The sequence below is a fragment of the Eumetopias jubatus genome, unplaced genomic scaffold, assembly GCF_037043125.1.
Source record: "Eumetopias jubatus isolate StellerSeaLion01/CBP00866 unplaced genomic scaffold, mEumJub1_p1.0 scaffold_1, whole genome shotgun sequence".
NCBI classification, from domain to species: Eukaryota; Metazoa; Chordata; class Mammalia; order Carnivora; family Otariidae; genus Eumetopias; species Eumetopias jubatus.
In genome coordinates, this window is record NW_028274807.1 from 13,878,438 (window position 1) to 13,950,526 (window position 72,089).

Below are 72,089 nucleotides of genomic sequence, written 5' to 3' on the forward strand. Positions count from 1 at the left end.
TTCAGTGCCATATGGTGTATTTATTGCGGGCTTGAATGAGAATTGAAGAAATTCAGACAATTTTAAGTTTAATACCCATATATGATTATTAAGCCTGGCAAAATACAGAGATCGTTGAAACAGACAATTTTAACTGAATAGGAGTTTTATAAAATTATACAAATCTTCCAAGTGATCATCAATCAGTTCTCATTACAGGTACTTAAAGCAATTAAAAAGTCACACAAATTACACTTTTAAGGTTACAGTGTTTAATGTTTATCAAGTTAAATTTCTACAACTAGCAAGGTAACATAGGAGCTACTAGGACTCAGATCACATCCTAGGGAATATTTACTTGGCGATCCCAATGACACCACAAGCCAAACGACTCCCGGCGTTTCCCGTCTGTGTACTTTCTTCATTGCCACCTTTGCCCAAGTCATCTCGTTTCTCGTGGACCTTTAGAAAGTTTTAAGAACATTAACATAGCACTGTCAAATAATTACCACCTATTCCCAACAATACCCAAAAGACTTAAGAACCACTTAATATTAGAAAAGATCATGTTAAGATAATCCTAGCAAGGAAATATGCTAATATTTAATCTAGTGGTAAACAGTAGAAACTACTACTCAAAGCTTTTACTTCATGATACAGACTAAGTTTGTTGTAAACACTAGGTAAGTGTTGCTATCTAAACGAAATACTAAAAACCCGAGACAAGTGTTACAGGCTGCCATGTGCCAGTTTGAATCCTCTGGGAGAAATTTTAGTAGCCTGAGTAATAGCCTTCTTTTATAATAAACACTTTGGGGGGGGGGGAATGAAAGTGAATTTAAAGAAACTCAAAAATGTGCCTAATGAACTGTGAGTCTGTAAATAAGTATCTTCAACTATTTAAATAGTATTTTAGATTTGGCTCCTCAAACATTGATCAATGATTTTTCTGCTTCGCAACTATAGCTGAAGAAAACTCTAGGGTCACCTGGAAGGAAAGGACTACAGAACGTTAACTGTCCTCTGGGGCAGGCAACACAGAGCCTACGCTACTTGGTGTCTGCGAGAACCAAATGCAGCTCCCGTGGGTAACTCAGGGCAATCGCTTCCCACACGTTAAACAAGTGATGGTGACCTGCAGACATGAATAAAATACTAACACTGAGGTCCAGCTCAGATTTTAGACTTAACAAAATGTTTAACTATAAGGGGGACACTCAAATGTGGCAGGAAAATCTGGCCATTTTAAAACTAGACAAAGACTACTTCTGTTTCCACAGTACACATCTAATATGACCAAATGTAACTTACTTAACGACCACAGTTCCATAGAAGAGTGTCATAACCACCTACATCATTAATTCACCTTCACTGTAATCATCAAATAAAGTAATTGCTTTTCCTAATCTGAACTAAAGGTACAATGTACGTGGATCCTTAGAAACCAGGATTAATAATCATGAACTCGTGAAAAGATACATGTCTGTGTATTAGAAGAAATGGTACGCATATCCTAGCATATGAAAACTCACCACCATTGTGCGGCCAATGATGGAATGGTCTCCTGAGAGTGCGATCAGAGGATCTTCCAAGGACACGGTGGCCACACCATCCTTGCCAGCAGTCACGTTGCCCAGGTCTCCAACATGCCTAACAGTTTTGAAAAAGCATCAGGAATTAGGACTGACTTCCATTTAACATCAGGCTAGTTGGTGAGTCAGATACATAAGGGTGGACACTAAGAGGTGGATATGGTATGTGTCAGATAGGACCCACTCTTCCAGACGGACAGATTTTTAGAACATACACAACTAGAAACAACTTGACATTCTAGACACATTGCTCTTCAAACAAAGCTTCAAATCTACACAGTAGTGCTCTGGGAAGAATCGTGGGATGGGGGCACATCTCTAATGTCAGAGGTAAAGTACCAAAGGGTAAACTCTGAGTTAATGAGTTACACCTGTTAATACTTGGCATGGCTAAGAATGCTATATGCTAGGCCTCTGTTATTAAAATAAATTAATCCCTGTCCTTAAATTTAATATTTTCCTGAAAGGCTCTCAGGAAACACACAAATGGACTCACTGAATTTTCAATATCAAATTTTTATCTACAAGGCTTCCTATGTTTCACAATGGTTTATGTTGCTAGTGGTTGACAGTACTGTTTGTTATTCATGACATTTCCTGTATTAGTTCCCTTTGGCACTTGTATTAGTTCTATATTCAATAAATGCTACAAAACCAAATCGTCTTAATTGTCCCCATTTGTCAATTCCTCAGCCCAGAGAGGAAGCCGCTCTAGCACCTGGAGCCAAGGGGTTACTTGGGGGGGTAACAAATTTAAGAGCAGAGGTGGGGAGGCCTACTCACAGTTACATTAGCATGCAATCTGCAAGTAGTACACCCATACGGACCCCAACAAGCCATCGCCATAATTTTAGTAAGCATTAAAGCACTTTTGTCACTCACCTCTCTTGATCGTTTGGCCCACCGTGTTTTTTGGATAGAGGATTAAAGTGAGGACCTGCACTGGTACAGCCTATTTGCCAAAAACAAAAACAAAGGTAGCCAAATTATGAATCAGGATTTCAAAATAAATTCTAAAAAAAAACTGGTCATTGCTAAAACCTCAAATACAGAAAATACTGACCTACCATCATGACTTCTAGGTTCATAAAAACAGGAAGCAACACTTTAGTATAAACAAAACAGGCAAGCAGTAGAAACAATTTCTATAACACCAGTAAAGCTAATACCCTTCTCTGGGCTTTGGTTTCTTCACTGCCCTGTAAAATAAGAGGGCCAGGATTTGATCTTCATGGTTCTTCTATTATTAAAATCCCATGATTCTGATCCTGGTTTATACGGTAGCGAACCTTAACTACAAGAAACTCACCTCCCCAGCAACATACTACCAGCAACTACCGTTGGTGCCTTTACTTGGTGCAAGCAGAATATAAATGGCACCTTCTAACTATGAGCCAAGGCTGTTGCCTCACAGAATTCCAAGGGGCAGCATTCAGAATATATTCTGGAAAAATGGCACTCCTGTGCTTCAGGGAAAGCCATTCTCACAGAACCACCACCACAGTGCAGGAGGTTCTTTAGTGACAGGCTTTCTTCACTCAGCAGGTGACGGAGGAGAGTTTCCATTGTTTACAGCTTCAACCCAGCTTCCCCAGGGAGAAGACACACAGGTTATGGGAAGTAGCACAGTAAATCAAAGACCCAGGGCAAATGCCTCCCAAAGCAGAGGCAGTAAAAAAAAGGGCAACCTGAGGAATTTCAATCGGCAAAATGGATCAAAGCTGTCATTAAATCACAATTTTTATAGGAACCAAATCATAGAACATAAAAACAAATCCAGCAAGACGAATGAATCAGGTTCTCATCATAAAAAGTAAACACTGAGTTCAGGTTACTTGAATATGGTAAAAGATGACTAAATGCATTTTAACCCATAAGCTTTTAACTTGCTTCTAATTCCAAACTAAGAAAATGAAACTCAACCAAAAGCACCGCTAGTTTACATTCATTTTTCAGATTTTACCTTCTGTCCCGCTAAGGCTCTTGTGTTGGAGGGATGGAGCTATTCTTACAGAATAATGCAAATAAATGCAGACCCTGTGCTTGAAGCACCCACCCTCAACCCCAGCTCACAAACACCTGAGATTACTATGGAAGGTAAGAAAGTAGGTTAATTTTTTGTTTTTTTTATTGTTTTCTTAAAAAATACTTGACTCTTTTTATAATCAAGGTATAAACATGTTTAAAAAACATCAACTTCGGGGCGCCTGGGTGGCTCAGTCATTAAGCATCTGCCTTCAGCTCAGGTCATGATCCCGGGGTCCTAGGATCGAGCCCCTCATTGTTGGGCTCCCTGCTCTGCGGGAAGCCTGCTTCTGCTTCTCCTTCTCCCACTCCCCCTGCTTGTGTTCCCTCTCTCACCTTCTCTGTCAAATAAAATCTTAAAAAAAACACACACACACACACACAAAATCAACTTCTTCCCCTTCCTTTCCACACTTAAGAGTTGCAAACCAGTCTTTTGGCTCATTTCCCTAAGGTTAACCTTAGTAATCCTACTGACTTTATTTTTTTTCCTGCATGTTGAGAGTTTTTAATGTTTAGGGGTAGCTCTACCCAGTCCTAATTATTTTACTAGCTGAGACAAGTAGGAGTCACCAGACCAACACAATACTCACCTTGGGTATTATCTCCAAATTGATGGACGTGGAATCCATGCTCACCTTCAGTCAATCCCGTAATGGTTCCTGACACCACAACAGGCCCACTTCCCTTTAGTCAAAGAAAAGTGCAAAAAGTTTGAGAGAGCAAGTGCTTCTGAACAAAGAAAACAGTTGAATTACCTTTACCAATCACAAGAAAATGGAAGGAACATGGACGTGGGAGTTGAAAGATCTGTGTCCAAATCCCAGGCCTACCACTTTTCTACCAAGCTATTTAACTGTTTTAGGCTGGGGACCAACACAAGGGAGATGTGACCTTGCTCTAACACTCAGAGCCCAGGAGCCATGCAGCAGGTATCACAATTAATAGCACAGAAAACGCACCTAGCAGAGGGGCGAGTGAGCATGAAAATGGAGGATTTGTAGACTTTGTAGGGCTTGACTCCCCTACAATGGATATATAACAAGAATAAGTTCTTCTTTATTTTGCAAATGCTTTTGAATACATTATATTTGCACCTGCTGAATATGAATATGTATCAAACTTTTTAACCCAAATGGTAGCACCAACATAGCACCTCGTTTTCTTCATGCAGACATTCTTCCATAGAGCAAACATACAGATTTGCCATCAAAAAAAGAAAAGAAAAAGACACCTTGGAAATGTCCAACTGGTTGCCGCAGGATCCCTGTTCTCTACTCACCCACTAGGTGGGTATTTATCAGTCTCCAGCATAGATATTTTTTATTAATAGCCAGAAAATATTCTATCCCACTTTCCCTGGGGGACTGATTCTGGTCTGTTGTTTTCCAAACTCATTTTAGGCCCTCAAACCTAGATAACCTTTCTACTCGAGACCAAAAAGAAAGGGCAATAAAAACACTAAAGCAGAAAAACACACAGGTATCGCCATGCAGGCAATGGTAATAGGTAATAGGGCTGCAGAGTGCATAAAGAAATTAAGGAAGTTACCTTTTACAACTAAGAGATCTTAGGAACAAAAATAAAATACACACAGCATCCATACCACACAGTTATACACATGATGGTGTCTCTGTTTTTAGCTAGGTTTTTTAACAGCCAGGGCCAACAGTTACAAGGGGTTAATGTTTGACTTTCCATTGGATAAATACCACTGCTCAACGGAAGCAGTATGTCAACTCCTGCCCCCTTCTTTGCTTTTCTTTTTGAGAAGAGACTAGGATTCTTCTAAGCTTTAATTCTGGAAAAACTAAAACATGAATGTTTCTCCCCAAAACGCACTGTGTTATCAACAGCAGAGACAAAAGGGCAGGTTCTTCCAAGCTTCCATTAATGGGTAATGGGTAATGCACAGAGCACATATGAGCATTTCAACAGTAAGCTGCCTGGGTACAACCCTATAGGGGCCAGGCTGTTATCTTAAATGACTGAAACAGGTCAGGGAAGCAAAAAGGAATATAAATTCAGTCCTGCAGGGTGCTGCCCTGAGCTAACGAGGGCTCAGTGTGGGCAGATCTCCAAAGTTTTCAAGAAAAGCTAGTAATTTGGACTTACAGATGAAAATTTGATTTTTAAAAATTGGAAATTAATCCAAAATTTTAACACTCTAGGCCAAACAAATACAATTTATTTCCAATTTAACATTCCTGCATAGCCGTAGAGCTATAATGCTTAACTACACAAGGATCTTTTATCAGGTACAAACAGCACCACCAAAATGAAGTTTGGAACTTAAAAGAGGGAGCCACACCCGCAACTCAGATGAGGTGGAAAAACTCAATTATGTATGGATTCACAGCTTGGCTTCTGAAGGTAACACCCAAGCCATTTCTCCATGGCCAGAGGGAAGGTATCCCTCAAAGGCTTCTCAGATTCTCTAGTGCTGGTGAAATTACATAAGGAAAGGAGGAGCAAAACAAAGTCTGGCAACTGAAAACAGCAAAATTTAGTCAAATGACAAAGCCTTTTCCAGAAAATCTGGAAACCACCTATTAAAGGAAAAAAATTAAGCTCCCTCGCATAAATTTCCAAGATTACTTTTCATGTCCTCTCACATTTCTGTAAGCCACTTTAAAGATTAAATCTCATTCGTATATTAAATATTGTTACGATTATCAAGCCAAGTACAACCACAATTTTCCATCAGTTCCTAACCTAAGATTTGGGGGACAAGTCTTATCACAAGCACCTTCCTTGTAAGACATGTTTTGCAATTTTTTAAAGATTTTATTAGACAGAGAGAGAGAGAGAGAGAGAGAGAGAGAGAGAGAGAGAGAGAATAAGTAGGCAGATCGGCAGAGCAAGAGGGAAAAGCAGGCTCTCCGCTGAGCTGGGAGCCCGATGCAGGGTTCGATCCCAGGACCCTGGGATCATGACCTGAGCCGAAGGCAGCTGCTTAACCGACTGAGCCACCCAGGCACCCCATGTTTTGCAATACTATTGAGTACTTCTGTATAGTTTATTTTTTGACCATTTCAGCAATGGGCCTATTGGTAGAGCAATTTCAAAACCATTTTACAGAGAATTTGGTTAAATGAATGCCCCAACAACAGAGTTAAGTGAAACTCTCCACATCTGACTTCCAACTCCCAAACCCCACCCACTACCCTCTGCCAACAGTTCTCAATTCTTGGTGCAAATTAGTACTACTGTGGAAACTTTAAAAACAGCAAAGGTCAGACTGCACCCTGACAGATTTAGATATAACTGATCTGGAATCAACATTTTTTTTAAGTATTGGTTTTATTTTATTATTTTTTAAAGATTTTATTTATTTGAGAGAGAGAGAATGAGTGATAGCACGAGAGAGAAGAGGGTCAGAGGGAGAAGGAGACTCCCTGCTGAGCGGGAAGCCCGATGTGGGACTCGATCCCAGGACTCCAGGATCATGACCCGAGCCGAAGGCAGTCGCTTAACCAACTGAGCCACCCAGGCGCCCTGGAAACATTTTTTTAAAAGCTCCCCAAATGAGCCTACTGTGCACCCAGGGGTTTAAAAAAAAAAAAAAAATCACAGGTTTGGAAAACAACCAACAAGGGAGTCGATTAGATCTCCGGAGGTGGAAAAGGAGCTTTGTCCAAGGCCATCTTCTCTGCCTTTACAGCCTGACCGTGACCTACAGCAAGGGTCAGCAAACTTTTCTGTAAGGGGCCACATAAGGTCTCTGTCCTGTTTAAAGTCAAAAACAAATGGAGACCAGCCTTGAAAATTCCCTGATCAGACAAAACAAATTTAGTCATACAAGCATAGCTTAATTGGTTTATTTTGCAAGACTAACTTGACCCGGGTCATTTCCTATTTATGCTCCTGGAAATCCTAAGCAAAAGCTAAAACTGTTTGAATCCCTAGGCCGGTATGCGGTAACCACCAACCAATTTCTCACCATTTAAGAAAACTATCATGACCCATCACTGTGAAAAATAAACAGTCCCTGCCTTCTCACTATATAAGCTGCTTTATAACAAAATACCCCTCATCCTCATTCCATGGTTTGGTCTGAGTGCTCCCGGTTCACGACTATCTTCCGGTGTGTGTGCACATTTAAGCTTTCACTAATTACTACTTCAGGGACTCAATGGTTTTCATCGCTGCCTCGACAGTCACGTGATTCCTGTTTTTCAGTACCCTCTCAACTAACCAAGTTCCAGCCACCCTCTTAGCTCCTGGCCTGTACAACACCCGCCCCGGGACCGGCTGTGCCCCCAGGCTGCAAGCTGCAGACCCCTGAGCGGAAAGGAAGCCCCCAAGTGGGCTAACGGATGCGACCGTGTCCAGGCGGCCCTGCCGCACTCCCTGCTCCCAAAGGCGGGCCAGGCCCGGGACTGCGCAACTCGAGTCCGCAGGAGCCTCAGGACCCACAAGACGACCCCGAAAGGGAAGGGCCACAGCCTCTTCAAAAACGTCACGTCTCCGCCCCGGGCTACAGACGCCACGGAGGCGGCCCAGGCCCTCGGGCCAGCCGGCCTCCGCCCTCCTTCCCGGGCCCGCGCTCCGAGCAACCCCACCAGGGTCGGCCGCTGCTCCTTCCCTGCACCCGCGCCCAGGCCTCGCCACGCACCGCCGCCCCCGCCGGGCCCGCCCGGTGACTCAGCACTCGGCCGCCGCACCGCCGCGGGGCAGAGGCCTCGGGCGGCGCGAACCTGCAGACACGGCGCGGCGGGGGCGTGACGAGAGCGGCGCGAGGCCCGGGCGGCCGCCACTGCCGGGCACAGGTGCGCGGGCACGGCCTCGCCGCCGGCCTCCGCCCCAGCCCTTGCCTTCTGCACGAAGTGGATGGTGCCCTCCACCGGGCCCTGGCCCTTCAGCACGCACACGGCCTTCATCTCCATGACTCGCGAGGCCGCGCTCCGGTCCGGGTTCCAAAAGCTGTGAGGACTCGGAGCGTAGCGGAAGACGCCGCAGCAGACGCCGACGCAAACCGAGGTAGTCGCGCCGCGCGCTCTTATAGGGCCGGAGCTCCGCGCCCCGCCCACCCTGGCCCGGAACCAATCGCCGGCCGCGCGCTCAGCCCGCTCCCCACGAGGCGTCGGCACGCGAGTGGCCGGGAGTGACCGACCGGGGGCGGGACCAAGGGGCAGCGCGGGGATCCTTGCGTCCCGCGGCTCTAAAACGCCCGGAAACATGGAATTGTGGAAAAATTCGGCCTTTCTCTTCCCTTCCGTAGATGACAGTACGCGAAATTGGGAAAATGAGGTATACGTGGCACGCCTTTAATATTTTAAGTCACTTTGTGTGGTGACTTTTGGTTGTAAGAACATTGTCTCATCTGTTTCTTAGAAATTGGCTCATCTGTTAAATTGGGACGCGTCGAGCTGGGGGTGCTTTATGTCGTTTCATTTCTTGTGTTTTGGGTTTCCGAGGGTGTGTTGAGTCGGCGCATCTCAATCCCTGCCCTCGCCTTTTCTTCCCTGCAGTTTTTAGTCCTTAGCACACGGCGTTACCAATTTGGTTAGCGGAATTCTGTGTTCTCGTCACCTTTTCCCTGTTTGACTAGGCCCACAACTGTAAAAATACCAAATCGTCAGCACACTGACTTCTGCACATCTCTCGGGTGTTGTCGGGCTCTGCTGCCTCAACCGTCAGGGAGAAGGGCAGAGTGGGTGGGTACAAGTTATACCCCCACGCGGAGTCTTACTTAGCCTTCAAGAGAGATATTTCTTTTCTTTTTTTAAAAAGATTTTATTTATTCACTTGAGAGAGAGAGGCAGAGAGAGAGCATGAGCAGGGGAGAAAGGCAGAGGCTGAGGGAGAAGCCGGCTCCCTGTTGAGCTGGGAGCGAGGACGTGGGGCTCCGTCCCAGGACCCCCGGGATCATGACCAGAGCTGAAGGCAGACGCTTAACCATCTGAGCCACCCAGGCGCCCCCAAGGGACATATTTCAAAAACATGTTATGAAATGAGCCAACAGTACGAACTATTTTTGTGTATTTTAAGGATAAACATATTCACTGTGTGTTCTGAAATGTCTACAAAGATATACAGGAGACTGTAGCACCATTTATTAAGTTCTCTTAGAATTTTTTTCACAAAGGCCATGAATTTGTTTGCACAGACAGGGCTTTGAGACTCCTACCCGCCCTGTCTTTTGTTGGGAAGATAGTTTGATAAGCCATGGGGGCTGGGGGCATGGAGGGGAGTAGAGGCTTCATCTTCCATCCCCACAGGGCATGCCTGATGGAATGCCAGCAAAGGTGGCTGAACTGTTTTTGGAGGAAGGGGTGAGTTTACCTTCACTTGGAAGTGTGCATTACACTCACCCAAAGGGCTTGTTAAACTGCAGGTTGCTGGGTTTGACTCGGTGGGTCTGGGATGGGAACCCAGAACTTGCATTCCTAACTTGTTCCAAGGTAGCACTGGTGCTGCTGGCCTGCTACCTCACTTTGAGAACCTGTGACTTGGCGGGTGTTCTTCTTGCCCAGGGAAGCAGGCAAGTTGGGGCCAAGAGCTGGAACTACTCGACTCCAAAGAAGAGATGGGGAAAGTGTCCTGAAAAGAAAAGTGGAAACAAAGAGACCAGGACAGGGACCAAGAGGGGACAGACCTAAAGGAGAATAGCTCTGCCTGCTGGGGATTTCTGTTCCGTTTGCTTTGTGGGATTTTTAAATCCTCCCCATTTCCTGAGAACTCTTCACCACAATCTGTATTTCCTTCTAATGCTCATTCAGGAGGATTCACTTGTAAGGATGACAAAATACTGAGGCCTAATTCAATGCCAGAGTGAAACAAGGACAGTGGCTGCTTCAGCCGCACGTGGGCTACACTTCATCGTATTTACTTATTTAGACCCTTGGATTCTAAGGCGTCCTCTATCAAAGATACACAATCCCCATTTTTTATCAGCCTCTAGAAAGTGCACATATTCGTAATTTTCCTGCTTGTACTTACTAGTATTCGCCAGATAATTGGCGTATGCTAGTAAGTTGCATAAATGTGCAAATGCTAGCCAAAGGGCCTTTGCCCAAGGTCTAAGTTTCTTTGGGTTCCAGGAAATTAGGAAGTCAGGTTTCAGTTCATTATATGAGCTGGCCAGGGGACCAGCCCAGGGACCAACTCCTGGATACAAAGAGCAGCCCTGGGACAGGGAGCTGGTCCTCTTTTGAGATAGTCAGATGAAGCCTGGAGAGCCCCCTGTTTTGGTCAGTGGAAGGGCTTTGTCTCCTACAGGCTTAGAGGACCCCAGAAGGTACTCTAAATTCATTCCCAGTACTGCCCTCCCGCCTGCACAGTGGAGTCCCTGGCCCTGGGCCCGTACTTCAGAAGGCTCTGTTCTGTCCCTCCCCAAGCCAGATATCCTCTGAGGGAGAGTCTGTGGAGCCAAGAGGGTGTTCCCATCCAGATCCTTACCCCTCCTTCTAGAACAGGATTAAGGAATTTAAATACAGGCATACCCCCATTTTATTGCGCTTCACTTTATTGCACTTTGCAGATGTATTTTTTTGTGAACTGAAGGTTTGGGGCAACCCTGATTGAGCAAGTCTGTGGGCACCATTTTTCTTTTCTTTCTTTTTTTCCCCCAAAGATTTTATTTTTAGATAATCTCTACACCCAGTGTGGGGCTCACACTCACAACCCTGAGATCAAGAGTCACACACTCCACTGACTGAGCCAGCCAGGCACCCACTGGCACCGTTTTTCCAGCAGCCTTTGCTCACTTCATGTCTCTGTGTCACGTTTTTGGTAATTCTCGCAATATTTCAAACTTCTTTATTATCCATTATATTTGTTATGATGATCTGTGATCAGTGATTATGAACTGGCTGATAGCTCAGGTGATGGTTAGCATTTTTTAGCAATAAGATATTTTTAAATTAAGGTATATACATTTTTTTAGACATAATGCTATTGCACATTTACTACTGTGTGTGTAAACATAACTTTTACATGCACTGGGAAACCAAAAATTTCATCCAACTTACTTTATTGCAATATTTACTTTATTGCGGTGGTCTGGAACCAAACCTACAATATCTCTAAGGTATCTTGTGATCTTGAACAGTATTTCTTGTCCATCCTACAGCAGGATATCTCAGTCTTGGCACTGTTAACATTTTGGGTCAGATAACTACTTGTTGTGGTGGCCATCCTGTACCTTGTAGGATGTTTAGTAGCATCCCTGGCCTCTACCCACTAGATGCTCTTAACACCCCCTTCCTCAAGCTGTGACAAACAAAATGTCTCCAGAAATTGCCAAATGTTCCCTGAGGGGCAAAATTGCCCCCAGTTGAGAACTACTGTTCTAGAACACTCATTGAATACTTAAGACATTGGAATTTCTTGGCATCCTCGGTCTGTTTCCAGGGCCTAGACAGGCTAAAGATGGACTGTGCCACCATGGGTATACACCTAAGTTTGACCATAGGCCCCCTCAGTGCAGCATGAAGCCTGCAGTGGGGAAAGAAGGAAAGACCAGGGACAGGGGCCTGGCTCTCATTCTATCGCCGCCACCTTCCTACATAGAACTCAAGGAAGTCCAAGAATGCCATATTTGAACCTGCCTTCCAGGTCTTTATTAAGATATATTTGTTAAACCAGAAGATAGGATCTATTTTATCTGGCTGTTATCTTGATTTATATCATTTAAAGATCTAGTGTATGGTGTGAGGGCCTCCATTTGTGCTCTTGACCCAGTCTAGTAAATAATTAGGGCAGGCCTATTCATTTTGACCTTGAGATTCCATGGTGGCGTTGGAGTGCTCCTGCCCCAAAATTTTGTGCCCCAGAGTTCATGTGTTTCAAACTGCAGTGTGACCAGAGTACTCAGGTAATTTTGAAAAGTTCACTTTTGTACCAGGCCAATCCTATTGAGAGTCATTGTTTCCAAGAAGTCAAAAAAATCCAAAAGTAGCTTGGGTTGTCTTGAGCCCCAAAATGTGGCCAGAATCTGACGGTCAGAATGGCGCACGAGTAATCCAGAGAGACTTTGATTTTATAGGGAATGATGAGGAGGGATAGATGTCTCAGATATCACTGCAGCCTGAGTGGATGACTGAACAGCTTATGGCGTGTCTTTCTGGCATTCCTGAGAATGAAAGTCAATGTTTGGGGACCTCTGTAGTTAGGATGTGAGTGAGAAGGTAGACCAGAAGTTCAGTCTTACATTTCTTTTCTTTTCCCCTTCCTCCTCTTCTTTTCCTAGGGTTCATTTTTCTATTTTTCTCCTTTAACTCTTCTTTCTCTTCCCTAAATCATTTTTATTTCTGTGACTCAAGGCAATTTTCCCTTTATACCTTCATCATTCTCAGTAAATATGTAGTTTTCTATTAATCTCCTTCACATCACAAAGGGATTATTACCACAGCCTTTGCTTATGAAAGACATATTTTTTTTAAGATTTATTTATTTATTTATTTTAGAGAGAGAACGGGAGGGAGGGGCAGAGGGAGAGGGAGAGAGAGCATCTCAAGCAGACTCACCGCTGAGCATGGAGCTGACGTGGGGCTCAATCTCAGGATCCTGAGATCATGACCTGAGCAGAAATCAAGAGTTAGGTGCTCAACTGACTGAGCCACCTAGGGGCCCCCCAAAAGACATATTTTTATGTGACTTGTAGAAAAATGCCAGAGTTAGGGAAAATTCAAAAGAAGCAAAGTACAAAGAGAGGTTTTTAAATGCTAAGAAACAAATGCACTAACAGGAAGCAAAGGAGAAACAAGAAGTGGCATTAGCTAGTTCTGCCTGCAGATACTGAAATGCAGATGTCAGTAAATCCCCAAAACTGAAACCTATTACCAATAAACCCTCTAGGAAGATTATATCACAGAATCATGAGGTATCTGAGGCATTCTTAAAAGTTAGAAAGTGAAAAGTGTAAAAATTAATGTAGATTGCTAGTAAGCAGGAGTGAACAGTCTGCGATTAGAAGTTTGCGAACTGTAATTGCGAGTTAGCTGTATATTTAATAATCTTGTCAATAACCTATGTCATAGGCTATATTTTTAGCAGTTCCAGCCTGGGCTCTGGCTCAGTCTGGCCCACTGTATCTTCCTGGATAATCCTCTCTAGACCTCAGCTGTCAATCACAGGTACCTGGGCTGCACATTAGAACTACCTGGGAGCTTTTTTGAAAACACTGGGCTTGTGCCCGATTACATTCAAATCTTCAAATTGTATATATATAAGCTATAAATGCACATTATGTTACTGTAAGACATAAGAAACTAACAACGGTTTGGGGTGCCTGGGTGGCCCAGTCAGTTACCTGACTGCCTTCAGGTTGGGCTCCCCGCTCAGCAGAGAGTCTGCTTCTCCGTCTGCCCCACCCCCTCCGCTCGTGCATGTGGACTCTCTCGCAAATAAATAAATAAATAATCTTAAAAAAAAAAAAGAAGAAACTAACAATGGTTTGCATTGGGAATATGCCACTTACCTTGGCACTTCATCACGTGAGAAAAATGCACCTTTATTTGGTTAAACAAGCATAACCAGGTTTCTGGTACATGTAGTCAAAAGCAGTTCCTAACTGATAAAGATGAGAAGCCACCAAAGAAGTTTTAGCAGGAAGCAGTATGAGTATGTCCATGTGTAAGAATGATCCCTGGGAGGGGCGGGGGCTGTGCCTGGGCGGCTCAGTCAGTTGAATGTTGGACTCTTGATTTCGGCTCAGGTCATGACCTCAGGACTGTGGGATCAAGCCCTGTGTGGGTTCTGCACGGGATCTGCTTATCCCTCTCCCACTGCTCCACCCCCCCCCAACTAGCGTGCCCTTTCTCGCTCTCTAAAATAAATAAATAAATAAATAAATAAATAAATAAATAAATAAATAAATAAAATCTTTAAAAAAAATGATCCCTAGACTATCTTGAGTGTGGACTGACAGGGGGTGGGGTGAGACTGAAGGCAGTGAGTCCATTTGCAAGTCATGATAAGGTCCTGGCGTAAGGCCATTACTGGAAAAAATGGAGAGATAATGGAAACGGAATGCAAGCCTCAGTGACTATCTAAAGTGCAGGATGAGGGAGGGGGAAGGCAAAAGTAGTTCCCCTGTTTTAGGCTTGGGCCACCGGGTGGATGGTGGTGCCATTTACCAAGGAAAGCAAGTAGAGGGATAAAGAGCCTCATTCAGGAAAGGGTGCATCTGGGGTGCCTGAGGGACCTAGAAGTGCCAAGCTTGAATTGTCCACTTGGATATGGGTCTGAATCTCAGGGTCACTTCTAAGTCTGGACTCTATGTCAAATTTAACATACATGCTATTCAGATTTGTAAAGAAAATGTAGTTATTTATTCCCTCTAGGGGATGTAATTGTCTTCATGAACCTCTACCACTTTGGATGGGTAAGAATCAGATAAGACTTGGATGTGCCAATGATGTTATGTCAAGTTCATTTCTTTTAAACAGTCTCTTTAGAGCAGTGATTTCCATACCTTAGTATAAGAATTAGCTGGAAGGCTTATTAAAACCCAGATTGCTGGTCCCCATCCCCAGAAACTTTTAAAAAAGAAATAGCTTTATTAATATATAATTAAATACTATAAAAAAATTCACGCTTTGTAAGTGTACACTTTGGTGATTTTTTTTTTTTTTTTTTTTTTTTTTTTAGTAAATTTATGTAGTTGGCCATCATTATCAAAATGCAGTTTTAGAACATTTCCATCAGCCCGGTAAGTTTCCTCCTGCTGGTTTTTGCTTAATCCCTTCTCCTATCCCAAGCCCTTGGCAACCACTGATCTGCATTTTTCTCTATAAATTTGCCTTTTCTGTACGTTTCTTATAAATGGAACCATACAATATGTAGTCTTTGCATCTGGCTTCTTTCATTTAGTATGTTTTAGAGCTTAATCTATGTTGTAGCATGCATCAATAGATCATTCCTTTTTATGTCTAAATAGTAGTTTATTATATGGATATACCACAGATTATTCTCCCACTCACAAAAGTTGCTGGACATTTGGATTTGTTGTGGTTTGAATTGTGACTCCTCCAAAATTCGTAACTTGAAGTCTAACCCCATGTGACCTTACTTGGAAATTGGGTTTTGTAGATTCCTGATCTATTGACTCTTTTATCACTATGAAGCATCTCTTTGTCTCTAGTAATATTTCTTATCTTTACATCTATTTTAGCTAATATCCACATAAGCCGCTTCACCTTTCTTATGGTTACTGTTTTCATGGTATATCTTTTTTCATCTTTTTACTTTCAGCCTATTTGTGTCTCTGAACCTAAGTGTGTCTCTTGCATGTAGCATATATTTGGATCTTGCTTTTTGTATCCAATCTGAATATCTCTACTCTTTGATTGGGATATATAGGCCATGCACATTTAATGTAATTCATAATATGTATGGATTTACATTTGCCATTTTGCTATTTGTCTCCCATATGTCCCCTCTCTTCCTTGTTTCTCTGTACCTCTTTTATTGCTTTCTTTTGTGTTAAATAAGTATTTTTTGGTATATCATTTAAGTTCCTCTGTTAACTTTTCTTACTATCTTAAAATGTATTTTCTTAATGGTTACTCCCTAGAGTATAGCATCTTAACTTACCAAAATCTAGTTAAGACTAATACTAATTTAATTCTGGTAAAATAATAGAAACTTTACTGCAATATAGCTCAATTTTCTTCCCTCTCTTTTGTATTATTATTGTTATACATATTACATTTATATATGCTGTAAACCCAACAATACAGTGTTTTGAGTATTGCTGTACACAATCTTATGTCTTGTAAAGAAATTAAGAGGAGAAATGAGGCAAATATATTTATAAGTCTTATATTAACCCACATATTTACCTTTTCCAGTGCTTTTCATTCTCTCCTGTGCATCCAATTGCCCTCTGATGTCACTTCCTTTCAGTCTGAAGGACTTCCTGTAGTATTTTCTGAAAGGCAAGGCTGTTATTACTTCCACTGACAGTGCCATTGGCCATGGACATCACCCACTACACCAAATCCTGTGAGCCCGCAGTGGCATAGCTGCCAGTCCTCATGACCTGTCCTGCCCTAGCAGAACCCCTCCACCCACTGGGCTGGAGGAGATGGAAGAAGTGCTAGGCCAGAATGCCTCAGACATCTACTATTCTTATTCACAGTTCGGCAGTTTTCAAGCATAAACACTTCTCAAATTGTCATCTGCCTTTGGTTGGTTTCTAGAGCACTGAAATGGTCATTCTTGTCAATTTTGTCTAGCTTTATATTATAGTTGCATTCTGGGGAGAGGATTTGCTGACCTTTTCACTTGACCATAGCCAGGAGTCAGCTTTCTCCCCCTGTGTCTCTGGTTCATTAGGACGTGGGTGTAGCTGGAGAATTTACATTTTAGTGAGTTCTCAGGTAATGCTGCTGGCCCAGAGACCACACTTTGAAAACCACCACTTTAGCTTAACTCAGAGTCTTTTAGATACTAAAACAACTTTCTTATGAACTCATTATGAGCACACATAAAATTTTATTTAAAATTGCTGCAGGGTTGTGAACCTGCCTGGCTCAGTCGGTAGAGTATGTGACTTGATCTCAGGGTTGTGAGTTCAAGACCCACGTTGGGCATGGAGCCTGCTTAAAAAAAAAAAAAAAAAAAAAAAAAACAGTGCTGCAGGGGAACAAGGTCTGAAATAAAGCCAGTTCAGAGATTTCTTTTTAGTAGAAACTTTTGATAGAAGTAAAGGTGACTAAAAATATTGTTAATATTAGGTTCAAAAAGGCCTTTCAGGTGAACAGTGGTCTATTTAGTGCCAGCCTGATGGTGTTAGCAGTTCAGGTGATTCATAACAAGACAATATAGGTAAATCTAACTGCCCACAGAGGCTCTTAATCTCATCAGAGTCTATGAGAAAATTGCTCAATTATTTTCTCATAAATGCTAGTCATTTTCCAGAGGGGTTGTAATTATCCCAAACACCACAGTGCTCCAGACTGCCTTCCTTAGACTGTGGACAGTTTCCTGTTTCACTGATAGATGCTGAGTTTCCTCCCATTCCTGTGATTGCACTCCAGGATAGACTCTGGGCATCTCTGGCAGCATTGGAGGAAAGCACCTCCTATCCATCCATGTGATGTCACCAGGAACTTTGTTGGTTTCAGCAGCTGCGCTGGTCCAGTCTGGTTCTGAACTGGTGACAGCCATGGTGTGACTGGTCCCACCACTGTTGTCTGTGGTTCAGACCATTTGCTTTGTCACCAAGTGCCCACTTTTCTGCACTGCTCCCGGTCTTCTGCTAGTCTACCAGTTGACTCATTTTTTTTTTGTAATCCAATACTGGGCCCACAGAAACTTCTGGGTGCTGTAGGTGCTAGGCATAGGTGATGTGAAGCTCTTCAGACTTCCCTCTTCTTACATCACCCTCCACACCCAGCTGTGCTGGCCTGGTACCATGTTGAAATCTCTCCCGTGGACCCTCTCCCAAGATCTTTGATCTTCTTCTACTCTTAAAGTAGGCCACTAGCCACTAGCCACTCTTAAAGTTCTCAAGATCTTTCATTTCTATCTAGGTGTTTCTACCTCTGCCCTCAAAACTCACAGGGAGGGGCGCCTGAGTGGCTCACTTGGTTAAGCGTCTGCCTTCGGCTCAGGTCATGATCCCAGGGTCCTGGGATGGAGCCCCACATGTGGCTCCCTGCTCAGGGGGAGTCTGCTTCTCCATCTCCCTCTCCCTCTGCTCCTGCTCCTGCGCTCTCTCTCTCTCAAATAAATAAATAAATACTTAAAAAAAAAAGAACTCACAGGGAAAGAGGAAGTAAGGACCCATGTGGCTCACACTGCTTGTCTCCCCTGTAGCTCTCCTTTTCCCTCTCTTCCCACAGTATTGAAGAAAAAGTGTTTCACTTTTTCCACCTCAGAGGATCTCACACTTTCTCTGAATCAGAACCCCCTGGAGAGCTTGTTAAAGCACAGATGACTAGCCCCACCCTCCAGAGTTCCTGATTCAGCAGGTCCGAGATGGGGCCTGAGAATGTGCATTTCTATCAACGGCCAGGGAGATGCTGCTGCTGCTGGACTGCTAACCACACTTTAAGAACCACTGATCTCTACCTTCAATGCTGATTTCTTGCTACCCCTGATTTATAGTAAAATTCTATACTCTTTTTATAAGGGTTGACTTTTGATTTGTTAATGGATGCTAAGGAATCAAGAAAAGGTTTTCAAACTATTATCTTCTAAAGTGGGGTGATTCTATAGTTTACTGTCCAAACTGGGACACCTTTGATAGTAAAATGGATTGATACTTAAAATAATGCTAAGACCACAAGTGTAGATGGGACTGTGCTAGAAAAACCAGGATGGCTGGTCACTCCATGCTACAGCCTCAGGAAAGTCTACTTTGGCACTCAAAGCAATTACATCCTTGTTCTGGGGGTGAACAGCCTCTCCTTTTCTGGGACAAAAAGGCCCATGACTCAAACTTTCGAGTGGGAGGCTACCAGGGAATGTGATTTCAGAGAGAAACAAAAACACAGTAGTTTATATATTTTCACAATGCCATCTCCATCATACATACTTGTAGTTATCCACCGGTAGTCCCGAAGAGCCTGATTAGCCTGTAGCCACAAATAAAGGCAGTTTGCATTTTCCTCCTGGCACAAGTCCCCACCAGCCCTTCTCCTCATCCCCAGGTGTCCTTAGTTATTTCCGGGCATATCCAAAGTAGCAGCTCATGTGTCCACAAATGAGAGTATCAGCTACAGCTTTCACATGCTCTGGCTCCTTGTCCCCATCCATAGTCCACAGAGCTACCTGGAGAAGTTTCATCCCTGCTACTGCCCGTCATGAGGACACCCAATTCCATGCCAAGGATGCTGCTTCCAGATGCTCCTTAGTCTGATGCTGGAGCATAGCTGGGTTTTATGCAAACCTTCCCCCAAAATCCCTGTTTCCTGGGCCCCAAGTTGGATATATTTTTGAAGGCAGTGTCAATAGGATTTGCTGATGGTTGGGATGTTGGGTGCAAGAGGAGAGAGGTCCAGCATGATTCCAGAGTTTTGGCCCAGTGCATGAAGTTGTTAATAATTAAGATGGTTGGGAAGACTGTAAGTGGAGCAGGTTTGAGGGAAAATGTCCGTGGTTTCATTTTGGTTATATTTAAGTTCATGATGTCCTTTGGTTATCTAAGACAAGAAAGGTAATAATGGACCTTCCTTTTCAACGTCTAAGCAATTACTGTAGACAGAGTTGAACTGAACCATAAAGATTATTTTCCAGGGGTGCCTGGGTGGCTCAGTCGGTTAAGCGTCTGATTCTTGATTTCAACTGAGGTCATCATGTCAGGGTCATGAGATCAAGCCCTGAGTCTCTCTCCCTCTCCCTCTGCCCCTCCCTACCCCCTTCAAAAAAAAAAAAAAAGATTATTTTCCAGTTCCAGCAGGCACTGTTGATCACCAGCCCAATAGCCCAGATTTTGTTTCAGAGTCTGCCCTCCCCTGTGACTGGAGGAAATCATAAATCCTGATTGTCTAAACCAGCCAGGGTCACCCCATTCTGTAGGTCAGTGATGAGTTTAGGGGTAAGCCTGACACCTACCCAGTCCTGGTTAGTGAGACATGAGGGGCATGCATTTGGAGGCTTCTGGGAAATGTTCCCTTTCTTTAAAAAAGATCTGCAAAATGAAGGATTGGTCAGCTTCTTCTGGATGTCCTGGGGCAACCATCTTTCAAATGTGACGGGAGCTGAACTGAGTAAAACAAGCCGAGGGTGATCAGGCTGAAAGATGGCATCTTCTAGCCTGTTGATTCACAAGCTGGAACCACCTATCTCCAGAACTCTTCTTCAGTATACCTCTTCTTCATCAGTTAAGCCATTTCTGGATGAGTTTTCCTCACTTGTTAAAGCATCCTAACACAACATATGAGGGGAAGGTCATCCTAAGGAGGAAACCACAGAGAGTTCCAGGCAGTAGATTAAGAGGCCCAGTTAATTACTGGCAAGGTCAGGCCAGTGCAGCAGCAGGAGGATTTCCAGTGCAAGGACCTGACTTGCTCATGAACTTCCACAAGAAACTACTCGTTTGCTCATAGATCTGTACTTTTCTTTTGCCAGTAAGGGCAGGAGTTCCACAAGTGAGGGTATCTGCACCAGTGGCCCTTGTGGGATGAGGCCTCCCGTCTACTCCTAGCTTGCCCCTCATGCACAGGGCTTTTCCTCGGCACCCAGAGTAGAGTCTCTGAATTGTTCTCATGCTCCTTATTCCATGCTGTACTCACAAGTACCTGTTAGAAGGCCAGGATGGTATCATAATTTCCATTATTTATTTATTTGTTTGTTTGTTTATTTATTTATTTTAGTGGGGTTTTTTGGTTTTTTTTGGGTTTTTTTGAGAGAGAGAGAGCAGGAGAGCACAAGCAGTAGGAGCGACCGAGGGAGGGGGAGAAGCAGGCCCCCCGCCAAGCAGGGAGCCCAATGTGGGCCTCAATCCCAGGACCCTGGGCCAAAGGCAGTGGCTTAACCAACTGAGCCACCCAGGGGCCCCATAATTCCCATTTTATAAATTGGGGATTAAGACTCAGGGAGGTGGTCATAACCTCGAAAGGGTAAAACCCAGACTTGAACCCAGATTTTCTGAATTCTAAGCCAGCACCCTTCAACAATACCATGGAATTTGTTTTAAAGTCTAAAATAACATCTTATCTTTGTCCTTGCTTGATTACTCTAATCTTACATTTTAAGCATGATTAACTAAATACCATAAGATTCCCATGAGTCTTGATTCAAACAAAACACACACTGAGTACTTAAGGTCTGTAGGACAAATTTGGTTTTACCACACTGTCCAAAAATAACAGTAATCTTTTTTTTAAGATTTTATTTTTATTTTTATTTAATCTCTATACCCAACATGGGACTTGAACCCACAACCCTGAGATGAAGAGTTGCACGCTTCACTGACTGAGCCAGCCAGGTGCCCCCCACTCCCCAGAATAACAATAATCTTCCTTCATATGCCACTTGATCAGGACTCTTTTTCCCCCTTACAGTTTTCTTAAAACATGTGCTTTCTGTTAACCTTTTAGTGCCTTAGAGAACAGGGCTCAGAATCACATTAATTCTAGAAGCAATCTTTTTATTACTCTTGACAGTGAACAGGGATTTAAATTTATAGCAATCCTGTTGCACATACATTAACTGTATGTGCAATGGCATGATAGGTTTTTCTTCTTGCGAAGCTCTTCATGTGCATGGGACTGAAAACCCTGAATTGGCTTGAAGTGAGAAATCTAGTCCAGTTTTACCAAGGAAGATAAGCCAGTTCAGCTGGGTGAAAAAATGGTTCTTAATAAATTGGTTTGAGAGTGAGTATGGAATATCCTTATTGTTTATTTTTGTTTTTAAGATGAGAAATGTTCCAGAAATGTTAATAAGCTGAACTTTTCAAGGAACAATTCATATTTTAAATGTTCCAGAGAAGTCAATTATAACAAAACATGTTTGACTTGAAAGGATGTTTATCTTCTAAGTTATTATTTGTGTAACACATTTAATAGTGAAAACACCCTTATTAACCAGGAGACCTGGGGTTGAGTGTTGATTCTTCTCTCTGGTGTTCCTGGATCTCAGTTTCTTCCTCTGGAAAAGGAGGAGTTGACAAGATGTCTGTTTCCTAAGGCTGCTATCACAAATTACCACAGACTTACTGGTTTAAAACAACACACTTATACTGTCTTACATTTCTGGAGGTCAGAAGTCTGATGGGGATCCCACTGGGCTAAAATCAAAGTGTCAGCAGATCCATGTTCTTTTTTGAAGTCTCTTAGAGTGAATCCATTTCCTTGTCTTTTCCGGTATCTAGAGGCTGCCTGCCTTCCTTGGCTCCTGGCCACTTCCTCCATCTTCAAAGCCAAAGGCAGCAATGACCAGTTGAATCTTTCTCACATCGCATCACTCTGACACTGCTTTCCTGCATCCCTGTCTGATTTTTAAAGGGATGGCACTGAGCCTACTTTTATGATTATATCGATCTGGCTCATCCAGAGTCATCTTTTTATTTTAGGGTCAGCTGATAAGCAACCTAAATTTTCCATCTGCAACATTAATTCCCCTTTGACACATAACCTAATGTAGCCATAGGTCCTAGGGATTAAGTAAGATGTGGACATCTCTGGGAGCCATTATTCTTTTTTTTTTTTTTTTTTTTTTAGGATTTTATTTATTTATTTGACAGAGGTAGAGTCAGAGAGCACAAGTGGAGGGAATGGCAGAGGGAGAGGGAGAAGTAGGCTCCCCACTGAGCAGGGAGCCCAACACAGGGCTCAGTCCCAGGACCCTGAGATCATGACCTGAGCCGAAGGCAGACACTTAACCATCTGAGCCACCCAGGCGCCCCTGGGAGCCATTATTCTGCCTACTACACTAGGCAATCTCTTAGCTCTTTCCAGCTCAAAATTGTATAAAAAAGAATCAATATAATTGTCCACTATTATTTAAAGCAGACTGCTTTAAAGGGCAAAAAAAATAGGGATGCCTGAGTGACTCAGTTAGTTAAGTGTCCGACTCTTGATTTTGGCTCAGTCATATCTCAGGGTTATAAGTTTGAGCCCCACATCCGGTTCCATGCTCAGCAGGGAGTCTGCTTGGGGTTCTCTCTCCCTCTCCCTCTGCCCCTCCCCCTGCTCGTGCACACACACGCACACTTGCTGTCTCTCAAATAAATAAATCTTTTTAAAAAATAAAAAAGCACAATAAGTAAAACTCAAATAACTAGGTTATAGAGAAAGAAATAGAATCGTATTTTATTTATTGTTTGAATTTTATTTTATTTTTTAAAAGGAACTATATTCACATAGTTCAAAGACCAGAACATAATAAGGAATAGCTCAAGGGTCTCACTCCCAACCCTGTCATGTTTATATACCATCATTTATTGAACTGATCCCTTTTGTATCAATCTCCTATATCTGCCATAACAAATCACCACAAACTGGGTGGGTCAAAATAACAGAAATTTATGCTCCTACAGTTCTGGAGGACAGAGGTCTAAAATCAAGGTGTCAGCAGAGTTGTGTGATTCCTCCAAAGGCTCTGGGGGAGAACACTTCCTTGCCTCTTCCATCTCCTGGTGGCTTCAGGCATTTCTTGGCTTGTGGCCACACCCCTCCAATCTCTGCCTGTGTGGTCACATGGCTTTCTTCCCTGTGTGTATGTCTGTGTGTCCTCTCTTCTTATAAGGATACCAGTCACTGGATTTAGGGCCCACTCTAATCCAGTATGATACCATCTTAACTAATTACCTCAGCAAAGACCCTATTTCCAAGTAAGGTCATGTTCACAGGTACTAAGGGTTTGGACTTACCTTATCTTTTTGGGGATTACACCTATGGGTGGACTTATGGATATTTCCCATGATTTGCTGTTAGAACAGATGCTGCGTATTTTCTTATGGACTTGCATTCATATTCTCGTGAACTTGCAAAATGTCTCTGAGATACGAATTCCTACAAGTGTACATGCTGAGTCATAGGTTTTTGCCAAATTGTACTTGCAAAAGGTTGCGTTGGGGTGCCTGGGTGGCTCAGTCAGTTCAGCAGCCAACTCTTGATTTCAGCTCAGGTCATGATCTCAGGGTCGTGAGATTTGAGCCCCTCGTCTGGCTCCACAGTCAGTGGGGAGTCTGCTTGGGATTCTCTCTTTCCCTCTCCCTCTGTCCCTCCACCTGTTCCCACACTCTCTCTCTCAAATAAATAAATCATTTTAAAAGTAATTTTTAAAAGATTTTTTATTTATTTTATTTGTGAGAGAGAAACATATGAGCAGGGGGAGGGGCAAAAGGAGAGGGCAAAGCAGACTCCCCGCTGAGCAGGGAGCCTAACTCCGGGCTCAACCCCAGGACCCTGAGATCATGACCTGAGCTGAAGACAGTTGCTTCACCAACTGAGCCACCCAGGCATCCCCATAAATAAATCTTTAAAAAAAGAGAAAAGGTTGCACTTATTTTCATTCCCACCCTCAGCGTTTGTTTCCCTGCATCCTCACCAGACCTTCATAGGACCAGTCTCTTTATCTACCAGTCTGAGAGCTTAAAAATAAAATCTCATTTTTAATTTCCATTTCTTTGATTATTCACGCAAATGAGCACACACCTTCCTGTGTTCAGTTGTCTCCATAAGTCTGTGAATTGCTAGGTGTTTCCTATACCCCTTTGAGCAGCTGGTCTGCATTTTATTTACTCCATTTCAGACACTTTAAGTGCTTATTTTTTTAGGTCACCATCCTTTCTTTGTTCTGTCACTTGAATGGAACTTGATCTTTTACATAAACCTAAGGCAAGAGATTGTGTGAAAGAATGTATCTCCAGTGAAGGGGTATTAGCTTCTCAGTGTTGAAATTGTTTGATGCAGCTGTGATGTGGGTATGCAAAGCCCCTAATAAGATTATGGATCTGGGCTGGGTGCAGTTTCTGGACACACACACGCAGAGTGTAAACAGTTACACCAGAAACAAGGTACGTTTGAAAGTATGTCAGTGAGTGGGACTTTCTGTGAATCTGTGAGAAGGCAAAAATCCCTCTCTCCTTAAATGAGAGGGCTTCAGCTGGGTTATCAAACTGGTGCTAAACATCCAGCAGACTACCTGTCCATCCTGACTTTCTCTTGCAACAGAGTCATTTAGTCTGTAATTAAGAAAAGCAAGGAGGGCAACTCCACTTCCAGGCATATACACAAAGGAATTGAAAGCAGGACCTTAACAGCTCTCTGTACACCCAAGTTTATAACAGCCTTATGTGCAATAGCCAAGAGGTGGAATCAACCCAAGTCTCCATGGACAGATGATTGGGTAAACACAACACCGTATAGATTACGGTGGAATATTATTCAGTCTTAAAAAGGAAGAAAGGAAATCCATACACTTGCTACAACATGAATGAACCATGAAGTGATATAGGCCAGACACAAAAGGACAAATACTGTATGATTCCACCTATATGAGGGACCTAGAGTAGTCAAGTTGTAGACACAGAAAGTAGAATGGTAGGTGCCAGGGGCCGGGGGTCAGGGGAATGGGAGCTGTTGTTAAATGGGTACAGAGTTTCAGTTTTGCAAGATGAAAAAAGATCTGGAGATGGATGGTGGTTATGGTTACACAAGTATGAATTCACTTGGTACCACTCAACTGTGTACTTAAAAATGGCTCAGGTAGGGGCACCTGGGTGGCTCAGATGGTTAAGCGTCTGCCTTCAGCTCAGGTCATGATCCCAGGGTCCTGGAATTGAGCCCCACATCAGGCTCCCTGCTCAGCGGGGAGTCTGCTTCTCCCCCTCCCCCTGCTTCTCCCTCTGCTCCTTCTCTCTCTCTCTCTCTCTTTCTCTCTCTGTATCTCGACTGAATAAAAAAATAAAAATAAATAAAATAAATAAATGGCTCAAGTAGGGGGTTGCCCAGGTGGCTCAGTTGGTTAACTGTCGGACTTTGGCTCAGGTCATGATCTCAGGGTCCTGGGGTCGAGTCCCCATATTGAGGCCCCACCTCTGGCTCTGTGCTCATCGGGGAGTCTGCTTGTCCCTCTCCCTCCGCTCCAACCCACTGGCTACAAGAAGTCTTCCTGGAAACCAGAGATAGCTCCTTGTCCAGAAGTGGCAGTGCAGAGCACTGCTTGGAGACAAAAAATGGGTGACTCACTGGACCCCTGTGTTGTGAGGTCTGTTTCATTTTGGTGTTGAAGGAAAGCGCAGTAGAACATTGTTCGGGATCGCTTGTTCATATTAGAGGCATCGGTGGTAGCCACAGATCCCTTGCACTGTAGAAGATTAAGGAAGGAGGGTACTTAGAGCTCTTTAGTTTTCAGTTAGAGTAGTGCGAAGGGGGATGTTTTTGCCCAGGTTCTCACACCATGCCCTCATCCTCCCAGCCCTCCCCTGCTCTCCACCTCCAACAAGGAGAGATGGCTAATTCCCATAATTTACTTATCATGTTTATTTTTCACTCTGTCTTCCCATGTTAGAAAGTAAGCGCTCATGAGTGCAGAGACTTTTGTCTGTTCTACTGGCTGGTATATTCCAAATGTCTGGATCAGTGTCTGGCAATCAAGCATTTGAGAATGAGTGACTTCTATCTCTACTCCAAACAGCTGGTTGGATGTGAGAACTCAAGGCCTCACGGGGACTGGGGACTTGTCCTCACCCTTGCCCCCTTTGTCCAGCAAGCCAAGACCCTCTGGTCCAAAGATCTCAGATCCGTCTGTGGAAGAAAGAGAGCTGGCTAGGAGGCCCCACCTGGGCATTAAGCCCAAACTTCACCTACCATCCCTGGGGGAGGGAGCTGGAGCTGGGGTTGGGAGAGGAGGGAGGGGCTGACTTTTTTTTTTTTAAGATTTTATTTATTCATTTGAGAGAGAGAGAATGAGAGAGAGCACGAGAGGGAAGAGGGTCAGAGGGAGAAGCAGACTCCCTGCTGAGCAGGGAGCCTGATGTGGGACTTGATCCCGGGACTCCAGGATCATGACCTGAGCCGAAAGCAGTCGCTTAACCAACTGAGCCACCCAGGCACCTGAGGGGCTGACTTTTATCCATGTCCCCTTTAGGGCCATTTGATTTTGCCATGTTCATGTACTGTAGTAATTTTCCCAAAATTATTATTGTTTTAAAAATGCTTAACTTTTAAAAATACTACTAAGCAAATTTTTGTAAGAGATAAGATTCACCTTTGGTTGGGACTTAAAAACAAGGCAACCAGTCCAAAATTGGGGTGCTTATGTTAAGCCCCATATCACCAAACCGAGACTTACCTGAATTACAGTTTTGGCTCTCTCAGAAAGGGAGTCTTAAACCAGTCAGTCAGGAATCAGCACTAGTTAAGTATTCCGCCTGATAGACCCCCTGCCATCCCCTAAAGGAAAGTAACCTTGCATTAACCAACCTGCTTTTTTGTCTAGTCGAACTTCCTTCTCCCTGCTCCCTTCTGACTAGAAGTCTTTCATTCTGTACAGCTCCTCAGGGCTCCTGTCTGTTAGATTGGATGCTGTCTGATTCCAGTCGATTTTTGCTGAAAGTCTTAAAATGTTTAATATGCCTCCATTTACTTTCAACTAGACAGAGGTAAACTTTTCAGTTCTCAGAGAGTTTTTTCCTCTAGAATTAAAAATAACTGAAAGCCATCTCATAGGGGTGTCTTTCTTTGACTTTGACTTTGCCTGTCTTGTTCATTATTAAATCTCTCTCCCCCAGTGCCAGCATGGCATTGCCACAGAGTAAACCCTTAATAAATATTTGATGAATAAATTAATTTGGTATCAAAAGAAAATTCAAGCTGCTTTTGTTCCTCAATTCTGCATTTTGCTAAGGAAAGGATGTATGTGTCAAGTGTGATACTGTGATTAAATATATATTTGGTCTTCTTCCATGTCTGGCCCAGAGCTCCTTAAGCCCTTGGAATTCCCTCAGTGGTAAGAGCATTAATGAGGTGACTTTTGGAAGCACCTGAGGATGGGAACTGGCTGCCTGAGAACCAGCCATGTGATTAGGGGGTTAGAACTGGAAATCCCTGACCTACATTTTTTTTTTAAGACTTTTATTTATTTATTCGATAGATAGCACAAGCAGGCAGAGTGGCAGGCAGAGGGAGAGGGAAAAGCAGGCTCTCCGCCGAGCAGGGATCCAGACGTGGGGCTCGATCCCAGGATCCTGGGATCATGACCTGAGCTGAAGGCAGCCGTTTAACCGACTGAGCCACCCAGGCGCCCTCCCTGACCTACATTAAGGGCAAGACCTGGAGATTGGATCAATCACCAGTGGCCAGTGGTTTAACCAGTCAAGCCTATCCGATGATATATTCATAAAAACCTAAAAGGACTGGTTTAGAGAGCTTGTGGGTTGGTGAACATGTGGAGATTTGGGGAGAGTGGTGCCTCTGGAGAGGGTGTGGAAGCTCCACACCCTTTCCCCAAGCTTTGCCCTGTGCATCTCTTCCACCTGGCTGTTCCTGAGTTATATCCTCTTATAATGAACCAGAAATCCAGTAAGTAACATGTTCCTCTTAAGTTCTGTGAGCTGCTCTAACAAATTAATCAAGCCCAAGGAGGGGGTCATTGGAACCTCCAGTCTATAGCTGGTCAGTCAAAAGCCCAGGTAATAAACTGGGCATGTGACAGGCTTCTGAGGTTGGGGGGTGGGGAGACAGTCTTAGAGGACTGAGGCCTTCACCTGTGGCATCTGTTGCTCTCTCTGGGTACATAGTGTCAGAATTGAGTCAAACTGTAGGACACCCAGCTGGTGTCCAGATACCTGTTGAACAGCATGGGTAGCACCCACCACCAACACACACACACACATTGGGATTGCTACTAGAATCATTTTACATAGAAATTAGCAGAGTATATAATATTTATTGTTCGTTAATTGAGATGATGGGTGAGAACCTCAAATTTTAGGTTGGACCAAGATGCCCAGACTCTTAAAACTAGAGAAAGACAGAATCTGAGTAGTCATGGAATCCCAAGATGCTGGTTGATTCCCTTTAGAGCAGCTGGGATGGCCCACATGAAGGGAAGTCCTATTTCAGTCATGTCACATTCATACTGAAGGAGCTGACCATGAAATGATCATTGAGACAGATCAGGTCTCTGGGGTCAATCCACGGACTGCCAGATTTGTAAGACTGTAACAGAACCCTGTCCGGGAATATCAGCTGAAGCCCCAAACCAAGAATAGCAGTGACATGTGACAAGACCCTAACATTCTTTTTTTTTTTTTTTTTTTTTTTTTAAGATTTTATTTATTTCTTTGAGAGAGCAAGAGCACGAGTAGGGGGAAGGGGCAGAGGGAGAAGCAGACTCCTTGCTTCTCAGGGAACCTGATGCAGGGCTCCATTCCAGGACCCCGAGATCATGACTTGAGCCGAAGGCAGCTGCTTAAACAACTGAGCCACCCAGGCGCCCCAAGACCCTAACATTCTTAAGAGAGGTGTAGGGATCTCCCCTCATAACTTGCTAGGAGGTGGCTAGACCAGTTTTTGACCTGAAACCATGCCCTCCTGTGGGCTTAGTAGATGAAAGGGAGGTATCTGTCAGCCTGGATCAGAGTGAGCATTTCTTTGAAGAGCTTGTTGGCTTGTAGGAAAGAAGGGTGCTTTTCCACTGCTGCCACCCAAACTCAAGACAAATAATGCCTAGAGTGTGGGGGTTGCCTGCCTGCAAAGGAGAAAGGCCCAATACTAGGCCAAGCTGTAGGAAGTTCAGAGAGTGGCTAGTGGTGCAGGAGTTATAGGGTATTGTGGGATGAGGAGGAGTTGGGGGGGTGGAGGCGGACTTTGTTTTTCATTTCATTTTCTGTTCTGCTTAATTTTTTTTAAAGATTTTATTAACTTTGGGGCACCTGGGTGGCTCAGTCTGATAAGCATCTGCCTTTGGCTCAGGTCATGATCTTGGGGTCCTTGGATCGAGCCCCATGTCGGGGTCCCTGCTCAGCAAAGAGCCTGCTTCTCCCTCTCCCTCTGCCCCTTCCCCTCACTCATGCGCTCTTTCTCTCTCTCAAATAAATTTAAAAAAAAAATTTATTAAGTAATCTCTACACCCAACATGGGGCTCAAACTTATAACCCTGAGATCAAGAGTCACATGCTCCAAAACTGAAACAGCCAGGAGCCCCCTGCTTAATTTTTAATTGTTAAAAAGCTGGTTATATTTATTGCTTGCTTTGGCAGCACATATACTAAAGTTGGAACTATACAGAGAAGATTAGTATGACCCCTACACAAGGATGACATGCAAATTTGTGGTGTTACATATTTTGATTTTGATGAGCACTAATTATAGACTTGTTGAATCATTATATTGTACACCTGAAATTAATATAGCACTGCATATTAATTTAACTTGAATAAAAAATGAAAAGACGTAATAAATGTAGAGACAGCCCATGTTCTTGGATAGGAAGAACAAATATTATAAAGATATCAATTCTCAAATTATTTTATATTTTTAATGAAGTTCTAATGAGAATTCCAGTGGTTTTTTTTTTTTTTTTGTGGAGTGCTGACAAAGGATTTGAAAGCTTGTTTGGAAGAATAAATTGGGTGAGAATGACTTAGCAAATAAAAAAAAGCTGGTTATATTTATATTTAATTTGTTTAAAAGCCACTTTAGCCCCTCTCTTAGGAGCGTGACGTTCAGAGATATTAAATCAATGCTTCCCCAGTCTTTTTTTTTTTTTTTTGGCTTTTTAAGTTTTCATTTAATTCCACTTAGTTAAGGAGTTGGGTCATTAGGGAGAGCCTACAACTCTTGATCCTGGGGTTGTGAGTTCAAGCCCCACGTTGGGCATAGAGCTTACTTAAATATAACAATAATAATAATCATAATTCCAGTTAGTTAAAATACAGTGTTATATTAGTTTCAGATATGCAATAAAATGAATGCTTCCCCAGCTCTCAGTGCATAAAATTACCTGGAGATCTGGTAAATACAGGCTCTAATTCAGCAAATCGGGGGTGGAGCCTGAAGTTGTACATTCCCATCTAGCTCCCAGGTATCCCTCTACTGCTGGCATGGGGACCACACTTTGAGTAGCAAGGGTTAAGCAACTTGCCCAAGGCTACCCAGCCAGCACTGGAATTCTGATCTATTGCGTCCCAAAACCCTAAATAAAATTGACATTTACTCTTGACAAATAAAATATATCTACCTATTTACTAAAAAAAAAAAAAAAAAAAGATAGGCTTACTCTAGTCTTTTTCTTTCTGTTTATCTTGACAACGCCTAGAAATCAGAACATTATAGATGGTCACAAGCCACCTGCATTGCCTGTTATGCTGGCTGTTTCCATGTTGGTATGGGGAAATGGTTTATTTTAAAACAATTACAAATGATTCTGTTAAATTGCAGCCTTCCATAGAGTTAGGTTTCCCCTTAAGCAGTTATGTAACCAGTTATATAACCAGCAGCTTGAGATAGTGCCCTTTGTGCTTTGCTAAGAGTCTGCTGGAAAAGAGCCCACCAGACAGTAAAGGCATTCCTTACTCCTTTACTAACCCTACACTTGGGCCACCAAAGGGAACCCTGCTTATCCCACTGAGCATTCCTCCTGGGCCACCCCAAGGACCCTTGATGTGTGGGTGTGCATCACCCTGTGGGGTCCTGGGTGCCAGTCCATTGCACTGAGCCCTCCTGGCCTCCCTCAGTGGGAGGGTTCGTTTACCCCTTTTAGAGATGAGGAAACGGAGGCTCCAGCTCATTAAATTTTTGCCTAAGGTCACACACCCAGGACTCAAAGTTTTGTCACTCTGATGCCGGAGTTCCTGCTCATTACCACTTCGCTCTGCCAGTTCAGTTCACCTTAGTTGATTCCATATTTTCTGGAGCGAGTTAGGGCTTCTTCATCAAGTCAGGGTTGTCTCCCTTTTCCCACAGAAGTTCTTAACATTGCTGACTCATTCTTGTCTTTCAAGTCTTTATTTCAATGTCACCTTTTTTTTTTTAATTTGTTTAAGTAATCTCTACACCCAATGTGGGGCCTGAACTCACAACCCCAAGATCAAGAGTTACATGCTCTTCCAACTGAGCCAGGCAGGCGCCCCTTAATGTCACCTTCTTAAAGAGACCACTTCTGACCACAGGAAAACCACCCCAACAGGTCCCAAGACTACCCTCCCTTCTGACACCCATGGCAAGTCCAGGGATCTGCACAACCACCTTAAGTTCAAGAATTCACAAGAAGGACTCTTAGAACTTGCTGAAACCTATTGTACTCACTGTTATGATTTACTACAGTGAATGGATATAGATTAAAATCAGCCAAGGGAAGAGACACATAGGGTGGGGCCCAGGAGAGTTCCATACATACACAAAGCCTCCAGCTGTCCTCTCCCAGCAAAGTCATGGACAGAAACAATGCACGGCAACATGCATGGAGTATTGCCAACCAGGAAAGTTTACTCAAGCCCCCTGTAAACAATGGCCACCTGCTGGTATTTTTCTGGTTTGTTTATTTTTGTCATTTGTGTCTGCCCATCATCGCTCCTACCAATGCTTGGCATTAATAGATGCTCAGTAAATATTTGTTAATCAATAAGTAAAGTATCCCTGGTAGGAAACTTCTGGTTCCTTCGCAGGAATGAGACAGGGAAGAGGAAGGGGGTGGGGGGGGGAGAAAAATTATAAATGACAAGGCTTCTCATCATTTTAGTCTTGTGCCCCAAATAAACACCCACCGAGGCTTTGGTAACCCAGGTGTTGGGTTTGGGTCTTTCCAAGCTTTTGTCTGTGTTATGAAGAAATAAACCAGTTGCCTATGGCTGTGGCTTCCTGTCCAAGGAAGGCTGGAAGAGAATGGAAATCCTGAAAACAGCTGGGATGGGCTTGGGAAACTGGAGAGAAGGCCTCCTGTGCTCCTTCAGGACATGCCAGTGCCCATAGAGAAAGCTCCGAGGGAAGGTGAACAAGACTTTTCTCTGCACTCCCAGCTCCCTGCCGGCCCCTCCTCCCCATTCTCCCCTCTGTTGTAAGGCTTGGCCTCATCTCTATTGAACTTTGTCCTATTTGGGAATAGAATATTTTTCCAAGTGTCAACAACATTCCCACGGTTAAGATTTAAAAAGCCAATAAAGAGGTGAACTTACACCTTTTGCACAAATTGCAAGCCAGTTTTCATTGTTAATAGTACCTTACCAGGAAATGTAATTTGATAGAAGAATGAGGTTTGTTAATCTTTTGGATTCCTTTTTTTTTTCCTTCTTTCTTTTTTGCTGCCTAAACTGGAAATGTATGCCACCTAGGGGTCCTGGATGCACTCAATCAGAAAATGATACTGAGGCCCGCTGGGCCTGAACCCAGAGACAAGTGGGCTCAAACTAGCATTTTTCTTCCACCCTTGATGAGCAGAGAAAAGTATGGGATGCAAATTCCCAACCACCGGAATCGAATGTACTTTTTCTTGCAGAGGGCCGTCATTAAATTCACTTCTGGGCTCTCCTGTGCCACTCCTCCCTTCTGTTCTGCTCAGTTTCCATTCTCCAGTCCTGCTGTTCAGCCAGGTGTGCTTTCTCCATCACAGTTGTGCGGGTGCAGAGGCTGAGCATTTCTCTGACGGTGAGCAGGTACCCCCACTTGTCGTAAGGGAGCACAAAGAAAGGGCATTGCATAATAAAGATTTAACCTTGCCCAAAGAGAGTTCTGGTCTTTGCCCTCAACCCCCAGGAGGTGATCTCTAAACCCTGAGAATGTCCTGCCTGATAAGAGTGATTTTGTTTACTTGGATGCTCTGTGCCATGCCAGATAGTCTAACAATGTGATTTGTGGTGAGGGCTTTGGTCATGCAGTATCAGCTCAGCTCTTGGATAGACTGGAGACTGAGGTCAGCCATGTGGGCAGCTGACCACATCCTGGAGATCAAGCCCCAATAAAAACCGGACACCATGGCTTGAGTATACTTTCCTGGTTGGCAATACTCCATGCATATTGCCGTGCATTGTTTCTGTCCATGACTTTGCTGGGAGAGGACAGCTGGAGGCTTTGTGTATGTATGGAACTCTCCTGGGCCCCACCCTATGTGTCTCTTCCCTTGGCTGATTTTAATCTGTATCCATTCACTGTAATAAATCATAACAGTGAGTACAATAGGTTTCAGCAAGTTCTGAGAGTCCTTCATGTGAATTCTTGAACTTAAGGTAGTTGTGGGGATCCCTGGACTTGCCATGGGTGTCAGAAGGGAGGTAGTCTTGGGACCTGTTCTGTAACTTTGTAGGCACTTAGGAATCTGAACATGTGATCTCCAGTCCTGGATTCTCCACTTACTGCCTGGATAAGCCACTTCATCTGCTTGAACCTCCTTTTCCTCATTCATTGGGGAAGGTATTGTCTATGTGCCCTCTGGAGGAGACTGTTGTGTGGATTGAGATGGAAGCAAAATGGCTGGGCAAGTTGTCCAGGTCCATACAAATGCACCACTGGCACAAATGTATTGAGTGCCCTTTCTCGTCTAGGCAAATTTGATAATGATGATGATGACCATGAGGACCCATTCCCACAATCTGACTAACCGTATCTGTCTAGACAGGGAGGAAGGAGGGGCTGGGGTTGAATAAATACCTGGAGCCTGAGTGGAAGTCATTTCTTTGAAATAAGGTCTTAGGAGCCACTTACCTGGTAGAAAACTGCAAGCTCTATGCGCTTCACAAGACACGGATTGAAGCCACAATGCACCTGTCATCAGGACAAAAACTCAAAATCTTTTTTTTTTTTTAAAGATTTTATTTATTTGACAGAGAGCAACACAGCGAGAGAAGGAATACAGGCAGGGGGAGTGGGAGAGGGAGAAGCAGGCTTCCTGCCAAGCAGGGAGCCCGATGCGGAGCTCGATCCCAGGACCCTGGGATCATGACCTGAGCCGAAGGCAGACGCTTAACAACTGAGCCACCCAGGTGCCCCAAGAGTATATCTCCCAAGAACAAAGACATTCTCTTGTATAATCTCAGAAAAATCGCCAAATTCAAAAAATTAATATAATATTATTGTTTAATATATTTTTCATGTTCACATGTTGCCAATTGTCCAAATAATATTCTTTATAAGCCTTTGTCTTCAAGCTTAGCTCCAGTCGTGGATTAAGCAAGACATTTAAGTGTCAAATCTCTTTAATCTCCCATAATGTGGAAGCGCTCCTCCACCTCACTTTGTCATGCCATGTACATTTCTGAAGAGGACAAATGCCTAGTTTTGTAGAGGGCCCCTCAACTGGGGCTTATCTGATTGCTTCCTTGAGATTATTCTGGTTCCACATTTTGGTTTAGAGTAATGTGATTTCAGTTTGTCCTATTATTAGTGTTTGACTGTTGGACACTTGCTGTGGTGGTCAACATGAAGATGTCTGGGATAGCTCTCCACTATAAAGGTACTATTTCCTCTCTTTAATTAATGAATCACCTGTGGGGAGGTACGTAGAGCCTTCATTAATACCCTACTCCAAACTGTCTCACCCGAAAGAATCAGTTAATGAACTCAGATTTTGTAAAGAAAATGGAGTCTCGCCTGACTTTGGCAAGATCCCAGAAATATACCCATCAATGCGGATTCTGGTTTCAGGGTAAACAGGATAGCCTCAAGCTCAGGAGTCTTCACCCCGTCTCCCCAAGGGGTCCTTGGATGGAATTCAAGGCGGTCTTAAACTTGGCTGGGAAAGCAATTAGGTTGATATTTTCACCACCCTCTTAGTAAAATTCATTATTCTTTTCGATTATGAATGAGACAACAAAGCATAGCAGTACCAATGGCTATGTCACCCATGGAAATTCCAGATGTTTTTATATCACATTACAACTGACACAGAACATTATTTACACTCGTCATTCCTTTGAAATCCTCACAGTTATTAGATCTTGTTATTCAATATATTAATAAGGAAAGCACCTATGTTACATACCAGATTTTAAATACATTTTGGTGTTAGGATTTCAACAATATTTCCTTTGTAAACCTGTGTATTTTATTTTCTGCACTTGTATTAATGCGTTTGGGCTGTTCCAACAAAATACTAGAGGCTGGGTAGTTTATACACAACAGATATTTATTTATTACAGTTCTGGAGGCTGCAAGTCTGAGATCAGGGGGCCGGCAAGGTCAGGTGCTGATGAAGGCCATCTTCTGTGGGCTGCATCCTCACGTGCTGGAAGGGGCAGGGAGCTCTGCCTGGTCTCTTTTATAAGAGCACTAATCCCATTCGTGGGGGCTCCACTCTCCTGACCTAAGCAACTCCCAGAGGCCTTGCTTCCTAATTACCATTACACTGGGCGTTAGGAATTCAACATATGAATTTGTGGGGGACACAACCAACCAGACCATAGCAGCACTTAGGAACGTTATCCTGAGCAGGAGTCCATGGCACAGAAAAGGTTAATAACCCTTGCCTCTGTCCTCTCCCCTCTCCAGCTGGTCCTCCTTACTTGTTCAGGATCACCTTTTGAAAACACCAGCCTTTCAGGTTTTCCTCCTTTCCTCCGTGACTCTCGAACATTTGCTGGTTTGGGCACCAGCATAAAAGAAACTGCTTGAAGTTTCCCACAATCTGGTTTCAGGATTCTCATCTGCCACTCCCATTAATCTGGTCTCACCCAAACACCACTTTGTTGTTGCTCAGGATGTGGCCCCGGGCGGGCGGGGAGGTGGGGGGTTCTTCTCTACCGCTTAAAAAAAGAAAACCTGCTGCTCTTCCAAGACCCCAGACTAAATCATTCCTTCCCTTTGTGTTTGCTGGGTGCTTTGTTTGCCTCGGTAGCCCTCATCAGCACCTGTAAGTGTGTGAACTTTACCTGTCTCTCTATTGTCTTTCCTGTCTATCTCTTCTACTGAATGGGAAGCCCCTTAGGGACGTCCTTCTTCCTAGCAGCTCCTAACCACGTGCTGGAGCACTGCACATGGTTTTAAGTTAGATTTGTGGGGTTGAATAGATGCAAATCCCCACTTTGGAGTAAGAACAGGCACGCCCAGGTGAGAAGCCCCAGGGTTGGAACCTAAGGCTTCTGGTCCCTGGCTTGTAGTCCCCAGTCCACTATAGAGCACCAGGGGCCTGGCCAGTTTCACCATTTTCTGACCCAGAATTCCTCTCAAACAACTGTGACTTCCGTGGTCTTACTGGATTGAGGAAACAATCTTTCTGAGGCTTAATGTAAAGATAAATATGTCAGCAAGAATTTCTATTCGGATGTGACATTTGCACATGAAATGATAACCTAAATCCCTGAATTTCTTCTTCCCAAGAGCCCCAGTGGCTCTCTCTAATTTCCATATATGAAAAAATGCCAACTATTCAGAAGGGTACAGAGAATGATTTAATGCGCTCATCACCTACATTCAACAATTACCATTTTGCCTTTTTTTTGCTTGGTGCTTTCTTTTATATAATTTCCTGAAACATTTTAAAGTCAATTACAAACCTTAAATAAAGGACAGTATCTTCCAGAACCATAATTCCTTAGTCAAACATAAGAAAGTTAAAGTTTGCACAATGGTGACTTTATATTACGATTTTTCTACATTTATTAGCGGGCATCCTCTGTAAAGCAGAGGCTTTTCTCCTCACTCAGGCCTGTTTGGTCACCCTGAAATACAGTTTCTGTAGGAAAGGCAAGATAAATGTCCACATATTTCCCTTTAATGATCCATATTCCAAGTAAGGAGTTGGAGTAATAGATGCCATCCGTGGTGACAAAAGCATTATTTTAGGGGAAGGAACTTTCTCTTTTCATTGACTGTCATAATGAGTTCATTGTTTGGGTTTTTGTTTTTTTTTTGCCAGGGGTGTGGGATTTTTTTAGGTCTCACTCTAGAGTGTAAAAACAAGTTTGTTTTGTTTTTTACCTTGTTAACTCCTAATTACAGTTTTCCATCTTATCTATATTGTGATATGAGACAGTTTCATTGCTCTCAACTGGTTGGCAGTACACTCTATGCTTTCCATTTGCTACACTTTAATTACAAATCCCCTTGGGTCGGGCACCTGTGTTGCTACCCATACTTCATTTGATAGATAATTTTATGTGTCAGCTTGACCAGATCATGGGGTACCCACCAGTCACATTTACTCAAACATTATTCTATGTCTGTAAGGGGAGGTGTTTTTTTTTTTTTTTTTAAGAGAATAACACTTGTATGGGTAGACTGAATAAAGCAGGTTGTCCACCCTGATATAGGTGGGCCTCATGCCATCAATGAAGACCTGAATAGAACAAGACTGAACAAGAGGGAACTTCTACCTGACTCTTTGAGTCAGAACATCCATCTTCTCCTGCCCTCTGACTACAACTTACATCCACTCTCCTGGTTCTCTAGCTTATCGACTGCAGATCTGGGGACTTCTCAGCCTCCATAATCATGTGAGCCAATTCCTTCCCTGACTAATACACTTTGCTACCAAGGTGTACCTTCTCATACACATTTCTTTGTGTCCCCATGCAAGCATGCTACGGGATGAGCGAGCCCACAATTTCTCTGTGTTCAAGGCACTTCCCTCCAGACTGGATGAACCTGGTTATACAGCTGCAGCGGCGTGTGAGAGTTTGTGATGCCTCACATTTTCATTGACACTTTATTTGCATTTTTTTAGGTTTATAGCATCTCCTTTCTGCTCGATAACCTGACTGGCTTCATTCAGCGGGAAGTCCACATGAATCAGAGGGCCCACAGGAACTCATGTCCCTCCTCCTCCCTTCCCACCGGCCAGCTCTGTGCCCCATCTCTTACTAGTGAACCACCCTCTCCTGCTTCTAGCCATGTGGGCCTCGTGCTGCTCCTCAGCCACACCCTTTTTGTCCCACCTCAAGCCTTTCCTGTGGCTGTGTGCTCTGCCTGGACGGCCCCTCCCACAGACACACTCAACTCCACGACTTCTCCTTGAAGATGCCTGTGATGTTGTGATTTATAATAAGAAATACATATTTCAGGGGCACCTGGGTGGTTCGGTTGAGCGTCTGCCTTCTGCTCAGGTCATGATCTGATATAGAGCCCCACGTTGGGCTGCTTGCTCAGTTGTGAGTCTGCTTCTCCTCCTTCCTCTGCCCCTCCCCCCTCAGATAAATAAATAAAATCTTAAAAAAAAACATATTTGGTCTTTGTCCCCACCCCTGACTCAGAGCTTCTAAAAGCCTTGGAATCTCATAAGTGACAATAGCGATAAGGTGTATTGATATTCATAACAAGCCCCTCTCAGCCACACATGAGTTTATGTCAATGTGGTGACTTTTGGAAAGCCCCTAAGGTTGATGGCTGGTTGACAGGGAAACAGACGTGTGATCAGAGGCTGAAACTTTCAGTCCCATCCCCTGACCTCTGGGGAAGGGAGAGAGGCTAGAGGTTGAATCAATTGCCAATGGCCAGTGATTTCATCAATCATGCCTATGTAACGAAACCTCCATAAAAACCCAAAAGGATGGGGTTCAGAGAGCTTCCAGGTTGGTGAGTACGTAGAGGTGCTAGGACAGCGGTGCACTCGGAGAGGTCATGGAAGCTCCACACCCCTGCCCACGTACTTTGTCCTCCGCATCTCTTCCATCCAACGGTTCCTGAGTTATACTCTTCTATAATAAACCAATAATCTAGTAATGTACAATGTTCCTCTCAGTTCTGTGAGCCTCACTAGCACGTTAATTCAACCCAAGGAGGGAGTTGTGGGATCCGCCAATTAACAGACAGTCACCAGAAGCACAGGGAACAGCTTGGACTTTCATTTGGCATCTGAAGGGTGGTGGGGGAGCGAGGAGGAGCCTAGTGGGACTGAGCCCTTAACTATCTGCAGGTAGATAGTGTCAGAATGGAGACAGTTGCCCATGGTGGTGGAGAAAACACATATTGGAATTTCATTCCCTTATCTTGGCCTCTGGTGGAAATGAGCATAAGTTCATATGACTTCCATTCACGCACGTTTTCCTTCTGCTTGCGGTTTCTATATAATCCCCTTGTTTCCATCACTTATGGTCATCAGTCTTTTTCTTTAACCCTTACTGTATATTTATTAGATTAAGAGAACATCTTTCCTGGTGATAATCATTTCTAAGTATTCTTTTCCTTTTAATTGCAGTAAAATGTACATAAATTTACCATTTCTAAGTGTACACTTCAGTAGCATTAAAGTACATTCACATTTGTTATGTAATCATCACTACCATCCATCTCCAGACACATCTTTCCTGGCTGTAATCATTTCTTTTTATTTATTCATTCATTCATCCATCCATCCATCCATTTATTTATTTGTTTATTGATTGATTTTTTAGTCATCTCTACACCCAACGTGGGGCTCGAACTTACAGTCCTGAGATCAGGAGTCACATGCTCTACTGACTGAGCCAGCCAGGCGCCACTCTTTTTTTTTTTTTAAATTGTAGTAAAATACACCACAGTGAAACGCCACTGTGGCATTCAGTACATTCACATTGTTATGTAACCATGGCCACCATCCATCTCCAGAAATTTCTCATCATTCCAAACTGCAACTCTGTATCCATTACACAAGAGCTCCCTATTCCCCTCCCCCAGCCCCTGGCACCCACCATTCCACTGTCTCTGTGAATCTGGCTACTCTGGTATCTCCTGTAAGTGGAATCACACAGTATTTGTCTTTTTGTGTCTGGTGATTTCATTTAGCATAAGGTTCATCCATGTTGTAGTATGTGTCAGAATTTCCTTCCTTTTAAAGGTTGAATAATATTCTGTTGCATGTAGACAGCACATTTTATTTATCCATTTACCCATCAGTGGACATTTAGGTAGTACATTATTGGTTTTGATGCCCAGATTGATTTCTCATCTTGGAGCCGTGGGCACTCCTTCAAGTTGGTTCTGAGTTTTCATGACAGGACACCACTGGTCTTTGATCTTGCTTTCTGTGTTAGAAATGTCACTCCTCTCCTACATTCCCTGCCAGAGACCTGAGGTTTGGTCTTTCTCAAAGAATCCCAGGTTCCTCTTAGTTGGTAATGGCATTTAGACACCAAAATATAGGCCTGTGTACTACATGTGTCTTAACTTTCCTACTAGACTCCATTCCATGAAGAGAACAGCTACATCTTATTCACCTTGGTTTTATCACAGTACTTTACCCACAGCAGGTATGGAATCAACTTTTGTTCCTTTAGACTCAAAAAATGTCTTCACTCTTGGGGCTCCTGGGTGGCTCAGTCAGTTAAGCATCGGACTTTTGGTTTCAGCTCAGGTCATGATCTCAGGGTCATGAGATCGAGCCCTGTGTCAGGCTCTGTGCTAGGCATGGAGCCTACTTAAGATTCTCTCTCCCTCTCTCTCTCCTCCTCCCCTGCCCTCCCGCATGCAAGCTGTCTCTCTGAAAAAAAAAAAAAAAAAGTTGTATTGAGGTATATAATTGACATAGAACATTATATTTTTTCAGACGTACAACATAATGATTCCATATTTGTGTACATTGTGAAATGATCACTACGTTTCTAGTTAACACCTGTCACCAAACGTAGTTATAAAATTTTTTTTCTTGTGATGAGGACTTCAAAGAATCTACTCTCTTAACAACTTTGAAATATGAAACACAGTATTTTTTTAAAGATTTTATTTATTCATGACACAGAGAGAGAGGCAGAGGGAGAAGCAGGCTCCCCGCTGAGCAGGGAGCCTGATGTGGGACTTGATCCCAGGACCCTGGGATCATGACCTGAGCCAAAGGCAGACGCTTAACCGACTGAGCCAGCCAGGCGCCCTATGAAACACAATATTATTAATTATAGTCACCATGCTGTACCTTATATCCCCAAGACTTCTTTATTTTATAGCTGCAAGACTGTACTTTTTGTTCCACTCCACCCATTCCTCCCCTGGCCTGCAACCACCAATCTGTGTCTGTATCTATCTGTATCTGTGGGCTTGTTTTTTTATTTGTTTTGTTTTTTAGATTCCACGTGTAAGTGAGATCATATGGTATTTGCCTTTCTCTCTGACTGATTTCACTTAGCTTAATGCTCTCAAGGTCCACCCATGTGTTACAAATAGCAGGATTTCATTGTATACAATATCTTCTTTATCTGGTCATCCATCATGGACACTTAGATTGTTTCCATGTCTTGGCCATTGTAAATAATGCTGCAGGGAACATGGGGGTGTCTTTTCAAATTAGTGTTTTCATTTTCTTAGAATAAATACCCAGAAGTGGAATTGCTGCATGATATAGTAGTGCTATTTTTAATTTTTTTAAGTAAGCTATACGTCCAATGTAGGGCTCAAATTCAAAACACTGAGATCAAGAGTCACCTGGCCTTCCTACTGAGCCAGCCAGGCACCCCTAAACATACCTGTTTTATCACCAACGTGGAGCTTGAATTCATAACCCCAAGATCAAGAGTTGCATACTCTCCCAACTGAGCCAGCCCGGCGCCCCTCAATTTTTTTTTTTGAGGAACTGCCATTCTATTTTCTACAGTGGCTGCACCAATTTACATTCCTACCATAAGTATACAAGGGTACCCTTTTCTCTACATCCTCACCAACATTTGTTATTTCATGTCTCTTTGATACTAGCCATTCTGACAGGTGTGAGGTCATAGCTCATTGTAGTTTTGATTTGCATTTCCCCAGTGGTCAGTGATGTTGAGCATCTTTTCATGTGTCTGTTGGCCATCTGTATATCTTCTTGGGGAAGATGTCTATTCAGATCCTCCACCCATTTTTAAATCAGACTGTTTGATTTATTGCTATTGTTGCGTGAGTTCTTTATATATTTTGGATGTGAACCTCTATCAGATAAATGATTTGCAAATATTTTCTCCCATTCAGTAGGTTGTCTTTTCACTTTGTTGATTATTTCCTTTGCTGTGCAGGAGCTTTTTAGTTTGATGTAGTTTAGGTACTTATTTTTGATATAACAAGGCCCGGTATCCTCAAGCGATTATTTCAACTGATGCTCAGTTGCAAATAAACATAGAAACAGCAATCTGCTCATCTCTGGTGTCAGGGAAGAGGACTGTTTTGGACAGCTAATATGGCACTCATCAGCATATTGTGTAAAGATGGTCCCTTACTGAGAACTTGAGATTCATGAAGGTAATTCTGGCAATACTAAATTCTAGCCTTTTATGTAGTCTTTAAAATTAAGTTCCTACAAAAGCAGAGTCTGCTGTTTTTATCCTGCAGAATGGCTGTATTGGTCAGGGTTCTCCAGGGAAATAGAACCAAGAGTATGAAGAGTATGTATGTGTACACACACACACACACACACACACACACACGTATGCATGCATATACTTTAAAAGATTGATTTTAAGAAGTCCTTTTAAATTCATTAATTTTAGGAGATTGGTTTTAGGGAACTGGCTTATATGATTCTGTGAGCTGGCAAGTCTGAATCATGCGGGGCAGTTTAGAGACCCAGGGAAGAGTTGCAGTCTTTAGTCTACAGTCAGACTGGAGGCAGAATTGCTTCCTCTTCTATGGGCCTCAGTCTTTTCTCTTAAGGTCTTCAATTGATTGGATAAGGTCCACTCACCTTGTGCAGGGTAACTGGCTTTACTCAAAGTCTAAAGATACCTTCACAGCCACATCAAGACTGGTGTTTCACCAAACAACCGGGACCATAGCCTAGCCAAGTTGACCCATAAAATTAACCATCACAATGGATACAGTGGGAACCCACTGAGTGAATAAATGCCCAGCTAATTCCTTCATTGACTTCATTCCTTTTCTTTGTCACCAAAAGCAGTAATTTCTGTTTGACAAACTGAAATCTAAATGATGAAGGAAAAATGCCAGCTGCTTTCCCTCAGACAGTAACTGTTCCCTGAGAAGTGAGAGTAGAAGAGAAGTTTGAAGATCAGGTTCCCAAGGAGAATCCAAACAGATGGAATCAACAAGATCTATAAAGAACTTACCAAACTCAACACCCAAAGAACAAATATCCAATCAAGAAATGGGCAGAAGACATGAACAGACATTTCTGCAAAGAAGACATATAAATGGCCAACAGACACATGAAAAAATGCTCAACATCACTCATCATCAGGGAAATACAAATAAAAACCACAAAGCCACCTCACACCCATCAGAATGGCTAAAATTAACAACACAGGAAATAACAGATGTTGGCGAGGATGTGGAGAAAGGGGAACCCTCCTACACTGTTGGTGGGAATGCAAGCTGGTCCAGCCTCTCTGGAAAACAGTACGGAGGTTCCTCAAAAAGTTGAAAATAGAGCTACCCTACGACCCAGTAATTGCACTCCTAGGCATGTACCCCAAAGATACAAATGTAGTGATCCAAAAGGGCACCTGCACCCCAGTGTTTATAGCAGCAGTGTCCACAATAGCCAAACTATGGAAAGAGCCCAGATGTCTATCAACAAATGCATGGATAAAAAAGATGTGGAATATACACACAATGGGATATTACTCAGCCATCAAAAAGAATGAAATCTTGCCATTTGCAATGATGTGGATGGCACTAGAGGGTATTAAGCTAAGTGAAATAAGTCAGAGAAAGACATACGATCTCACTCATATGTGGAATTTAAGAAACAAAACAGAGGATCATAGGGGAAGGGAGGGAAAAATAAAAGAAGATGAAATCAGAGAGGGAGACAAACTATAAGAGACTCTTAGTCATAGGAAACAAACTGAGGGTTGCTGGAAGGGAGGGGAATGGGGAGATGGGGTAACTGGGTGATGGACATTCAGGAGGGCACGTGATGTAATGAGCGCTGGGTGTTATATAAGACTGATAAGTCACTGAACTCTACCTCTGAAACTAATACTACACTATATGTTAATTAATTGAATTTAAATAAAAAACAAAAGAAAAAAATAAAACACACAGTAGTGATAATCTCTTCCAGTCAACTCTTGCCTTGTGGGAATGTGGCATCTAGGGTTGCCACATCATGCATTTTTGTAAGAGAATCTGGAAAGTTAGATTGTATGTGAAATCTCCAGATTTTTTAAAAGCTGAAATAAATGGGGCGCCTGGGTGGCACAGTCAGTTGCACGTCCAGTTCTTGATTTCGGCTCAGGTCGTGATCTCAGGGTGGTGAGATCAAGCCCTGCGTTGGGCTCTGTGCTCAGCACAGAGTCTGCTTGGGACTCTCTCTGCCTCTGCCCCTCCCCCCCAAATAAATAAATAAACCTCAAAAAAAAAAAACTTACAAAAATAAACAGATGCAATCAAAGGACACGAGGTCTGCTGACACTCCTTTCAGAAGCTATAGCTTCAGGGATGCAAAGGCAGAAAGCCCCAGGGAAGGAGCTTCCGCCAGGCCAGGGAAACTTTCTGGGGATGGATCCTGGATGCCGTCTTGCATGGAGCCATCTGGCTTAAGGGGTTGCTGAGAAACCCCATAACCAACTTTATTAAACAGAGTTTATCTTTGTAAGAACCAACAATATAGGGGTAAACCGATGGTCTATTTGTGAATTATTAAGTAGAGCTCCACAGAATGTGGGGCAGAATGGACATTGACTAAATCTGATTTATTTCATTAATTTAATGTATTAATGATTTATATAAATATATTTATTTTATTAAATTTGCTAATCTCATGGTGGAATTTTCTAGATCTCAAAGATTCCACACCAAGCCAGGGATTCTCACCAACAAATAAAAAGGTTGATTCCATTCAGTAGGTTGTCCTTTTGTTTTGTGGTTGGTTTCCTTCGCTGTGCAAAAGCTTTTTATTTGAGTTTAGTCCCAATAGTTTTATTTTGCTTTTGTTTCTCTTGCCAAAGGAGACATATCTAGAATAATGTTTCTACAGCTGATGCCATCAACAAAACAAAAAGACAACCTACTGAATGGGAGAAGATATTTGCAGATGACATACACGATAAGGGTTAATATCCAAAATATATAAAGAACTTATAAAACTCGGGGCGCCTGGGTGGCTCAGTTGGTTAAGCGACTGCCTTCAGCTCAGGTCATGATCTCAGGGTCCTGGGATCGAGCCCCGCATTGGGCTCCCTGCTCCGCGGGAAGCCTGCTTCTCCCTCCCCCTGCTTGTGTTCCCTCTCTCGCTGTCTCTCTCTCTGTCAATTAAATAAATAAAAAAAAAAAGAACTTATAAAACTCAACACCAAAAAAAACAAATAATCCGATTAAAGAATGAGCATAGGACATGGATAGACATTTTTCCAAAGAAGACGTACAGATGGCCACAGACACATGAAAAGATGCTCAACCTCACTTACCATCAGGAAAATACAAATCAAAACCACAGTGAACTATCACCTCACACCTGTCAGAATGGCTAGTATCAAAAACACAAGAAACAAGTGTTGGCGAGGATATGGAGAAAAAGGAACACTCATGCACTGTTGTTAGGGATGCAAGCTGGTGCAGCCACTGTGGAAGACAGTATGGCAGTTTGTCAAAAAATTAATAGTATTACCATATGATTCAGTAATTCCACTACTGAGTATTTACTCAAAGAAAACAAAAACACTAATTCAATAAGATATGTACACCCTATGTTTATTGCAGCATTATTTACAGTAACCAAGATATGGAAGCAACCCAGGTGTCCATTGACGAATGGATAAAGAAGATGTAGGGTGTGTGTGTGTACACACACACAGTGGAATATTACTCAGCCATAAAAAACAAAATCTTGCCATTTGCAACAATATGAATAGATATAAAGGGTATAATGCTGAGTGAAATAATTCCGAGAAAGACAAACACCATATGATTTCACTCATATGTGGAATTTAAGAATCAAAGCAAATGAACAAAGAAAAAAAGAGACAAAAATACAGAACAAACTGAAAAAAAATAGAGAACAAACTGATGGTCACCAGAGGGGAGGTGGGTAGGAGGATGGGTGAAATAGACAAGGGGATTAAGAGTACTGAACGGTGTACTTACCGAGATGAGCACTGAGTAATGTACAGACTTGTTGAATCACAGTATTGCACACCTGAAACTAATATATTATGTTAATTAAACTTGAGTAAAAAATGTTTTTAAATTTTGGGGTCCCTGACTGGCTCAGTTGGAAGAGCATGCGACTCTTGATCTTGGGATTGTGAGTTTGAGCTCCATGTTGGGTGTAGAGATTACTTAAAAAATAGATAAAACTAGGGGCTTCTGGGTAGCTCAGTTGTTAAGCATCTGCCTTCGGCTCAGGTCATGATCCCGGGGTCCTGGGATTGAGCCCCGCATTGGGCTCCCTGCTCAGCGGGAAGCCTGCTTCTCCCTCTCCCACTCCCCCTGCTTGTGTTCCCTCTCTCGTGTTCTCTCTCTCTGTCAAAAAAATAAATAAAATCTTTTAAAAAATAAAGAAATAAATAAACTTAAAAAAAAATTTTTGAAGATACATAAACTTCAAATTCTGGTAAGAGTGGGTTGTCATCTGCATTTGTTAACTCATTTCCAAAGATGTGTCCTTAAAAGGTAGGCTGGGTGGGGTAGGGGGGGATAGGGTTGTACCTCGGGGCTCAGTGTCCCAGGGAACTGTGGTGATGCTTCTGCAGTCTGGCCCCACACCAGAGTCATCACACAGGCTTTAACAGGGGAGGCCTGTCTGGAGCTGGGGAGGGAGGGAAGCTGATGAGGACCAGGAGATAGTTAAGCCGGAACCGCACCGCGGCTGGTTCTAATTCCAACCCCTTGAAGGGCGGGCTGGTATGGAGAGCCCCAAAACCTCCCCATGGAGGGGCGCCTGGCTGGCTCAGTTAGTAGAGCATGCAACTCTTGATCTCACGATTGTGAGTTCAAGCCCTACATTGGCTGTAGTGATTACTTAAAAATAAAACCTAAAACAAAACAAAACAAAACCCCTGCATGGAAAATTACGAGTATTGGCGAGGATGTGGAGAAACCAGAACCCTTGTGTGTTACTGGTAGGCATGTGAAATGGAACAGCCATTGTGGAAAACAGTTTCACTTAGAGTTACCATATGATCCAGCAATTCCACTGCTGGGAGTGGAGCCAACAGAACTGAAAACAGGGACTCAAACAGATACTTGCGCGCCATTTACAGCAGTGTTATTCGCAATAGCTAAAGGTAGAAACAACCCAAATGTCCATCAACAGATGAATGGAGAAGCAGAAGAGGATATATCCATACAATAGAATATTATTCAGCCTTAAGAAAAACGAAGTTCTGAGCGTTAGGTTCTGTCGGTTGTGCTGAGAAAGATAAGCGTGGACCTGGGGCTCTGCCTTTATTAGGGTCAGAGGGTGGGGTGTCAAGTGGCTAATGCGAAGCATCAGAGCAGGAATTAGGGCACGGGAAAGTGGAGGCAGGGTCACCCAAGGGTCAGGTATCTAGGCTGTCCAGGGTTTCCATAAGAGGAACTTCATGGTAGGGAAGGCCTTGGTCCTTACCTGGCCGTTTTGCTCATGGCTGTATCACACAGATGGTGAACACCTCAGCATCAAAAGTTTCATGTCAGGTATTTACAGTACACGCTACAACATGAATGAACTGTGAAGACATGAGGCTAAATGGAGTACGCCGGTCACAAAAGGACAAATACTGCATGACTCCACTCACTGAGGTACCCAGAATGGGCCAATTTGGAGACCCAGAAAGTAGAATAGAGATTATGGGAGGCTGGGGTACAGGAGATCGAGGAGTCGTTGTTTAAGGGGTATGGAGTTTTGGTTTGGGATGATGGAAAGTTCTAGAGATGGATGTCCGTAACAGTTGTACAATAAGGTGAATGTACTTAATGCCTCTGAATTGTACACTTACAAATAGTTAAAATGGTAAATATGATGTTGAGTATGTTTTACCACAGGAAAAAAAAAGGAAAAAACCAAATCCCAGCTGCTTCCAAAGTGGATGTGCAGCTGGGATCCTGCCTTCAGGGCAGGAACTGGCCCAGGGTGGGCTTGCCTTGCACCTAGGGCCTTTGGGCCTAATCACTGAACTGGGCTTCCTTCCTTCCACAGCTCCATGTCAGGGAGGCTGAGTCCACTGGGAAGTCATGTCACCACCACCCCCTTGGTGCCCTTTGCTGTCTTGCAACCCTGGCCCCAGCTTCTCCTTCCTCCCAGGCTCTGTCCTCCCAGGCTTCACTCCTTGCTTTCAGGTCCCCACTGTGCCAACCAGTTGCCCAGTTGGCTTTTCATCCTTCAGGCTGGTGTAGGGCTGCAGAAGGCCTAGCTGAAGTTTTGGTGATGCCTCTGCCCACCCCCCTGGGCAGGGTTTGTGCAGCAGGGCTCACTTGGCCTTGCTCAGCTAGCTCCCTTGCAGCTCACAGTCAATTGAAAGCTCAGTGGCCACCGAGCCTGGGCCACGCTGCCCTTCCTGGGCCCCTGCAGTCATGAAGGGGGTGGCAGGACAGCACGGAGGATCCAAGTGCCAACTCAAGCCAGATGACTTGGCCCATACCCTGCTCCACTGCTTCCCAGCTGTGCAACTTTCAACAATAGTGTAACCTCTCTGTGCTTCAGTGTTCTCATCTGTGACACAGTGATTCCACGTGTCACTCAGAGGATCATTGTCAGGACTTTGAGGGTGACTGTATCACATGTTGCTCTCTGGCGATCTGGAGGTTGGCCTTTCTAACTTTCTAACTCTAAGGGTCTCTCGTGTGTGGCTCTCCTGCCCCCATCCATCTCCTGCCAGAGGCCCACCAATTAACTATAAGCTGTGGGAAAGCACTGACTCCATCATCCCCCCTTTGTCTCCCCCCCATCATCCATAGCTTCCCCAACCCTTAGAGTGCCAGCTCGAGTTCCATTTTTTCCAGAACTTTCTCCTGGCCCTCTCAGTGGCCTGCTGAGCTCTCCTCTCCCCAAGGCCCCTCTGCCTTGAGGGTCGGTACTCCATAAGAGACAACGTGGGGCTCTTTGTATTTTACCCCAGTGAAGATGAAATTCCTACATGGAAAACAGGAACTCTTCCTTATTTATCTTCGTCTCCATACCCTCAATAAAAATAATGATAGGAACTGTAGAAGATGCTGTTGATGCCCAGCCTGATTCCCTCGATCTGACCGGCGGTGCTCTGAGTGTTCGCTCCCGCTCACACCTACCCCTTCTCCAGAGAACTGCCCTCCTTGGGCAGGAGCACAGGACCCAGGAGGTTATGGTTCCCCAGCCCACCCCCAGGAGCCCACAGCTGGTGACTGCCTGACAGAGGCGGACAGAAGGCCAGCCCCCTGCTCTAAGTGGAACCAGCTCCATGAAGCACTTCATGCCCCAGAGCTCCCCGTGAGATGGGCCTGAAGTCGGTCTCCTCCTGAAAGCACGCCTTTGCTTAGTTAACCGCCTCCCTACCCCATCCTGCTTCCCTCACTACCCTTCCCCTGACAGCCAGCCCTCAGCAAATCCCCAGAACACGAATCCCGAGGCCCTGCTTCTAGGGAACCTGACCTCAGACCCTAGCTATCTCGTACTCGCTTTGTACTAGACACCATTCTGTTCTGAACAGAACACGTACATTAATAATGAACAAGATCCATGACCGATGTATCTTTCTAATCCCTACAATTCGGGCTGACTGATGATGACGTGAAGCCCTCCATCACGTTGGTGCATCCATTATCCATTCTCCCTTCCGGTAGAATACCTGATCTTCCTCTACTCCGTCACCGTCGGTTCCGGTGGTTTGGGCCCGGCTGACGCTTTCCCCGGGTTCAGTGGTGGGCACGTGACCCAGGACTAGCCAATCTGAGCATTCCATTTCTATGGCCACAGTCATTGGCCCGGGGATGGGCACATGATCCAAGCCAGGCCAATAAGACCCAATTCCTGCAATTCCACCGTACCTATTGGGAAAGAAGTTTTCGTTGCGCTAGGGTTGCCTAATGGGGAGGATGGGAGCCCCGGACAACACGGAAACGCGGCCGTGTTGCCCCCGCAAGGGAACGTCTTCCCCTACGTGAAACCGTCAGAGAGGAAACTAGAGCCAGAACAGCTGGAGAGATGGATTTCCAAAGTTACCAACTAAGCATAGGGATCCACCACCGCAGCCTCCTAGTTTTTAGACCAGTAAATTCTCTTTTCAATTTAATCCGGTATGAGTCGGATTTTGGTTACTCACTGAAACTATCCCAGTACAGATTGGTTTCTTACCAGGATGCCCGGGAACATTTATGGGAATGCTATTATATGAGGGTCACCCTGTTCATGTCACAGGCATTACCTCATAGTTTCAAAACCACTTTGCCAAAACCAGTTGGTGACGGTGATTCACCGTTTCTGTTCACCTACATTCTAGAAGAACTTTGGAAAAACTGTGTTCCCCCCATATGCTTTCTAAAGTTTTAACATTTTAAAAACCATTTTTCGTGTTAAGTTTAAGTTGTTACAAAGGATGTCATTTCTCTCATGTTGGAGATATTGACATTTTCAAGTAAAACTCTTAGATCACTTTTTTTGGGTGTAAGGCTTCAGTTATGCAAGAGGAGTAAGTTCTCGGGATTTGCAGGACAGCATTGTGCTTATAGCTAGGAGTTCTGTAGTACACGTAAGAATTTGTTTAGAGGGTAGATCTCATGGTAAGTGTTCTTACCACAAAACAATCCTCTGGGATCACTTGCACATGTGTCTGATGGAACCTAAATACCCCAGAGACTTAATACCCATCTTTATCTATTTACAAAACACTGAACAAACTCTTTACCAGTCAGAAATTGGCATCATTTCCCCCTTCAACTTCTATCCCATATCCCCTACAGTATTCTTCCTATTACAGTACATGCTTGAAGACCTTTTGTTGATCATCCACCATTTCTGTCTAACTAAATTATATAAATTGAAATATTTTCCATTTCCTGTGATCTTAGGTTATAAGGTTTAAATTTTCTTTAATTTGGATTAATCTACAATGATCAGTAATAGAACTGATTAAAAGAACAAAAATATTGACAGCTATTAAATGTAAAAAGTAATTTTATTAGAAGTACATATCTTCATGAAATGGATGATTTTCTGGTGACACTGAGTTTATCTTGCTGGTAATAAAAATTACTTACTGCTACAATGAATCAGGCCTTGGCATCAGTTCTATCCCCATTCTTCATCTAGAAAGTTGTATGCATCAGCATACAAAAAAAATTTGATTCATGTGACAACTTGGATGGACCTCAAGGGCAATATGAAGACTAAAAAAAAAAAAAGCCAATCTGGAAAAGTCAGATACTGTATCATTCCATTTATATAACATTCTTGAAATGACAGAATTAGAGTTGGAGAATAGATTTGTGGTTGCCAGGAGTTAACAATGGTGGAGTAGGGGTGGATGTGACAGCGAGGGGACAGCATAAGGAAGATCTTCATGCTGAGGGAATGGCTCTGGGCCTTGTGTATGAAAATGACACAGAACTACACACACGTTGCACTGGTGTCAATTTCCTGTTTTGATATTGTCCTATAGTTCCATATGATTAATCACTGGGAGAAATTGGGTGCAGGGTACATCAGATCTCTCTGTATTGTCTTTGCAACTGCCTGTGAATCTATAATTATTTACTAATAATTATAAAAAGGGTACATCTTCTGAGAGACCAGCTTCACGTAGATCAGGAGGTAGTCTGGAAGGAGTTTTATCACACCAATATCATTCAATTCTTTTAATTCCTTCAGCATAATATGTCAGAAATCATTTAGCGATCTCTCATTAAATTAATTTTAATGATCTAGTAATGAGCAATTCAGTTAGGTCCTCTAATTTTGCTTAAGACAACGCATGGGAAATGACCTGATTTATCAGGACTGGCTACTCTGTCATTAGTCATTCATGTTCTCACTGCAGGCACGGATATCTCCATTTGTCCCTTTGGTGCCCCAGGATCACCCCCCCCCTCCTTCCTAGGGCAGGACACTTTAGTTAGACCAAGGGTAGATGACAGGGATGCCTTCCTTCTGTGAAGTGGGAGAGAAGAGCTTTGGAAGAGAGAGGGAGACTGAAAGAAAACCAGCTTAATACTTCATCCACACTCGTTGTCAGACATCAATCTGGGAACAAGGGCAGGTGGAAGTTGAGGATCTGGAAACTGTTTCTCCCTTTGCAAAGTTATCCAAACACTCTCTGCCACCCCCAGGCGGGTGTAGCCAGACTCCATTCAAAGACCCTATTAGTAGCTCTGTTTTTACAGCAGAGGAAAGGAAGCTAAGAACAGTTAAGTAATTCACCCAAGACCCCCAGCAAGTGGCTGAGCTGAGATCGGAACTCAAGTGAGTTCCAAAATCCGTCTTCTTTCAGCCACACTGTCCTGTGAAAACAGTGTGTTTCCCCTAGTTACCAAAGCTGGCTTCTGTCCTCACAGAACTGTTGCCTTGTGACCAGCAGGTGGTGCCAGCACCTCATAGTTGTCTTGGTGATCTCGCCGCTTGCTGACTCACAGATTTGAGGAACATTCCGTTTTAGTCAGTTAGAGATAACGGTGAAATGGGAACAAAGTTTACAGCCCTAGTCTTCTCTCCCACTCACTCACATTTTCCCCTTCAAACATGGGTCGCCTCATTATCTGGCTCTCATTGATTGGGTTTCCCTGAATTTCACTTCTTCGATGCCAGAGAAGATGTTAGCTGGTAGTTTGGGCCATGATTAAGCAAAGAACAAATATACTGTATTATTCTAAGAACTCACTTTCTGAGTGCTCACTGTGTACCCAGCACTTTGCTTGGATTGCGTCATATAATCCTTACAAAAGACAAGGAGGCAAGGGATGTTTTGATAACAGTCTTTCAAGTCTGGGTCACCTAGATTCTGTTTTATTGTTTTACTCTTCACTAACCAACATGTTTTTGGAGATGTTAATAAAATATTACATCAGTTTTTCTCATGGCAGATTTATTATTTATAAACTTTTATTGGATAAAGTGGTCTATTCTGGGTGACTAATAAAATGTGAGATAATCAAGTGGTTCGTAAATATTTTGTTTGATATTTTCGCTTATAACCATTATGTGTACATGTATTTATATTTACTATATAAATATATGTGTGTGTGTGTATGTGTATCACTGGGGTAAAGAAGACTGGGCAAAGTTTGTAGGTCCCAGTTCTCACCCACTCACCTGGTACCACATCAGCTCCAAGCTTTAGGGAAATATGTACATGTCTCCTTCCCAGATGAAATACTATATTACTAAATTTCACTATATTGCGAAAAAATTTCCAAGCCCAAGTCAGTAGCTCACTTAGAATCATTAGATTGACCTGGAATTACCCAGCTAAACCCCTTACCATGCACGGGACAATGTCATGATCCAGAAAAGTGGTGATTTACTTTGGACACACAGTAGTGACCCTACCACAGAGTTCCTGCCACATGGATAGCTCTGACCTTGTGTGTTAAAAAAAAATTCCGAGGGGCGCCTGAGTGGCTCAGTCAAACATCCAACTCTTGGTTTTGGCTCAGGTTATGATCTCGGGGTCATGAGATCGAGCCCCGGGTAGGGCTCTGCACTCAGTGCAGAGTCCGTTTGTCCTTCTCCCTCCTCCCTGCCCCTCCCCCCACTCTCTCTCTCTCTCTCTCTCTCTCTAAAATAAATAAATAAAATCTTAAAAAAAAAAATCCCAAAGACAGGGCTTCTCATTTTTCTCTTCTTAAATGTCATCTTGCTTTGGGCTCCATGACTATTTAGATTTCTTTTTAAATATTAAATCTGTCATCTAATTGACAGTATATCAAATTTGGGGCTGTTTACAAATTTCATAATGTTTTCTATGTCCTCTTCTGTGACTTTAAGAAAAATGTTGAGTGACCGAGTTTGATGATATAACTTACATACAAATTCCATTTAGGATCACACTGATTCATTAAACTCAGAACTGACTAATTTGAGGGCTCCAGCACAAAATGAAAATGCAGGGGCGCCTGGCTGGCTCAGTCGGTGGAGCATGTGACCCTTGATCTCAGGGTTGTGAGTTCAAGCCCCACATTGGGTGTAGAGATTAAAGATAAATAAAGAAATAAAATTAAAATGCAGGGCCTCTTGTTCAAAAAATATTCAGAATTTCAAGGTAAAGCTAGGAGAGCATTAAACCAAGTGTGGGCCCTTCTCTGTGTGGGTCCCGTGTGACTGCACAGGTCACACACCCAAGAAACCAGTCCTGATTTAACTTCTTTGGTTCCTTCATCCAACTTGCTACAAACTGGCTTCTCTAAAGTAAGCTGGAATTGCTTCCAGCTGTGAGTAACAGCTATCCCAACAAACAAGGGCTTAAGCAAGTAAAATTTTCCTTTTTCCATGTCACTAGAGATCCAGAAGCAGATAACCCAGGATTTCTGCCTTTCTCTACTTTTAGAACCAACTTTCTCTTCCTGACACAGGATAGCTGCAGAACCCCAGGCCATCATATCTACATACCAGGCAGGAAAAAGGCATGACAAAGTACAAAGAGCAAAAATCCTCGCCTCTTTAATATTTGCCTTCCTGATTCAGAAAGAGAAAATCTCCCCAGGGATTTCTGCCTATATCTCATTGGCCAAAACTGTCACCTGGCCACACCTAGCTGTAAGGGAGGCTTGGAATTTGAGCATCCCCCTTTCAAAGCCACTGGTGTAGAGAAAGACAAATCAGAAAGGAGATGAGAGGGTGTGGGAAGTATTTCGATTATCTGCTGCAGAACAAACTGCCCCGAAACTTAGTGGTTTAACAGAAGCATTTTACTATATCCTATGACTTTGGAAGTCAGACATTTGGGCAAGGCTCAATGGGTGATATTTTTGTTTCTCGTGGTAGTGGTGGAGGTCACTGGGTAGCTGAGTCTGTGCAGTCCAAAGTAGCTGCATTCACATATCTGGCACATTCTCTCAGGGGCGAAACTTACATGGCAGCTTGGGGCTCCCAGAAGGCTTTCCCAGAGTGCTCCAGCATCAGAGTGGGAGTTACACGCCTTTATCACTGACCTTTTGGAATCACTGCCATTGGACTCTTGATTAAAGCTGTCACAAACCTGCCTAGATCCAAAAGAGGAGACATAGGCCCAGTAGGGTAGTGGAGCCAGCAAAATTTCCAAAAACTGTATGAGTCCATTGTTAAACACAGCCATCTTTGACATCAATCATGGTGGGGATATTCACACCACAGGGATGCTCGGCCCGCTCAATCAGTAGAGCGTGCGACTCTTGATCTCGGGGTTGCAAGTTCGAGCCCCATGTTGGATGTAGAGATTACTTAAAAATAAAATCTTTTTTTAAAAAAATGTATCCCATAGAAATTGTCAAATACTACAAATCAGGGCTTTTATCCTTAGAGAGGTGGCTGTTAGACATGTAGCAACATGACACTGCATAGACCTCACCTCTCTATAAGAAGGGTATCAAACCTTTGCAGCCATGCTTTAGATCATCCCCAGCAAACCAACCTCACATCCTCCAGATAAACTTTTTGGGCCAGCCCACATTTCTGTTTGGTCCACAAGGATATCTTGAGAGCTCTTTCCAGATGCTTTCTGCAATCCATGACCCACTAGCCTAGTAACTCTATGCAAAACAAAATTCAGATGCTCTTAGCCCAGCTTATTCTAAATAAACCCATGCTGGCATCTAGCATCACCACTTTCTTTTCCAAGTACTCACACTGTCCATTTCATCACTTATCCTAGAATTTTTTTTCCAAGGATTATTTTGGTTTATAATTTCCAGAAGCCTCCATTTATTTGTTTGTAGAAAATTAGGACAAACTATTTTTTTTAAACAGACACTTTTTTTTTTAGGATTATTTATTTATTTATTCATGAGAGACAGAGGGAGAGAGAGAGAGGGAGAGAGAGAGAGAGAGAGAGAGAGAGAAGCAGAGGGAGAAGCAGGCTCCCAAGGAGCAGGGAGCCCGATGCAGGACTTGATCCCAGGACCCTGGGATCATGACCCGAACCGAAGGCAGACGCTTAACCATCTGAGCCACCCAGGCGCCCATAGGACAAACTATTTTTAAAGCTTTTAATTGTGTAATACAACACATTACATAAAGGTACATAAAATATAAGTATGTACTAATTGATAAATAACTATGAGTCCAACATCCCTGGAACTATCCACAATCAGTAAGTTGAATGTTGGGAGAATCCCAAAAGTCCATGGTGTGTCTTGCCCAAGGAGGAATTGCCTCCTTCCCCACAAGGAACCACTTTCCTGACTTGAGTGGCATTCTCTCTGCAGCTTTCCTTCATGGTTCCAGCAAGTTCCAGCACAGTCCTAAAACACAGAATTGATCTAGTGAACATTCTAGGAATGGATCCAGACTCTATATAATTGGGACAGACTTTGTCCAACGCTGACCTTCTAGTGCCTCTTTCTTCATAGTTTCTCAAAGATTAATGAGACTGATTTCACAGGCATAGTTGAAAAATCTTTGAGACAATTTTAGGCCAAAACCCCCTAAATCTTTGATGTGCTGGCATGAGATTTCATCAGTATTCATCAAAATGTTAGCTTCTCAGGAAATAGGAGATTGAAAATTTAAATATGGGGGCGCCTGGATGGTTCAGTCGGTTGAGCGACTGCCTTCGGCTCAGGTCATGATACTGGAGTCCCGGGATCAAGTCCCGCATCGGGCTCCCTGCTCAGCGGGGAGTCTGCTTCTCCCTCTGACCCTCCCCCCTCTCATGCTCTCTCTCTCTCTCATTCTCTCTCTCAAATAAATAAATAAAATCTTTAAAAAAAAAAGAAAATTTAAATATGGTTTTTGCTGAGCTGGGTCTAGATTTTCTTAATCATTTATCAAATCTACTTTGAGAAAAAAATAGTTACAAATATTATAATATGTATAAAACATAAACAACATATAAAATATTATACATAGTTTCAGATATTATACAACATAGTTTAGATCTACATTCTAACACCTGTTTAGCCCTGACCACCCTGTATTTATGTGCTTCTTGGTGGAGCTGCCTTGATAAGACTCTCTCCTAGATCAAACTTCAGGTTCATCTGGGTCTTCTTCTGGGCATTGACCTTGACCCCCACCCCCAGTTTTAGCAAGAGTCCTGCTATGTCACGTTAAAGAGAATCCCCTATCTGGGGCACCTGGCTGGCTCAGTAGAGCATGTGACTCTTGATCTCAGGGTTGTGAGTTCGAGTCCCAAATTGGGTGTAGAGGTGTTTGGTTTTTTTTTTAAGATTTTATTTATTTATTTAACAGAGAAAGAGAGAGCACAAGCAGGGGGAGCTGCAGGCAGAGGGAGAGGGAGAAGCAGGCTTGCTACAGAGCAGGGAGTCCGATTCAGGGCTTGATCCCAGGTCCCTGGGATCATGACCTGAGCTGAAGGCAGATGCTTAACCGACTGAGCCACCCAGGCGCCCCTAGAGATTACTTAAAAAAAAAAAAAAAAGAATCCCCATCCTTGCTCTCTAGTCACTCTTGCTATCTGATTAAGTTTCTCATCCCCAACATCTGAGGTACAAGTCCTTGGCCTGCCTTTAGTAGGAATCCTGTTAGGTCAATTTAATAAGAATACCCTACCCCATGATGTCTTCTCTTCCTAATTTTCCACCCCTTTGTGCCCTCACGCTGACCCTCGACTAAAACTCCCCTCTTGTCCTCAGGGTTGAGCTGGGTCTCTCCCCTATCGGCACTAGTCTTGACACCTATAGGGATCATCTTGAATAAAGTCTTCCTTGCCATTTTAACAAGTATCAGAATAATTTTTTCTTGACAGCCTCTTAAATCCAGTTATCATATCTGGCGTTTGCTGATCTCTGGTTCATTTCTTTCCATACACCAAGCACTGAAATCCCAATGTTTCTTCTTTGGGTGCCTCAAACCCCACTGTTTAAATTTTTCGGCTTTTTTTATCCTAATGTTTCTCAGCCCATTTTAGCCAGTCTCATACTTGGAAACCTGTGAGGGCTCAGAAGGAGGGGGAGAGAAACCAGCCTCCCACCCCAGGCAGCCATCTGTCCACCTCGTCCCTGCTCTAAGCCTCATCAGACACACATGGGCGCATGCTTGCGCGTGCGCACGCACACACACACACACACACACCCATTCTGATACACATACTGCACGGGACTCAAGAAATGTGGGTTACCCCAGCGCTCTCAGGATTGCCACCAAGACTCAGCCTCTACTTTATCATGAAGGATTTGGAGAACCTACAACATCTTTGGGCACTTTACTAGGTTCTCCAAGTCATGATCATTTTCTTTTAATTCTGTTAAACTGCAGACCTTTACAGCTGCAAGTGCATGGAGAACGAACATGACTCCAACGCACGGAGATAGCTCATCATGCAGTAAACGAAGGAACAACACATCTTTCTCCCTTCAAAACAACCTTGTGGGATGTTCAACACAGAATGAGCTGTTCACAGTCCAGTGGGGGCAGGGGATCCTTCTGCACTGACATGAGTCCCAAGGTGAGTGAGGTCTCTAAGATGTGCAGTGTGACATGGGGGCATGAGGGGGGCCTCGCTGAGCCTGTTTTTTTTTTTTTATTTTTTTAAAGATTTTATTTATTTATTTGACAGAGCTAGAGAGCACAAGCAGGGGGAGCGGCAGGCAGAGGGAGAAGCAGACTCCCCGCTGAGCAGGGAACCCCACGTGGGACTCGATCCCAGGACCCCGGGATCACGACCCGAGCTGAAGGCAGACGCTTAACTGACTGAGCCACCCAGGCATCCCAGCCTGTTTGATGGGGAAGGGAAGAGTTTAAATCAATGCACGGAAGCTGGCTTCCTCCTTCTGCCTCCCACCCACCCCCCAGCCTGGTCTTCCCTGTATTCCCCATTTGTATTCATTTTCTAGGGCTACCATAACAGAATGCACAGACTGGGCGGCTTAAACAACAAATTCACTGGGCGCCTGGGTGGCTCAGTGGTTAAGCATCTGCTTTCAGCTCAGGTCATGATCCCAGGGTCCTGGGATCAAGCCCTACATCAGGCTCCCTGCTCAGCAGAGAGTCTGCTTCTCCCTCACCCTCTCTGTTGGCCCCTCCTCCCACTTGTGCTCTCTCTCAAATAAATAAATAAAAATCTTTTAAAAATTTATTTTCTCACAGTCTGGAGGCTGGAAGTCCAAGATCAAGGTGGCAGGGTTGGTTTCTCCTGAGGCCCCTCTCCTTGGCTTCAGGTGGCTACCTCTCATTGCCCCCACATGGTCTTTCCTCTGTGTGCATGCATCCCAGGTGTCTCTGTGCCTTTCTGGGTCCTAATCTCCTCTTATAAGGACACCAGTCATGTTGGATTAGAGCCCACCCATATAACCTCATTTTACCTTAGCCACCTCTTTAAAGGCCCCATCTCCAAGTACAGCCACATTCTGAGGTAGTGGGGGTTAGGACTCCAACACAGGAATGTTGGGGAGATACACATTGGCTTATAACATCCATCTCAGTCAATGTGGTCACCATTCCATACCATGAGGCAACAAACACAAGACTCGAAGTCAACATGTTGAGGGCAGTGGAGAAAGAAGTTTGGAAAACCTGGGTCCTTGAAGACATAAGGGTCCCATCTCCCTCCAGACTGCTTGTTAAATGAACAATAAATGTACTTATGGTTTAAATCCATTACGTGTCCTGTCATTTACCACTGAAACCATTCCTACCTGATGCACTTCTCCAGCATTTAGCGCCATGCCTAGCATACAGCAGGCACTCAATAAGTATATGTAAATGGGGCGCCTGGGTGGCTCAGTTGGTTAAGCCACCGACTTTTGGTTTCAGCTCAGGTCACGATCTCAGGGTCGTGAGATGGAGTCCCATGTCGGGCTCTGTGCTGCGCATGGAGTCTGCTTAAGATTCTCTCTCTCCCTCTCCCTCCCCCAACCATCTCCTTCTCTCGCAAAAAAAAAAAAAAAAAAAAAAGTATATGTAAATAAATGAACTATCCTGCTTCCGTAGCTTCCCTTCCCCTAGGTTAATGGAACTGAAACACCTCATCAGATTCTGTAGGACTTTGTTCCTGCTCAGCCTCTGCTCTCATCCTACGTCTCCGGCTTCACTTCCTCCGTCCATCCCTTGGGCAGAGTGAGTCCTTTGCTGAGGGTAATGAATCAGGAGGGATGCAGAGAAAGCAAAGAGTTGAATGTGCACTTCAGGGGTTTGGGGAAGCAGAGGGATACGTGAATGGCACTGAGGAGCCATGGCCCTCGAGTAGGAGGGCGTGCTCCTAGCAGACAATCTGGTTGGAAGGACACAAGCTTAGGTGAAGGATTTGGAGGTCTTTGAGGAGACACAGGAAGAATGAGAGATCACAAGGTTAAGGAGAGACTACTTTCCTCCCACAACACAGGAACCACAGTGAAATGGAAGGTAGGTGTATTCGCTTCCTGGGGCTGTCATAACAAGGGGCCACAAACCGGCTGGCTTAAAACAGCAAAAATGTATTCTCTTGGAGTTCTGGAAGCCAGAAGTCCAAAATCAATGTGTCAGTTGGCAGAGTTGGTTCTTTCTTGGAGAAGGAAGGAATTTAGTCCATGCCCTCTGTTTTAGCTTCTGGTGGTTGCCAGAAATCCCTGACATTTCTTGGCTGGGAGATGGCCGTCTTCACTCTGTCTTTTCCCGTTGTCTTCCCTCCATTCATGCTAGGATTCAATACGTCCTTTTGTGGGATACAGTTCAGCCGTGGACAGCTCTTTGGAGTGTTTCTTCCTGCTAAAGGAATGTCCTGTATGGTTTAGTTAAGTGCCTGAGAGCTCTGTGAAGGGGTAGGGGGCTTTTCATGACATTTTATACAAGAATCTTTAGAAAGATTTGTTGTTTCTTTCTCTAGTATCAGCTATCTTCCTCTGTCTCAGTCATTTTTTATCCTGCACAGCTCTTGACACAGTACATCACATGGAATAGGGTTTCGGTAAAGATCGGTGGAGCTCACTGGGTTTTTTTCTGTGTACCCCCAGCAACAGAGCCAGAATTTATAGCAGAGGATGTGGTACAGGCTGGGGGTTGGGAGGCTAGACTTTCAACTGTGCAGATTGGGTTCAAATCCCAGCCTTGTCTTGTTTTGGCTCTGTGGCCCCGGACTAACCTTCTAAGCTTCTGTCTGCTCGTTCATACAATGGGAGCCATAAGCGTATTCACCCCACGTGGATCTACCTTTCAGCAGTTCCATGTGGATAGTAGGACGTGGGGCAGCTTTGCCGGGTCCTTGTCTAGCCCCACGTGGCAATCCGCACCAAGGGCACAGGAAGTTCCTGGGCTTTCCTCACCTGAATGCAGCAATCATTTGATGCAGTCGTTCATTTCCATGGTTACAAAGTTTGCTTTGGTTTGTTTGATCTTGGACTCCGGGTCCGTGTTAGTGCCAAGTGATTCACAACTCGACCTGGAGAGAAAAAGAAAAGTCAGAGGAAGAGCCACTTGGCAGGAGACGCACCTCGTTTGAGACACACCACAGAGTGAGTGGGTGGTGTCTTGTCTGCCTCAGAGCCCCAAAGAGAGGGTGGAGAACCTATGTTCCTTGCATCCTTGGCAGATCGGAGCACAGAGAAATGACGGGATTCTGGGGCAGGATTCCACGGGGTGAGGCAAACTGAGAGCCAAGGGAGGGAGCAGGGAGAACTATTTCCATTCCCAGTGCGGGTTTCACACCTGGCCTCCCCCACTTTGCAGGATCGGATGGACCTGGGTTGACAGCCTGCAGAATAATTTTAGGGTCAGCCCCAGGTCAAAGTGGATTTGGGCTTCCAAAAAGCAAGAGAATAAAGACAGGTGGGCAGAGGGGCTTGATTTAACATAAAGCTGGCTTCACACCAGCTTGAAAGACCTTTAAAGACCCTCAAAGTGGTTGGAACTTGTGGAGGGGGGTCTTTGCTACTCTGAGTTGACTCTGAGATTTCCTGGAAGTGGGGGGGGGCAGGGAGGAGTGGGGCAAAGGAGGCTGATGGGCCAAATACAGAGAGGAGCTTATGATCCTTTCATTTTCAATAATGAGGATAAGATTTGCTGTAGGTCAGGCCCCAGGTTAGGTGATCTCCATATGTTGTTCTCTCTGATCCTTACAACTCTGAAGGTGGACCACCTGGGTCCATTTATCTATGACTGCATAAGAAACCAACCCCCAAAAAGCAACATGAAGCTGTAATCATTTTATTGTGCTCAGAGATCCTCTGGGTCAGGATTTGGAAGGAGCACTGAGGGGACTGCTTGTCTCTGGTCTGTGACGCCTGGGGCCTTAGCTGGTGGGCTCCAACACCAGTTCTCTGGCACCAACCAGCACCAGTAGTATTCTTTATGATAAACCAGCAAAGTCAGTAAAGTTTTTTCCTGAGTGCTGTGAGTTGATCTAGCCAATTACCAAACTGGGGGGAGGGTGGTGGTGGTATGGGAACCTCAAATTTGTAGTCAGCCAGGCAGAAGTGTGGGTAGATAATGTCAGCCCGTATCAGCACTGAATGGATTATTGGACACCCAGGTGGCAGATAATTGGTTGTTGGTTTGGGGGGAAAAAACTCCACACAGACTCCCATACGCTTCTAAGGGCCAGCTCTGAGATCTAAACCCAGTCTACCTGGATTCAAGGGACTCCTCTATCCACATCATTGCACCTCGATCTCCAAATCCCTAAAGCTTCTGGGTTCCCTGTGCAAATCATCTTCTCCCCCTCCTGCTGTCTGAACCATCATCTGACCTACCACGATCCCTTTCATTCTCTTGTATCATCCGGTAAACCATTTGTTCTCAAACTTCATTTCTGCCTAGGAACAAGGGACAGATGTATTGCTTTGGGGTCCTAGGCTGCGGCTCAGGTGAGGGAGCTCTGGGGACCAGCCACAGAGCTAACACTGACCCCACCCTTTCCTCTCTGCTCTCTAAAGCATGGGAGACAGTCCGGAGTGGGAGCTCGTTATCGGGATAACACAGCCATCCACTTTAAAACACATACAAAGTAAATCCTCAGCCGTGTTGGGTACTTAAATATTTTTCTTAATAATTAGAGAGCAGCCAACTTTGCCACTGGATGAGGCACCATGGTTTGAGGTCACAGTTTAAGGCACTTGGATGTGGTCGACCCACCAGGTCAATGGCTAAATTTTCTTTCTAGAAATCCAATTTGCAACCATCCCCATAATGGTTGTTTTATTGTTCACGCGTCTTACATATTTTCCTCCTGAAAACCTGAGGATCTTTTATCATGTACAACATGCCTCTAACCTCCTTCTGTTCACCAATTTTCAGCCCCACATTCCTGGCCCCTCCCAACTGGGTCATTCCTTTGTCCTATGCCACCTGAAGCCCCTACATCCTTTTTTATTGATTCTAACCCATTTGTTCACATCTTCCAAGGCTAAGAGCCTCCTCAAGAGGCTCCTAATGTGTAAGAAATTTTCAGGAATGTGCTATCTCAGCTGCAGTGACCCAACCCGGGAGACACAATGCCATCCACCGCACTGATGGGCACACTTCAGGAACCAACCATTAGCTTTTAAGCTTCAATGTCTTCCCCAGGGCATCATGGCAGTGCAAGTGGGGAAACACCATTGATTGTTCCAAAGAGATTTCTCTCAAGATTTCCCAATTTTGCATTTCTCTTAACGCAGTATAGAGCAGACAGGTTTGGGAGACAGCCTACCTGGGGTTTGGATCCTAGCGTCTCTACTAATTGGCTGTATGACCTTGGGCACATAGCTTAAACGCCCTGTGTCAATGATGTTACCTACCCTAGAGGATAGTTGGGGGGATTATATGACATAAGACAGGTAACGTACGTAGCACGTAGAGCCTTTCTAAAAATGTTAGCGGGGCGCCTGGGCGGCTCAGTCGGTTGGGCGACTGCCTTCGGCTCAGGTCATGATCCCGGAGTCCCGGGATCGAGTCCCACGTCGGGCTCCCTGCTCGGCGGGGAGTCTGCTTCTCCCTCTGACCCTCCCTCCTCTTGTGCTCTCTGTCTCTCATTCTCTCGCTCTCAAATAAATAAATAAAATCATAAAAAAAATAAAGGAGCTCTAGCCCATAGAAATGTAGTGCAACCCACAAATGTGAGCCACAAACGCTAGTTGCATATGGAATTTTAACTTTTCTAGTAGCCACACTAAATTGGAGATGAAATCAATGTTAATCATGTTATTTAACCCAATTTATTTCACCCGATATTATAACCAAATATATAATGATATATTTTATACAACTCAATATTTAACCCAGTATATTGGCCACTGTAGAGAATCGATTGAAAAATATTAGTGTGATTTTTCTACATTATTTTTTCATACTAAGCCTTTGGGTTTTCTTGTTTGTTTTCGTTGGTTTTTTAGAGAGAAAGAATGCGGACACAAGCAGGGATTGGAGGGAGGGGCAGAGGGAGAAGGAGAGAGAGAATCTTAAGTAGACTCCATGCCAAGCCCGGAGAAGGTCTCCTGACCCTGAGATCATGACCTGAGCCGAAATCAAGTGTTGGTCACTCAACCAAATGAGCCATGCAGGCGCCCCCATACTAAGTCTTTGAAACCCAATATGCATTTTATGCTTACAGCACATCTTTTTTTTTTCATGGTGGCGTCATTTATTTGCATATTTTCAGCTGCTTCAGTTATTTTGCCATTATGAACAGTGAACATATGGACATCCTTGCACATAAATCGGTCTGTTAATTTCCTTAGAAGTAAAATTTCCAGGTCAAAGAGTAGAGCATTTTTAGACTCTTGATGCATTTTGCAAGTTGCTTTCTAGAAATTTTTCCCTGTTTACATTCCCATCAGCTATGTGTGACTTCCATTAAAAACAAAAGTTTGTTCACTTGAATCATAATAAACAGTGTTTTCAACTTGCCTTAACTTTTAAACCTTTAATGGCAGTTTTAATTTGCTTTTCTTTGATTACTTGTAGGAATAAACACTTAAATGTTTATTAGCCATCTGTATTTCTTCTGGGAGTTGTTCATTCCATTCCTGGGGTATTAGAACATCATCAATTTTTTCTGTACTTTATATGTGATCTTTATGGAAAATAATTTTCCATTTTATATGGTTTTAAATCGTATTTATACCTATAATATTATAAAAGCTGAAGCTCTTTACAAATTTGCAACTAGTAGATAAATAAGGCCTGGAGATCTAATGCACAGCATGATGATCATAAACGATATTATATTATAAACTGCAAAGTGGCTAAGAGACTTGATCTTAATTATTCCCACCACAAAAAAAATAATTATGTGACGTGATACATTAGGTATGCCTAATGGTGGTAATCATATTGCAAAATGTGTAATAAATGTGTTAAATCAACAGGTTGTGTACCTTGAACTTACACAATGTTATATGTCAATTAAAAAATATTTTTAAGACAAAATGTTTCCAAAAGTACCTACCTGGCCTGAAGGTAATTTCTTTTACTTTTTTTTTTTAAGATTTATTTCTTTATCTGAGAGAGAGAGTGTACAAGTGGGAGGGACAGGGAGAGGGAGAGAGAATCTCAAGCAGACTCCGCACTGAACACACAGCCTGACACAGGGCTCCATCCCACAACCCTGAGATCATGACCTGAGCTGAAACCAAGAGTCAGATGCTTAACCGACTGCGCCACCCAGGTGCCCCTTCTTAATCCTTTTAAAATTAATATTGGTCCAAAACAAAAAGCTAAAGCTTTTCTTTTTTTTTTTTTGCAGTCAAATCTGTCATTCTCTTTGTGATTTCTTCTGTTGCCCATATTCTTAGACACTCCTGCGCCATCCAAAAGTCACCTAGTTTTTCTACATATGCTTTTGCTTTTAACTTTTTAATCCCTCGGGAGTTTATTTTGATAAGTGCAATGAAAGAGCGACATTTATTCCCCTACCCAGCCACTCTGGCCATACTCCTGCCAGGACATCTCCATTCAGACCAGCCACATTTCAAGAGCTCAGTCGCCACGTGTGGCCAGTGGCTACCATATTGGATGGCACAAGACTGAAGTTCAGACATTCATTCTCATTTCTCTGGGAATTTGCCATGACTTGCAAGCCCCACAGAGAGCGAATATTTTTAGCAGCTGTTAACAAATTGCAGCCCCAGGCGGCCACCATCCAGCTGGTTGCTCTGCCATATTCCTCTTCTGTATCTGTCCCTTGTCATGACGTCGCCTCATCTCTTCCAAGGTGTTGGAGCACTTCTTTGCGCTTCCCACTTGAGGCCTGATATTTAAGGGACTGTTTTGGTTCCATCCTTAGTTTGGAATTCATGTAACCCATGGCAACAGTGAGCCTGAGCTGACTACAGCATCGAATTAAGAGTCTGAAAAAAGCAGTTGGTCGCCGCAAGGAGGTTGGCAGGAGGGCCACAAGGAGACCTTGCTTCAGTGAACTTGGTGGCATCGTCGGCCACACACCCTTTCAGGGGCGCGTGACCCCTCCTCAGAGCCTCTGTTAGTGGAATGAAATCCTGAGAGCAGAGTTAAGCTGAGGCCAGGATCTGGGGTCGAGTCCACATGAGTCCCATGGCTGCAAATGGAGAAACAGTGTTTCCACAGCCACAGCCTACATCACCCACCTGGGTCAGTCTCTCAAAAAATGAGCTCTTGATGAGGTGCCTGGGTGGCTCAGTCGGAAGAACACGTGACTCTTAATCTTGGGAGTCGTGCATTCGAGCCCCATGTTGGGTAAAGAGATTATTTAAATAAATAAATACATAAATAATAAATAAATAAATAATTTTTTTTTTTTTAAGAGCTTTTACGATTATGCCTGGAAATGGCTTGAATACTCTCTTTGGGCACAGGACGACTGCACAACTCCAGGAGGCGCCAACTGTATTGTATTCCTTGGAGGCTGGTGTTCCCTAGACTGTGTATTTTCATGAAATACAATGACAAAGGTGCCCCCACTCCCAGTGGTACAACCTGGCATCCCTGTTTGAGGAGGCAATTGGGGAAAGGAATCAAGAGACCTGGTTTTGATCCCAGCTCCACCATTGACTCGTTTTGTGGCTTGTCTCTGAGGCCATTTCTCATCGTACAGAGTGATTCAGTCAAGCGATTTGGACTTCAAGGGATTCTTCAAGCTCTAGCATGCTCCAGTTCTCAGTGTATATGTATTGTCTATTGGGTCTCTCTTAGTCCATGAGGGTTGCTGGAACAGAATACCACAGACTGGGTGGCTTACAAGCAACAGAAATTTATTTCTCACAGTTCTGGAAGCTGGGAAGTTCAAGAGGTTCAGTGTCCATTGAGGACCTGCTTTTTGGTTCACAGACAGCTCACTCTGACCTCACATGAGGGGAGAATACTGAGGTCTCTTTTCTAAGGGCATTTATCCCATTCATGAGGGCAGGGTCTTCCTTTTTTTAATTTTTTAAAAAGATTTTATTTATTTATTTGAGAGCGAGATCATGAACACGGGGGAGGGTCAGAGGGAGAAACAGACTCCCCACTGAGCACGGAGCTCCACACAGGGTTTGACCCCAGGACCCTGAGATCATGACCTGAGCTAAAGTCAGATGCTTAACTGACTGAGCCACCAAGATGCCCCAGGGCAGAGTCTTTCAAAGGCCTCACCTAATACTATCTATCACATTGGAAGTTAGGATTTCGACATACGAATTTGCGGGGAACACAAATATTCAGTCTATAGCAGGGTCCTACGGTACAGGAAGATCATTTAGCACCTCGAGAGCATTTACTGCTCATTCCAATAGTTACATGATGGTTTGGGGTTAAATCGATGTATCAGAGTTTACTTGTTATGATTATACAAAATACAGTCATTGCTAAGCCAAGTAGCCCATCATGGCTATGTCTCCTTTCTTATACAAGTTTTTGCTCTTACTGAAGTTTTTAAGTACTTCTTTCTCCTAATAGTCCCCAGTACCCATCTTCCCTGCTCCCCTGTCAGAACAGAAATTGGCCCGCCCAGTTTATTATGTGGCATTTGGAGAAACAGAACCAATAAGAACTGATAGGATATATATATATATGGAGAGAGACAGAGATTGAGAGAGAGAGACAGATTGAGAGAGATTTTGAGAGAGAGAGCTCATGTATAGGAATCGGGATGCAATCCAGAAGCTAGAAGACCACAAAGCAGTCCCTTCAAAATTCTGAAGGCAAATTTATTTTCAACCCAACATTCTACACATAGTCAACTTAACTCTCAATTTTTTTTTTTTTTTTTTTTTTTGGTATATGACTTCTCTCTCTCTCAGAATTTGTCTCTGTCTCTCTGCCTGTCTCCCTCTCTCTCTCTGCTCTATTTGCAGAATTTGAAAATGCCATCATGACCCACCTTGAGAGGTTTTCCTCCTGCTGGGCATGTAGTAGGCTCTTGTAATCTGGAAACTCAATTCTCTCAATTCCTGAACCATTCTTGGAATGCTCAAATTCTTGAGCGTTTTCTTGAATTATTTCCATGGTAATTTTCTGTTTTCTCACTTCTTTGTGCAATTAATCTGATCTGGCTGATTACACCTTGTGTACATGTATCCTCTAATTTTTTTTTTAATTTCTTCTGTTTACTTGCTTTGTATTTTTTTTTTTCTGGCAGATTTCCTCCATTTTATCTCTCAATCCATTGGTTGAATTTTTATTTCAGCTGCAAAATACTTTTAATAGTATATTGTTCTTATTTTAGGGACCCAGTATTGTCCTCTTACTTCTCCGAAGAAAGTAATTATGGGTTTAAAATTTTCGTTATTCCATTCTCTGGATTGTCTTTGTTTCCTTCCAAAGTTCACAACACCTTTGTTGGGTTTTGGTCTTTGCTTTCATATTGGACAAGAGCTAGTTGAGATCCTGTGACAGGGCTGGCCAGTGAGCCATGAGGAAGGCAGCTCAGACCTGCTAGGGCAGCTTTTCCTCTCTGGGTAAGAAGGCAGTGTGGTCTGCTCAACTCTTCTCACCTTCCTGCTTTTGTTTAGATGATATGCCTGAAGCCAGAGAAGTGAAAAGATGGTAGGTAGTTCTCAAAACTGTGGTCCGGTATCCTCAGGAACTTTCAGGGCTGTAATGGGATCAAAACTCTGTTAATAATAACACTAAGACATTATTTCCCTTGTTCTAATTTTTTTCATGAATGTATAGTCACAGCTTGCCTGCCTGGAGTCTGTCTTTCCCTCTTGGCCTCGTCTGCTTTGCTTCCTATCATGAGTCACACTGATGACACAGATGTGGTTAACAACACAGAGCAGAGGGGGGTGCACAGTTTTCTTCTCTTACTTTGGTGAACTTTATTTGTTTATTTTAAGTAGGCTTCATGCCCAGCATGGAGCCCAACACGGGGCTTGAACTCACGACCCTGAGATCATGACCTGAGCTGAGATCGAGAGTCAGAAACTTAACCACATGAGCCCCCTAGGCACTCCTTCAGTGAACTTTATTCAGTAAAGCCTACACGGTGCTGGCTTCAGTGAGGGGAAGCAGCAGGGTGGGGGGGGTGTGGGGAATCATCCTGTTGACGGTTTTGGTGCAGGTTGAGATTGTAGTGACCTGAACATTCTAGGCCTTTTTTGTGAGATCAGCTGTTTTTGTGCACTTGGTATTCTGAACCTGTGGGCCAGACTTTACATTTATCTTGATTAAATTTCAAATGTTAGATTTCATCCATTATTCCAGCCTGTCAAGATATTTTCCAGTCTTAATTCAATCTCCTGGGATAGGTTTATCCCTCTGAGCTTCTGATAAGCCACGCTCTCAGCACGCAGCTTGGACAGTGCCAGACAGAATGCGACAAGCACTGTGGCAGGCGCTTGGGCGTTCACTATCGCCGCTCTGTTCGGATGAAGAAAGAACAGAGGGTGGAAGGAGGCCTAATCAAGAATTTGGTATTTAAAGGATAAACTCTCGGATCCTTTTTCCTTGTACTTCTGGCTTTCAGTTCTAGGACTCAGTTTCTGGACGTGCTCCCCAAAGACTGGGGACCAGAGATGGGACTTCCAAAGGAAAGTTCCCGATGTAACTTTCTGAGAAGGCCCAGATATATTACACAAAGAAGAGGTGGCTTTCTGGTCACTCTTTCTGACTTCCTTTTCTACCCCCTGGAGCCCACAACAAAGAGGACCAGGATGGGGGGCCTTCTGAGGTGCGTTAGAGAGTGTACCAGAAATCAGCCACCTAATTGTCCAAGTAGGGTAACTGAGGGGCCGTGAAATTAAGTTCCTGGCCTTTTCCACCCTGGAACAGGGCGACAGAACCAGGACGGGAGCCCCCAGCCCTTCGCTCCTCACTGAGCCATCTCAGTCAGGTGACCATGATATATATGCCTGCTACCACTTCCTAGAGAACAAATGTGCATCTAAAGTCTGGGAGAAAACATTGATTTCTTTCTGAAATATGCTAGGATAGGGGCGCTTGGGTGGCTCAGTCTATTAAGCGTCTGCCTTCAGCTCAGGTCATGATCCTGGGGTCCTGGGATTGAGCCCCACATCGGGCTCCTGCTCAGTGGGGCGTCTGCTTCTCTCTCTCCCTCTGCCCCTCCCCCTGCTCACATGCTCTCTCACTCTCTCTCTCTCAAATAAAAAAATAAACTCTTTTAAAAATATGCAGGGATAGATTATGGCATGGAATGCAAAAATCACTTGGATTTTCAAGATGAAACAGGAGGATTCAAAGAAATGTGCATATACTAGTTACTTGGGCCATAGATGCCAAGTCTCCCCAACAACACAAAAATAGATTATCTTATCTCATGAAACAGTTTTGAAGCAGAGAAGTAAGACTTCACGTAGACATAATGAATATAACAGCACTGCTTATAGAGATAGGCCTATGGGAAGTGCGGGTGGGGCTACCATCATTGTTTCCCTAATGCTGTATTATTATTATTAGCAGCAGCTATATGTAGAGTGTGATCAGTGCTCAGAACAGAAAAGAAAATGTTTTTTTCCGGGTTGCCTGCGTGGCTCAGCCAGTTAAGCGTCCGACTCTTGATTTTGGCTTTGGGTCATGATCTCAAGGTTGTGACATTGAGCCCTGTGTCAGGCTCTGGGCTCAGCAGGGAGTCTGCTTGAGATTCTCTCTCTCCCCCTCCCTCTGCCCCTCTCCCTGCTTGCACACACACTCTCTCTCTCAAATAAATAAATCTCTAAAAAAAAAGAAAATGCTTTCTTGCAGGTGAGAAGCTTTGTAAGGTGGCTGGCATGCCCCTGAGTCCTCTCTGTGATACACGGGCTCATTCATTTCACTCTGTGAGGACATCGTTCAATCCTTTGCAAAATTCCCAGGGGGCAATAAAGCTACATGATTGAGACTCATTTCCCCTGGCTGTGGGCTGACTTTATTATCTGTAATTAACGGTGAGTAACTCGGTGGATGGTATCCCTTTGTAGGCACGGATTTCTG

General features: G+C 43.7%; 1 protein-coding gene, 1 long non-coding RNA gene and 1 other non-coding gene across 3 annotated transcripts; 2 read left to right on the forward strand and 1 right to left on the reverse strand.

The window, feature by feature from the left end:
- Positions 1-228: 228 nt before the first annotated feature.
- Positions 229-8,568, reverse strand: SOD1 (superoxide dismutase 1). Its single transcript, XM_028113950.2, has 5 exons — positions 8,414-8,568; positions 4,190-4,283; positions 2,454-2,523; positions 1,512-1,629; positions 229-441 (listed from the first exon to the last, which is right to left on the reverse strand). Exons 1-5 carry the CDS (start codon positions 8,483-8,485, stop codon positions 334-336), a joined length of 462 nt encoding a protein of 153 aa, XP_027969751.1. The 5' UTR covers positions 8,486-8,568; the 3' UTR covers positions 229-333.
- Positions 8,569-8,687: 119 nt separating this feature from the next.
- LOC114219052 (uncharacterized) lies at positions 8,688-39,060 on the forward strand. The gene is made up of 3 exons (XR_003611306.2): positions 8,688-8,849; positions 15,195-15,255; positions 38,601-39,060. It is a non-coding gene; the product is annotated as an uncharacterized LOC114219052 (long non-coding RNA).
- Positions 30,195-30,299, forward strand: LOC114219531 (U6 spliceosomal RNA). Its single transcript, XR_015766943.1, has one exon. It is a non-coding gene; the product is annotated as a U6 spliceosomal RNA (small nuclear RNA).
- Positions 39,061-72,089: the final 33,029 nt, after the last annotated feature.

What these genes read in the sequence shown, in the direction of transcription:
- SOD1 (XM_028113950.2), bottom strand. Translation starts at nt 8,485, where the DNA reads ATGGAGATGAAGGCCGTGTGCGTGCTGAAGGGCCAGGGCCCGGTGGAG. An exon ending in ATTTGGAGATAATACCCAAG is followed by an intron (nt 2,524 to 4,189) that starts GTGAGTATTGTG and finishes TTTGGCAAATAG; the next exon opens with GCTGTACCAGTGCAGGTCCT. An exon ending in TCATTGGCCGCACAATGGTG is followed by an intron (nt 442 to 1,511) that starts GTGAGTTTTCAT and finishes AACTTTCTAAAG; the next exon opens with GTCCACGAGAAACGAGATGA.